At 41.2% G+C, this 72,089-nt stretch overlaps 2 protein-coding genes across 2 annotated transcripts in view; both read right to left on the reverse strand.

Annotated features, from left to right (window-relative positions):
* GHRHR (growth hormone releasing hormone receptor) overlaps nucleotides 1-4,854 on the reverse strand; it is a 19,391-nt gene extending 14,537 nt beyond the window's left edge. Inside the window, exons 1-3 of the mRNA XM_064703267.1 lie at nucleotides 4,798-4,854; nucleotides 725-830; nucleotides 76-183 (exon numbers count right to left, since the gene is read on the reverse strand). Of these exons, the coding sequence (XP_064559337.1) occupies nucleotides 76-183; nucleotides 725-830; nucleotides 4,798-4,854 (271 nt within the window). The remainder of the gene's footprint in view (nucleotides 1-75; nucleotides 184-724; nucleotides 831-4,797) is intronic.
* A 27,476-nt stretch (nucleotides 4,855-32,330) lies between these two features.
* AQP1 (aquaporin 1 (Colton blood group)) lies at nucleotides 32,331-50,818 on the reverse strand. The gene is made up of 4 exons (XM_064703808.1): nucleotides 50,222-50,818; nucleotides 35,957-36,121; nucleotides 35,762-35,842; nucleotides 32,331-34,275 (listed from the first exon to the last, which is right to left on the reverse strand). The coding sequence occupies exons 1-4, from the start codon at nucleotides 50,609-50,611 to the stop codon at nucleotides 34,096-34,098; spliced, it is 816 nt and encodes a 271-aa protein (XP_064559878.1). The 5' UTR covers nucleotides 50,612-50,818; the 3' UTR covers nucleotides 32,331-34,095.
* Nucleotides 50,819-72,089: the final 21,271 nt, after the last annotated feature.

The raw sequence follows: 72,089 nt of genomic DNA on the forward strand, positions 1-72,089 counted from the left end.
TCTCTGTCTCCACCCTCACTTTTCAGAAATGTTCTTGTCAGACACACAACAGGAGTAACCACGGTAGGACATCACCTGGCTCCTTCATGAAGTGAAAGAGGATGTTTGGACATGGTAAGGCAAGAATCTCTCCAGCATCTGCCTCTGGCCAGCACAACAATTTGTCCCAAGTTCTCTTGCAACCTCAGACAGAAAGTAAAATATATTTTTAAGCATGGTTAAATTTGAGCAAAATAAAACCCCAAACCTTTTTAACCTCTGCTACTCCACCCCTTCCATATCTTATAAAAATAGTTTAGCCACAGTTTTTATTATGAGAAATAAACACCCCCAGAGTGCTATTTAATCTGCTTTAGTTAGACCCCTGTGCTAGACTGAGGTGAGTTTTCAGAAATAATGCAATAAATGAAGAGTGAGGCTGGAAGAAAGATCACATCTCTATAATTGTTCAGGGGTTTCCCTATTTTTAAAGATCAACACATCCTCACAAACAAGCAAGCATGGTGCCAAGGAATTGGACATGGTCACAAGGGTTCACTCTGATAAATATTTGAATGTGCAGGACTGTGGAAAAATTTTAAAATGGGAAAGAATGGGAGTAGATTGAAGAAGATCTGACCAGACAACAGCACATGGGAGCATAAATAAAATTCTCATTTCCTTTGGCAGCCTGGCCATGTCCTGACTCTGGTCCCTTCCCTCTCCCTCACACATGGATGGATACCTGGTGATGTTGCATTTCCATGCTCTTGTGGGGCCTCCAGACATTCAGCCTCCTTTTTCTTCAGCTCCACCATAAAATCACATTCTGGGTGGACATTCCCAGCAACCTGCAGGGAGGAGAGTTTTGGGGGATTAATTAGAAGGGATTAGATGGGATCTCATCAGGTATGAAGTCCAGACCTACTTTTGCATCTAACAGGGTTTGAAGACGTAGAACAGTGCTTAGGATTTCCATCCAAAGGCTCCTACTGTCTCTGCACAAGCTGGAAGTTACAGCTCTGCACTGGATAGTTTATCAATTCGTCTGGCTACATTCAGAATAAAAGATCTCTTTGCTAGAGCCTGAGTTTTAATGCAGGATTTATTTACACCCCAACTTTAGCTAGACCCTGTTAAATAAGGCCCCAGAAAAGCACACTGCCCCTGATCAGGCCCATTTTCTTACCAGTGCTGCAGGAAATGCTGCAGAACGTGAGCACAGACAAAGCCCTACCAACCTCCAAAGAAGCATCACCATGAAATCACAGACAATTACTGCAAAACTGTGGCCTGAAAGAGCTCCTCACTCCAAAAGGAGTGAATCTGTTCTCTCCCTTCTGCCATCTGCCTTTCTCTACACAGGGTGGGAGGCAAAACTCCTTTGTTGGGAACAAAAAAGCATTCTGCACCAAAGCATTTGTTGGTATGATGGTGTAAAGAAAAAAGTGACTCCCAGGGTTTTAATAGCAGGACACATTCAGTTGTTTAGTCCTTATTTAGACTTATAAGGGAACCACAGAAGGATCTGAAGGCATCCAGAGAACTTTGGGCAGCAAAGGACAAAATCTGCCCAGGCTGTTACACCCAGGATGCTGAGGATGCACCACTGGGCAGGAGTGCACAGGACTATTTCACACAAATTAAAAAAAAATGTGCTTGTCCAGCCTTAACCTCTGTCCCTAGTTACAAAAGATGAGTTGTGATCTGAGACACTCTGACTTTTAGCTCTTCACCCTGGCCACTGGTGCTGGTGTGCTCTGCATTTGTGAATATAGACACAAAAACACAGAGACTAAACAGAAAATGAACCCAGGATGAAACTTGCATGGTGAACAGGTGGCTGGCATATGGCTCAGTTTTCTTCCACCCATAGAAGATTAATATTCAGGGAATTTGGAAAGTAACTCTCTGGCTTTCAGTTCATTCAGAGGGCAGATTGTGTCCTTTCCAATAAGCTGGTCTTTCCCCTCCATGTTAATATCCATGTCTCATGTTGGCCTGCAGAGCATTTGAACTGCATATTGACCAAAAATTCAAGGCTCTCAGACTGCTGGAGAGCAGTGGATTAATTACACAACATTTGTTTTTCTGGGGTTTGGGCCCTGGTAGTTAAAAATGTCATTATCTCCACATGTTTGCTCTGCAAGATCATCTGCTTCTCATTTACTGCCCTTTTAGGAGGATGTGGTTTTCCTGCCAGATTTGCAGAGAGCAGTGCCATGGATCAGTTTAAGGCAGCAGTGAAAAGCAGGGCTCCTTCTCCAGGCTGAATGGAAATTGATTGTGTATGAGAGGAGGGGAACTGTGAGTGGATAGATGGATGGATGGATGGATGATGGATGGATGGATGGATGGATGGATGGATGGATGGATGGATGGATGGATGGATGGATGGATGGATGGATGGATGATGGATGGATGGATGGTGGATGGATGGATGGATGGATGGATGGATGGATGGATGGATGGATGGATGGATGGATGGATGGATGGATGGATGGTGGATGGATGGATGGATGGATGGATGGATGGATGGATGGATGGATGGATGGATGGATGGATGGATGGATGGATGGATGGATGGATGGATGGATGGAGTAGAGCACAGACATTGCCCTGCCCCAGGAGGAGGAGATCTGATCTGTGGGATGCTCCAGGAATGTCATCCAGATCAGCAAACCTGGGGGTCTAGGGACACCCTACATTTCTCTTCACTAAGAAATTGGCAGAATTACAGAAAATTGGCATCTTTTTTTGAAAGCTCTGCTATCTGGATGCCTCCTTTCATGCCAACATTTATTATTTCTCCCCTTGTGCCCACCCTCGACAGTGACTGCAGGAAAACTCCCTAACCATGGTGTATGACAGCTATTGCAAGAGGCAGCTTTATTAGTCAGTAGAAAAAACAGTCAAACCATTTACTGAAAATCTCTTTTACAACATTCTCTTGGTTTAGTGAACCGTGCCCAGAAAAACCTCAGCAGGAGGAAATGCACCCATTTGCACTATTCTAAATTATTTCTCCTGGCAAAAAAGCATTGCTAAGTTTTGCCTGTCAAAACTCTCTTTGCTCTCTGAAATGTTCATGGCAAGAGCAAAGCTTGTTTGGCTCATTCACCAGTCCAGGAAACTCCAGGAAAGTCTTTTTTTCCACTTCTACTTTCTAAGTCTCCAGATTGTGAGAGCACTTAATTTAGCACATGCATCTCAAATGAAAAGATGAGGCTGATCCAGTACCAGGTGTTTAAATTGTTGCCTCTTCAAGAAGAGCCAGCCTTAGGAGGTGCTGTCACAGTTTATTTTCAAGTCAGCACTAACCCCTGCTTGAGCAGACACTGAGGGCCAGATCTGATATAACAGAAAATCAGGTTAAATAAACTAAAAAGATTTATTCTACTCCCAGGCTGTGTTTTAGGTATATTTATCACCTCAAACCACTTTACCTCTAGCAGACCTCCAGTTTAAGGAGATGAGAGTCAGCCTCTCAAGCATTCCAAACCTCTCCAGGAGCTGAGTTCATATTTTCCAGAGAAAGCACATGAAGAAATTACACCCACAACAAAAACAGAGAACTGCTTTTCCACCATTTCATACTCAAATGAGGGTTGTTCATCTGTCTTCTAATATGCAACACACGCTAGGAGATTTTCACTGTACACTAACACATAGACTTGGTTTGATCAATATATAATGATAAATAATAAAAATAAAAATAAAAATAAAAATAAAAATAAAAATAAAAATAAAAATAAAAATAATATTAATAATATTAATAATATTAATAATATAGAAAGCAACCCAACTTTGTAGAAGAAAATTCTGTTTCTCTGGGGTAAATGAAGCAGGTTCTTACAGAGACCTTCAGTCATATTTTTAACCATCAGCACTGAATCCTGATATTCTACTTAAGAACAATCAGGGTAGTGGGTTTGTCATACAGGTGATAAAAAGGAATCTCTTGTTTCACATCAGTAAAAAGTCTGTTCAGCCATTTCACAGTGGTTTATTTTCCTCATTGAAGAAAAAAAAAAAAAAACTCAAGCTGCTGTGCCACCCCTCATGAAATGTCCCTTCAGGGAAGAGATTCCGATTCCCAGGAAAAAAGAAAGGATGTAGAGGTGGCATGGCAAAAGGAAGATGCTGAAGATGTGATTATTTTCAAAAGTAAAGATAATATCCTGCCCCTGATTTACACAAACCTTTCCTGATACTGGTGTGATCTTGGTTTGCCAATCTCTGTCCAGAGTTATCACCGAGACCTCCAAGCTTTTTAATGGCTTTGAATTTTTCTAAATCTCCCCCAAACATCCCTGCTGGTTCCACTCTTTTGTTACCTCCAGCATCTCAGCTGCTCACATGACAAATAATATCAGTGCTACCACCAAGGCAGATGAAATTGTAACAAAAAACCTGCAGAATCTGAAATTAAAGAAAACTCTTTCAAAACTCAGCTGCTCTGGTGTAACAGCCCTCCTCCAGTTTTTTCTTCTTTGTCACTGTCTTTCAAAGCCCACACACACAAAATATGAGTTTCTCTTTATGTGTTTCTCTTTACTGAGTGTGTCATAAGAAAGCAGAGAAATAAACTGATATGAAGATCCCACAACGTGGGTCCCTTCTGCTGCTGTTCACGCTTTTCATTGCATCTCGCCTTGTTTAACTGGAATCCAAAGCAAACAGAGAGAAAAGAGACTCATGAAAAAAAAAAATTAAAAATAAAGCTGTATCTGACCATCTGCTCCCACAAGGAAATGAACAATTATTGAAACACAATGAAGTAAAAGCTTTTTTTCTTTTTTTCATGCAATTACTTACAAGCACTGCCAGACTCAGGGTGTACAGGGCACAGTGATATAAAGAACAAGAGTTCATGTTCCAAAGCAAGAGCCAGACCTCACTTCTTCAGCTTCTCTGAGCATCTTTCACCTGCTTTTTGGCTTCTCTTTCTCCTCTCAGTTGCTGATTTGAAGCATTTATCTTTTTGCACAGAAATGACGTAACAGGGATGTGAAGTGGGAGATAAATATTAACAATTCTCCACGCTCTGTTCAAGCTTTGCCACTTTTTGACTTTGCTCAAAGACTGGACTGGATGAATTGAGTGATTGATGCCAGGATTATGGGAATTCTCTATGCTCCTGGCAAGACTCATTTCTTTCTTTTAACACAAAATGGTTTTGGGGGGATGGACAGCTCTAAATGTTACTAATCCCATATTAAATCAACATGATTGGCATAAGAGAAACACTCTCTCTAAAGTTATTATCAATCTTTTATAATGCAATCTTTCTCTTATGTGGGTCCAGTGTATCTGGGTGTTTTTATGGAGTATAATGACCACAGTGCTGCACTTTAAAATGCAAAATCAAACCCACTGACAGGCATATGAACATAAATTTTGCTGTGTACCTGTTGGGGCACTGAGTTGAAGGCAAAATTCACAGAGGGTTCTTCCCAGTTTGCTTCAGACTTGTGAAAGTTCAGTGTCTGAACGTCAATGAGTCAAGTCCTTTAGCCAAAGTCTAGAAATGCAAACACTCAGCTCATTCATCTCATCCTGAGCTTCAAGGCAGGCCAGCTGAATCCCAGTCCAGAAATGTCTATTCTCACTCAGAGCTAAAGGAAAATTTATTTCATTTGTCTCTCAGTTTGTACCACCTTGAAGGCCTTAAAATTCCCCATCAACATTGGGCAAATGTCAACATTGCAAGATCAGAGACTCAGAGTATGAAATCCCTTTCAAATGTTGTTCTTTGCTCTTCTATTTCTCATCTCATTCCATTCCTTAAATTAATTTATAACCCCAGCTCCCAACTTCCCACACAAAAGTCTATCCTACAACCCTGCTTCCACCTCTGGCACTGCTCTTTGTCCATCAACCCTGCTCATTTTTTTCAATTATTTCAGATACTCTCTGTCTGCTTCCCTACACAGATTGTGGGAATGCTGAGAGCCTGGAAAGAAGCTCTCCCCTCCCAGAGTCACCACAGCTGTGAGGAGCTAAAGTTGTACCTACTTTTGGGAATATCTGTGGGATTGAAGCCTCCAGGGCCTGGTTGTAGGTTGGGTCTGGGAGGGAACTGAGCATATCCAGTGCAAGAAAGTGTCTTTGGAGAGCTGAAGTGGGCAAATTTTCCTTGCAGTGTGTGCTTAAGGATTTATTTTATTCTCCTCTAAAGCCTTATACCTTCCTTAATTATGCTAACTTTCAAAGTCTTGCCTAAAACAAAATTAGAGCTGTGTTCCTGTCAGTTTTAATCAGCTCATTCCAGAGGATGAAGCCCTAGAATGGTAAATGAACACTTGTAAATGTATTTATCATGGGCAAATCTCATTCTTCTTCCTAAACTCATTTCAGAAGCTACAGAATCTCAAGAACTGCAAGATTTCCCTGCAGAGATGTAACAAGGAAAAAATCAGCCCATAATGCTAAATCTACTTTTTCAGTCAGTAAAGTTATGAAAAAAAGCTGGTAAGAGAAATTAAATCTACAAAGTTTTAATTCACCATCACACATACCTTCAAAATAATGTTTGCTGACAATATTCTGTTCTTATCTGCATTTTGCTGATTACCTTGTATTCCCATTTGGGGAAAATATAAATATTCAGGTTGTCCTGAATTCAAAGTTCTTTCAGCAGTAAGACTATAACAGGGAGGTTTAGCTCTCTTACAAACATTTAATATTATTATTATTCCCTTGAAAATCTTATAAAACCATCATGACCAGTGCTGTCATCACAAGCTCATGCCAGAATTTGGACACATTCCCCTCCTTCCCAAAAACATTGCAGATATAAGAAAAAAAATCTGACTGAGCATCCATCAGGTTTTCTGCCATTTAAGGTTAATAACCTTTAGGCTGTCCCACAAATTGTCTACTGACCATGCACCCCATAGACATTTCAACAGTGTTTGAAGAAGGATCATGAACAGACCCATTTCAGAGGAGCAACATCTCCCATTCCATTGGGATGCACTTTTTTGGTCCATGTATTAAAAAATAAATTGCCTCTGAGTAAGCTTCTGGTGTCCACATCAGAATTTTCCATTTCAGCCACCACATCTGAAGCATCTGTGTGTTTATTCAGTGCTGTTGAAGTCATGGCTATAAAAACCACAGAAGGCATTGCCTGCCACTTTTCATCCTAGAAGGGAACACAGAGAAACCCCAGTGTAAGATATCTCAAAAGGTTTTCATTTTTCAGGCAGAATGAATATTGGTATGGAGGGGGTTTATGCTGAAATCTACAATATAGGAGCTCTGATCAGCATGGATCATTTTGGAAAACCTGGCTTTTCTGTGTTTTCAGCCTGATTCTGCCACTCTGCAGCTCAGACATTCCATTAAAATGAGTTCCTTCCTACTGTCGCTGTTGTGTGCAAATTCCCAGCTGTTTGTGGTTAAGGAGAAAGACGCGTCTAAAGGAAAATAATGGGCTTGTGGGTCCTTTTTATTATTATTATTTCATTTAAATAACTTTTCTTTTTTCATTTAAACAAAAAAAGTTTCCACAATAACCAACAGAACTTCGAGCTGCTTAGCTTCACCATAAAAGCACATCTGAAGGACCAGTTTTCCACAGGCACAAACTTCTCACTTCCTACCAGTCCTTGAACAGCACCACCTCTGCAAGCCTGCTCCCACACTCCTCCTGAGCAGAGGCAGGCACGTAGTAGATCAGTAATTACTACATCTTCTCTCCACTCATCACCTGCACCATCAGCACCCTCTCTGTTCCAGCAGCTCCTCTGCCAAGTTTTCTAGTGGTGGCACTTTGCCTTCAGGATGGCACAGCTGCAGAGGACACACTGGACATGCAGTAAAAGGAGCTGCTTTTCTCCCCTTGAGCTTTCCAAGGTGAAAACCTGACATTTTCACAACTCTCTCAAGGATTTTCTTGCAGGTTTTTGTGGAATGGTTTTAGTTTTTGTTGAAAGTTTGTATAGTTTATAAAATATTGGCTGATTTCACAATTGCTTGTTGCCTTCTCCTAGCCCTGCCATCCATGTTTCTGCACTCTTGTCCCTACACATAGAACAACATCCCAAAACTTATAAAAACGCCTTGGATTTTTTTTTCCTGCCACTTTTTCTCCCTCTACAACACCTCTCCATTATCACAGAATCACAGAATGCTTTGGCTTGGAAGGGACCTTAAAATCATCTGGTCCCAACCTTCCACAACACCAGGCTGCTCCAAGCCCCATCTAGGCTGGGCTTCAATACTTCCAGGAATGGGGTTTCCACGACTTCTCTGGGGAAACTCTTGTACTTACAAAGACATTTGCACATAGATTAATTTACAGCTGAAATGTTCAACAGGGCTGGACAGGGCTTGGAGCCACCTGGGATAGTGCAAAGTGTCCCTGTCCATGGCAGGGGGTTGGAACTGGATGGTCCCTTTTGATCTAAACCAGTCCATAATTCATGATTTTAGTTTTCTTATGATGATGGAAAGATGGAGGAAACCTTAACACTCTAAATTATTATTTTGCAATTTAACAAAAAAAGGCGCTTACAACTTATTTCATTGACATATAAACCCCATGGATTTTCCAAAGCTAAAAGCAAACAATTCAAGTTGAATAGTTACAGCTTCTGAAATGACGTTGCTGCAGCTTCATATTTCCCAAAAATATGTCCCAAAATAGGTATTAAATTCAGTCCTGGGGGAAAAAAAGCTACAGGTGGCATTTTTCTTGAAGTCATTAATGCAACCAGCAGTGTCCAAAGTGAAAATGGAACTAGGAATGCTTCTGTGGGCTACCAAGGTCACCCTGATGGGCACAGACTGCTGTGGTGAAATTTGTAACACCGGAAGCTAATCTGCAGGGAAATAGAAGGAAATTTCAGTCTTTACCATTGTCTCACACAGTCTCTTATTGCCATGATGTTTCTCTAATACTATTGAAATTTAGAGGGAAGTTGTGGGAGGGGAGGAGGAAGGCTGGGCCTGTCATTTAACCACAGCTCCAAGAATAGGCGGTTTTGCTGTGCAGACGTGACGGATGAATGTTTCTTTTCCCAGGAAAAAAGAGAATGTTCAAAACTTTACACAGCCCAGAGCTCAAAGAAGAATTATAAGTGAGGCCCTGAATTATCATTTTTTAAGATTGAAAAATATGCAGAGCCAATAATCATGCAGTCAAATTAATTTTTCCTTGCAGTGTAAGAGGTTGATCATTTTGCTCATTTTGCTCATGTCATGTATGAAATCAGCTGATGGATTTCAACTAAAGCTGCTTAAACAGCACAAAATGTAGAGCAATAACTCTTTATCATGTGAAATTAAATCTGTTTAAGCACTAGAATATTGGGGCCTGTACCAGCGTGCTTGATTGGTTTTATTTCCACTGGGATAATTTTTTTTGGCTTGGCAGCAAGGCTATGGCACAGCTACTTGCCCACACAGTGCTTCAGCTCTCCTTTCCTCTCCCATTTCAACTTCTTTTGGGCTGCTCCCTCCCTGCCACAGCTATTTGTGGGCATTGCAGGGAGCAGGAGCAGGGAGCTGATCCAGACTAGAAATACACATTTTTTTAATCCAGCAGAATCAGTTCCCAGGGCACCTTGCAAATGCTGGCAGTGGAAAAGAGAAGGCAGCCCCTGGTAGGAGAGTGGGGCCAGTTTTAGGAGAGGGCAGGTCCCCATGAGGTGATGTTTCCAGACAGACTTTGTCATTTGAGTGCTGCATTTAATATTTCTCTTAATGGGGTAAAACAAAAAAACCCAGAAGATTTTTGGATGCTGAAATATGGGAAGATGATTACTGTGTGGTCCAAAATATCTCTCTCTCTTGCTCCTCTTTTAATTAGTTACTTTTTAAGACCTTTCTAGTTCTAAAGATGGTCCTTAAATTCACAATTCCTCGTTATCTGCTGGTCATACTCAACCAGCACCTAACATCAGAGAAAGAAAGTGATTCACTTTCTACACTAAGAATTTTGGGATAAGATATGAAAGAAACAGCTACAAAAATCAACAGACCTGCAAGAAAGCGCCCAAGGGTTGAGGTGGCTACACAAGGTGATGTCAGTGATGTCATAATACCAGAGAAAGGGCAAAATTATTTGGTGTATAAATGAGGGAATCACTTATTTCTTGCAAAAGCAATACTTATGGTGGTAAGCAGTCAAACTGCCAGAGCAACTTGGCCAGTCTAAGATGAAGCCTTTTTAGGAAGTATTTTTCAAGAAAGCTTTGGATGTGCAGGAAAGAATCCAGAGGCAAGCAGAGAGTTTGAGGAGAGGCCAGGAAAATGCAGAGTAAGGGGAAAGGTCGGAGGGAAAGCAATGGTTTTGCCAAAAGAGAAGATGAAGTGGACACATCACAGAGCCACAGGGTCATGGAATGGTTTGGGTTGGAAGGAACATTAAAGATCATCCAGTTCCAAACCCCTGCTGTGGGCAGGGACACCTTCCACTTCACCACAGTGACATGACACATCTCATATTATAAAAGACCTTTGGAAAGGAAAGAGGAATAATTTTGCTGTGTCAGGTCGGGCAAAAAGACACTGGCTAAAAGTGTAAGAGGAAAATTGTGGATGGGATGTCTGGAAAAATCTTTGTGTCAGTAAAAATTGTTAAAATCTTTAATAAATGAAGAGAAGAAAATGTAGAATTCCTGTCACTGGATGGATTTTGAAAAAGATAAGACAAACACCATGGGAGTGATGTCTTAGACTGCCTTGGGGCTGGACAATGGCTTGGTTGATGTCTTGAAGTTTTTTCAAGCTGTTTTCCTGTATTTTAATTTAATTCTCTCAGTCACAGAAGATCAGTCCTTGAAGTGCTTTGCCACCAGAGTTGTCTTAAAGGGTGGGGAAAGTGAGTAGAACTTGAGAGGAGAAAACAGTTTATAATAATGTCATACTTCCTCTTCCACACCAGGAATTCATTTCCTAGTCAAACTGGCAAAAAAAACAGAATTAATTATTCTACTTTATATTTTTTTAAGTTCAAAAACTAATGAGAGAAAAGACAATTTTTCTGCCCATTTTTTTCCTAGACAACAGATTGAAACTGTCACTAGAACTCATGTCTCTGAGATGAACTTCAGTGTGAGCTCCATTGTGCAAATGTTCCAAACCTTGTAAAATCACAAAATATTTTTACTGAAAGAATGAGTAGGAATAAGATACAAAAGGGATATTATTTCTCTAAATTAATGGAACAATTCCTGGCAAAAAAATATCTTAGTCAGTGGAAATAGGAATGTTTGCCATGGTCTCAGTAAGGAGCAAACCCATTTGTTCTTGATACACCATACAGAAAATCACAGATAGTGCTAGAATATTAATAATAAACTAAAGAGAAGCAGTCTTTAAGGGTCTTTCTTTTTTCATTGAATAGAGTAGGACTGAGGTATTTTTTTTCCTAACTCTTCTCTAATAAACTGTTGCTATCCTGGCCACTAAGAGACTAAGCAAAATTCACTCAGGAACGAACATTTGTATTTAATTAAGCAGGTGGATAGCAATTTCATTACTTAAATTATAAGCTTGTTCTTTTACAAAATCACGTTTATTTCTTTCGAGCCATTTCTCTGCCAAATTTACTTTGGGAAGGGCAGTGGCTGTTCTTTTGATTGTATCATTGGCCAAAGGTTAAGATAATCAGTAAATCCCTGAACATCATAATCATGGGAGAGGTTGAGAAAAAGTGGGCTGATGGCAGACACCACTGAGGCTTTTTTGGTCTTTTTTTCCCCCTGACTAATGACAATACCGGAGTACTGTGCATTCAAAAATAGAATTCATTAACCATGGATGCTGGAAAAGTCAGGACTCTGTGGTTCTGCTTCACTCTCTGTGCTGCTCATTAACAAATCCATCTCTTTTTAATGCAAGAACACAGAGTGCAGCCATCTCATGACCTGAGGTGAACAATGTGATGAGACCTATAAAGGATGGCTGAATAACTTTGTTTTGGCAGTGACTTTTTTTACCTTCCTAATGGAAAATTGCCTCCTGACACATTGAAAAGGTCCTTGTGGAATTCCGTGTGCACCCAGACATCTGGGATGGGATTCAGTTACCTGACCATATGTGTTTATTGATATTTGAGCTGCTCTGGTTCATCCTGCTCAGCTTCCAGCAGGACAGGAATAGCACAGGTGTTCCCTGAATCCATCAACACGGCTGTGGTCAATACCCTGGCATTTCTCAAATATCCACAGACATCGTGTTAGGACAAGGACATTGAGTGCCTGGCTCAGAAATTTCTCCCTCTGCACACCTATGTTTAGGTGCTGAAAAAAACAGTGCCCAGATTTCAGTCTGGACCTTGTCCCTGGCTCTGCTGGGCCTGGCTGAGGTGGAATTAATTTTCCACAGAGCAGCTGAGCTCTGTGTTGGTGGCTAGAAAGGTGTTGGGGACACAGGAGCATTTTGGCTACTGCTGAGCATCAACCTGTTGGAGTGAGTCCAGAGGAGGCACCAGGATTATCAGAGGGATGGAGCAGCTCTGCTGGGAGAATTGGGATTTTTTAGCCTGAAAAAGAGCAGGATTTGGGTGACCTTGTTGTGGCCTTTCAGTACCTGGAGGGAGCCTGCAAGAAGCATGAAGAGAGATTGTCTTGGAGTGACAGGACAAGGGGAAATGGCTTCAGACTAAAGAGAGGAACTTGGTTTGAATTTTAGGAAGAAATTATTCCCTGTAAGGGTGGGGAGGATCTGGCACAGGTGCCCAGAGAAGCTGTGGCTGCTCCTGGATCCCAGGCAGTGTCCAAGACCAGGCTGGAGAAGGCTTGGATCACCCTGGGACAGTGGAAGGTGTCCCTGCCCATGGCAGAGGAGCTGGAATGAAATGAACTTTAAGCTCTCTTAAACCCAAACCAATCTGAGATTCTATGATTTTCTCCAGCATTTCTCTCTCACTACTAGGCAGGGTTTGGGCAGGATCTTGGTTTCCCAAGATCACAGTCAGGACAACTGATCCAAACTTCACTTACAGGATATTCTGAGGTGGAAAGGACTCACAAGAATCATAAAGTTCAACTTTGAAATGAATGGCCCATAAAGAGATTGAACTCACAACCCAGCCTGACCAGAGGGATGCTCCATACCATATCACATGTGCTCAGAGATGAAAGTTAAAAGAAGGGGCTGGGAGGGCATTTGTTGTCATAGCATTTTTCTTCCAGGGCAGCCACCAAGTGTACTAAGGCCCTACTTCCCAAGAAGTGGCTGGACAGCCCCTTCTGACACCAAGCAGAGAATAAATCTTCTGTTTTTCTTTGCTTCTGCATGAGTCCCTTGCTTTATTGAGCAGGCTTTTCTTGACCTGTGACATTTATCCAATTTATTTCCTTCCCTGCCTCCCTTCCTATCCTGCTGAGGAGGGGAGTGATAGGGTGCCTTGGTGAGAGCTTCACATCCAGATGTGGCTGCTAATCACACTAATTTAAAATTCTTGTGATATGCTGCTCCTAGAATAAATGGACAGAAGAAGGGTCAAAATTTGAGTGAGGTCAGAGACCAAACTCTTAATCAGAAATCTCAATTTCTAGAGACTCAATAATTATTAGACATCTTCACACAGCACCCAGCAGAGTGGGGGCTTAGACTGGAAGGAAAAATAAGCCAAATAATGAAGTCAGTGACACCCAAGTGGTGATGGTGGTGTTAATTGTAAACGGCACAAGATGAGTTAAGTGAACTCTTCTCTCTTGGTGGCCCATGGGCTACAGATAAGCCCATGTCTGTGGTTATTCTGCAAATGGTTTCACACTCTCACATTCTGGGCTAAAAGGTAAGGGTTCTGCTTGAACTGGTTACAATAGTGATGAGAAAAGTAAGAAACGTTATTATTTTGATTGCACAGTAGTAGCTGAGTAATTACACAACATGGTGATTCAGGACTGACTAAAGAGAAAAGAGAACCATAATTAACTCCTCTATCTTGCAACACAGACCCTTATTTGAGGAAATTACATAATAACATGGAAGGGCTCTCTCTTTACAAACCTAAGGGCCATAGAAATAGTTCTCCACTCAGACAAATTATTCACCTTCGGGAAAAACTGGAATAAAAGATTTGGAAGGAAAACAGCAAGGAATAGATACAAATAAAATTATAGGTGAGAGTGGAAATGGTTGAACTGTCATGATTATGATAACTAATCATTTTCAAGTTTTCAAGTTTGGGGAAAGAATAAATTCTGTCTCTTTTCCAACAAGATTCACTGTCTTTTCATGCACAGGTTTGAGCTGCCTTTCTAGAAAGATCAGACAATATTTTAATTTTGATGACTGCATATTTAAAATCCTGAAACCAACTTCAGGGCTCAGTAGAAAGACAAAAGATGAAATTAATCCAACAAACCAAGCCTCTCTTTCAGCCTCTACACACTGATCAGGATATCTATAATCTGATTGCCATATTTTATCTAACCCTTGAGTAGCTCCATAATTTAGCAGGAGTTTACAAAGACTTAAGGTCTTTCTCTATGAGAAATCGGTGGTTTTCTCCATAAATTCTCCATTGTCCCACTCCTAAGTGCTGTCTTTAAAAATCAGAATTGATCACTGCTCTTTTTGCTTACTCCTTAAAGCTCCTGGTAGCCTCCATAAGTTTGTGTCTTCCTGAACTAAAGCCCTGTGTAAGGATAAAAACCATCCATGTTTGCAGCAGAGAAGAAAGGAAGAGACAATTTTCAATTTTTAATATATTTTAATAATTCTATGATAAACAGAGAAGGGATAGCTCACCACGACTTTTTTCTTACCATAATTTAGACTAAGGCATATCTGTACCTCTTCTCCTTACAAAAAATTCCTTATTCAGCTTCCTGGGATGCAAACAGATTTTGGAAGTTTATTGCAAGAACCAAGTGACATATTCCCCATCTATCCCATTATGTTCGCTGTATCTTGGTGGTTTCCTGTAATGGATAAATAGAAGGAAAAGCAAAATGTAGCAGCTGTTTTATTGCACGATCCTTCATAGGCACAGGTCATAACAAAAGGGGGAAAAAAGACAACAAAACCTGAAACGGAAACAAAATAGAGGTTTCACTTGGGTTATTCATAATTATGAATACCAGTTATGCAAGACTCACTCTAACTGCAATAACAGCAATATCTAAGTATTTTCACCCTAATCTAACAGCGCAATGGAGATTTAATTCTGCAACAGATGGCTGTTCAACTACAGAGATCTTCACTTACAGTGATTCACATCCTCCCCTTGGCAACCAAATCCACTGCCTGGTTTTCCTTGTAGTTATGAACATTTTTTTGTAGTTGGGATGTTTTTCTTAATATTTGGTCTAATTCCTCCCTGCTGCCTTGTAAAACCATTTCTCCTGCCCATAATGATGAGAAGGAATAACTGATGCTTGTCTCTTATGTAACATCTATTTTAGCCATCCTCAGTTATTCACGAATCTTCCCTTCCCTCTGGAATCACACGCCCAGTTCTTTAAGTTTTCTTCTGGGTCTTACTTGCCCACCTTCTCCATTCTTGCAGCTTTGTCTGAGCTCACTCTGGTCCCTCTGTTTTATTTAATAGCAGAGTTGCAGTATTTATAAGTATATTGTATTAAAAAAAATAAAAACCAGAAAACCAAAATTTTGAATATTCTTTTAAACACTTCCATGTAAAAGCCAATGAGTCAAAAGCTTTGCTCCCAAAAAGACCATGACAATTCTGCCAAAGATTGGTTACAGAGAGTAAGAAACAACTTGGAGGATTTTCTACCTTTTCTCCAGCAGTCCAGTCCCTCCTGCTCTCAGAACTGGACAGTTCTTGTAGAACTTTGGGATTTCCACATCAATGAGTTGTCTGGAGGGTTTGACATTTTCTTTGTAAAGAAGGTGGGTCTATCTATATTTTCTCCCAGCTAATCAAAGTCTGCTGGAAATTTTTCAGGGAAAGGGTGATAAAGTTCTGGAATGGCTGCCCGGGGAGGTGGTGGAGTCCCCATCCCTGGGTGTGTTTAACAAAGCCTGGATGTGGCACTGGGTGCCAGGGTTTAGTTGAGCTGTTGGGGCTGGGTTGGACTCGATGATTTTGAAGGTCTCTTCCAACCTGGCCATTCTGGGAATTCTGTGAAATCTGTGAAGTTAAACTGCAGTGAACATCTAACTGTAGGGTTATATTGTTTTCTAAGCTTTGTTCCTCATAAAGACAGAAGGAGAGGGCTGAGAATGACTGAACCATCTCACTGGAAATGGACAATGTGAACTACTGACCTCTGAAACAGCAAAAGTCATCGAGCTTCCCGTTTGCTCTCTGCTCAGAACAGGGGAAGTGCAGTAATTTCCCTCTCTCATTCCCCTCTTGCTGTGTCAGGACAGCCACCCAACTATCAAATCACCACATCCATGCCGGGGTGGGGAGAGGCTTGTTACAGGAAGAAATCAGACAACTGCAAACAAAGCTGAGTTGTAAACTTAGCCAAGAGGCCCTGTCAGAAGCAGGAAATCATTTATAAATCTACTTCACTTCTGGGAAGTTGGTGGTATGGGATGTAGGGAGGGCAGAACTTGTGCAACAGCAATTCTCATCTGGTAGGTTCCTAAAGGATAAGCAAGGAGGTTCAAAATTTTCCTTATTTATCGTGTGGTGGCAATGAAGTGCAGTGATCAGTGTGAGTGTGCACTCCTTGTGCAAGAACAATACAAATGAGCAGTGAAATGTATTGTCTTGCCCTGATGAGTGCAAAGAAACACCCATTTCCCCCCATTAACAGTAAGAAAAAAGCAGAAATCTGCCTCCCAAACTGATTCACCATTTCAGGCAATGTCCCTGTGTGGATCTCTCTTCCTGGGAAGTTCCAAACAGTGAAATCATTCCTGACACCTTGGCCCTGCCCAAGAACTACGTGTGATTTTCACACCAAAGTGACTCCGTGATGGGAAATTTGGATGAGGATAAGAGAGCAGAGTGTTGGGAACATCTTGATTTGTGTGACACAGGACACAAGAATGTCCCAGCTGGAATTGCTGTCTCCAGAAGTGCAGCCTTTGATGTTGACAGCAGGCATCCCACCACGGTTATTAGATCACTGCTTGCCTCTGATCACACCCATTAATGTGGGGTTGAAACTCTGAATATCAGCCCAGAAAGAAGTGGTGTCCTGTGGATAAAACACATTATAGAAATTTTTTGTCCAGGTTTAGCAACAAAGCACAACACAGACCCACTCTCTTTCCCTTCTCTGATGAGTTAGGGAGGAAAATTGGAAAAGCAAATAGAAGTCATGGTTCTGATAAGAATAGTTTAATAATTGAAACAAATAAAAGATAAGAGTAATGATAATGATAATTACTACAATTAATAATGGTGATTATTATATATAGCAGAGGAAGACAGTGCCATAAAAGCAGCAAGTGATGCACAATGCAGTTTGTCACCACCCAGTTATAGAAACCCAAATTGAAACCCAGTGATTAAACCACCCAAACCCATCCCCTGGCTGTGATTAGCCCCACTTCCCCCAGTTTATGCACTGCCATGGTGTCCCACAGGATGGAGCATCCTTTGGCCAGCTCAGGCTGGTGTCCTGGCCATGCTCCCCTCCAGATTCTTGTGTAGCTTCTCACTGGCAGAGCATGAGGCACTGGAAAGTGCTTGATTTGGGGTGAGCACAACTTAGCAACAGCCAAAACATCAGTGTGGTGTCAACATGATGCTTCTGCTGAATCCAAAATACTGAACCAGCCACTAAAAAGAAAATTAACTCTCCCTGAGCCAAACCCAGGAGATTTTTTAATACCTTTTAGATAAAGGGTTTAGGTATTGGTTTTGCTGTTTCTCCCTTTTCGTTATTTCCACTGAGGTCATAAGGGCTGACTTTTGATTAATTTATTTTTATTTTTCAGGAAATATTTGATTTTCCCTGAGTGTTACAATTGTGTGCATTGTCTATACTTCTATATAAACCTTTTTCCAAAGACTACATGATTAATATTGATTGGTTTTTGTTTTATTTTTTCAAGTTAGTTTTCTTCTTGCTATAGAATAAACAGCTTTTTCTTTTTCAGTTTTTGTTTCGTTTTGGGGATTTTTGTTGGATTTTTTTGGTTAGTTGGTTGGGCTTGAGTTTTCTGTTTGTTTGTGTTGTCCTGGGTCTTTTTTTTGGTTTTGTGCTCTTTTGTTTTGTTTTTGTTGGGTTTGGTTTGGTTTGGTTTTTTTGGGTTTAGTTTGGTTTGGTTTTTTTGGGTTTGGTTTGGTTTGGTTTCGTTTCGTTTCATTTCGTTTGGTTTCGTTTCATTTATTTTCGTTTCGTTTTTTTAGGGGTTGGTTTGGTTTGGTTTGGTTTTTTTGGGTTTAGTTTTGTTTGGTTGGTTTGGCTTTTTGGTTTGTTTTGATTTGATTTTTGGTTTTGGGATTTTTATTATTTTGTTTTGTGTTTTTTTCTTCTCTCTTCTGGAATCTCATTTGACCAGAAAGACCCAGCTGTGAGTGCAAGGTAACTCATCCCTGTGTGAGAATCTCATTCCCACTCACAGAGCTCGTGCAGGCCATCAGCACTGCTTGGGTGACAATTCTGAGAATTTCATAGGAACTGTGTCTGCTTGTGAGTAAATCCCTTCCTACTAAATCTATCTTTTTTGAGTGAGTTTGTAAAGGTCATGAGTTCATCCCACTTGACCTGGGCAAAAAGGCAGATTTGTGCTAAAGATGAGAGTTTGAGCAATAATTCTCCAGAGGGTGAAGAGGAACAGTTATGGAGGAAGAGAGGCAGCTATTTATAAAGCAATTTTAATTGTAAACCAATTGTAAACTTTGATGTCATCAGTGACATCAAAGAAGTATCTGCTAAAGTGAACAAGTGAGTTGAAAACTGTATTTTAAAAAAGGAAAACTACATGAGTAGCATCTTCATCTCCTCTGAAGCACTTCTAAAATTGTGAAAGGGAGACAGTTATTTAAAAAATCCTCAAAAGGCTCCAAGAAAGCAGAAGTACCAGATGAGTGTAATCATAAACAATCAGGCAGTTAAATACCCAAATACATAGTGTTTCTTTTTGTTTATTTCTTTTCTATGCTTCCAGCTTGGACAAGGAAATTGGAATAACTCAGCTCAAAGCAAAATTTTATTATTTTTCTTATTTTTTTCTTCCTTAATAGCTCTCCAGAGAAGAGCTGGTACAACTTTCAGTGAGTACCACATTATGGTGCTTTGTTTATAGTCACCACACAGAATATTTTCTGAGTAATGAAAAAGTAAAGGATATCTAAATTTTAAAACACCAATAATTCTTCACAATGTGAAGAAAGAAAAAAAAACCAAAACAAATCCAATGGGACACAAGAGTATCCTTTTCATTAATTACAGATTAAATTGTTTGATGTAGATCTTGCTAAGGCATTGCCCTGCCTTTTTAAAATATTAAAAATTCACATAGGATTACAATGCAGCAAGGAACAGGTTTAAACCCTCAAACCTGTAGAAATAGATATTAAGCTAGGAATATTTGCTATAATTCATCCTGTGCATCCTGTGTAATTATATGCATTAAAATCGCAATAAATACTATATGAAAACTGTAACTCAGGGTATTTGCAAGTCTTAAGTAATTAAAGTTCACAGGAACTTTGCATGGTAATAAAATGTTGCTTTTGCAGTTTTCATATAAAAATTTTGAGACAGAGCTTGCTGCTAGTGATAGAGTTGATGTAAAAATACAATTATTTTTCACACACAACCCCTGTCCCAGACAGTGATAAGAAAATACAGAAAATAACATATCACAGCCATTCAGAAATGTGAGTAAATTAGGAGCAGAATTCTCCAGAGAATAATGTTGAGATTTGAGCTCTTACTTCAGTCCAATATCTTCAAAAATCTCACCTGAGAGGAAATGTGATAATAAGAAAATGTGTTTGTCTTGTATATCTATATTTAGGTGCATGTTACAGTGTGACACCAGAACACTCTGAAGTTCTGCAAATATTCCAGGTTTGGGTGGTGGGGCTTTTTTGGTTGGTTGTGTTTTGGGGGTTATTATTTTTTTGTTTCTTTTGCTTTGTTTTGGCGGTTTTTTGTTTTGTTTTGGATTTTGTTTTTGTTTTGTTTTGTGTTTGTTTTTTGTTTGTTTGTTTTTTGGGGGTTTTTTACCAGCTTTTATTTGTATACTGCCTCTTTTTTCTTCAGGATACCAAATATTGCCTAATATGATTTGTCTGAGACATGAATGGAATTGGTGGCTGGACCAGCAGAAAAACCCTTCCTCCACTCTCCCTTTTTAGACATTAGCTCATGTTATTTGAAAGCTTCATGCTGCACCTTCACTGCTATCACAGTCTGCATTATGCTGTAAATTGGGATGACTTGGCTGCTGCTCTGCTTAACTGGACCCCTTATCACAGCCCAAAAAAGCTCTCGTTGTGTGTTTTCCCAGAACACAACAATATTGGCACGGCCCCAGGCTGGCACTCTGCACCCTGGGCCCTGGCTGGGAAATGAAATCTGTAAATACATCCCCATGCACGCTCCAGAAGCACTGCAAAATTATTTTGAGATGTTAAAAAAAAAAAACAAACCCATCTTGATCCAGTGTGAAAACATCAGTTATCACTTTTGTTGGCCATGAGGTCATTGAGGCCTTTCACACACCAGCATTTTCTAAGTCCCTGTAGAAGAGTTGCTTCAAATTTTTAAATAAGGTTTAAGAAATCACTACTTTTTCCTTTAATTGGAGCACATCCCTGGTGGTACCCCTTCCTTTCCCAGATCTTTTCATTGCTGGCTATATTTATGAGAGGCAGGCACCCAAATCTTTGTGAGTAGGGATGGAGAAAACACATTGGGCATCTCACCCATGTGAACTTCCTGGCAAGTTACTTGGGTCTCCCTGTCTCCTTATTCTGCTGGTGTGAAAGATCTATTTTTATTTTTCTTTAAAGAGCACAGTCCTTCAGACTGGTCAGTAACAAGCCCTCTCTCTGGCTGCCAAAGGGACAACACAGAGCCACTTTGTGAAGAAGAGAGAGGGCTCTAACCAAGAAGTGCACTTGGATGGTGCTAAAAAACATTTGTCAAGCTGTCAAATGGTCTGTGCACCTCGTTGGAGCCAGCCTTGGGAGAGAGAGCAGGGAAATCTCCATCCCCAAAGTGTCTCTGTCACACTGGGAGGTTGAGAATTGGCTTTTGTCCTTGGTAAGAGCCGGGCAGGGGAGAGACGACTCCTGGGAGAAACCTCTCTGTGTCCAGTACACTTCAACCAAAAATTGTGGAGGTTTCCCTTGGCAAGCTGCACTGGTCTTATCCCCTCCCAGTATCTTCAGGCTGTGTTTTGATTGTCTTCAAAGGGCCTTTCTGTCACTAAATCACAGTGTGTTGTGCTCATCCCTCTTTTCCAGCCAGTAAAAAGGAGGCTGGGCAAGAAGCACCCAAAGGAACTTGCTGGAATCCTGGATGCTGAGAATTTTAAACTTTCTGTGCCTAAAGGCACAGACCCACAAGAGAACATTGCATTTGACCTGAGGATGTGGAGAAGGCTTCCAAAATTGATTGATAGTACTGGGATTATGAGTGTGCGTGTGGTTAGAAGTATGTAATATCACAGGGTGGAAAACTTAGAGTTTGGGGTCTTAGAATATAGAAATAAATATGAAGCAAGATGGAGGTTATAGGGTGGAGGCTGGTTGTTCTTCTTTACCTTCTTCTTCCTTCTTCTTGGGTTTGGGGGGCATTTTGTAATTGGGCAGAAAAGTCCCCATTGCAGCTCTGTGGGATCAGTTATTGGGTTAAAAGGGAAAATAATCCAGGTGTCAGTTCTTCATTGGATAGTTTAGTCTTAAACGACCTTGGAACAAGAGATTGTTGGCCATTTTCTGCCTTGCTAATGGTTTTAAGACTGTTTTACTGATAAGAAATAATAAACACCTGAGTCCGAACATGAACTACTGTCTCAAGTGCCTTCAATCCAGACCCAGAGAAACCAACAGAACTCAAGGTATTAACTCCCCATGGTGCAGGAGGGCTGTGGCACAGTTGAGAGCGCTGAAGACAATGTGCTTTCCACTGCAGCAGACCTTGGCTTGGCAAAGCTTTCCCATCCAGTGACTTATCTGCGTGGGCAGCAGCACTTCCCTCTCCCACCTCAGCCATTGTCAGCCTCTCAGTCCCAGCTGCAGCCCAGTCTAGCAGCCGTCATTGCTTTTGGCCACCCTTCAGATTGTTTTAAGCTCTCTGACAAAGCCTTGAAATGACTTAATCCATGGAGAAAGCTCTTGAATATTACATTTGCTGGAATAAATGCTGGTTTTAGATTTCCTGTCTCTCCCTCACCTCAGGGGAGGAGTTCCTCAGTGACATAATGGCAGCAAACACAGGCTGGACACTGTACCCACCATATGATTTCTGCCTTTCTGCTGCTCAGATTGCACTGATATCTCTCTGCAAGAGGCATCAAGTCCTGTCCTGACAGCTCAGGGATGTGGTTTTCCTGTTCAACACAAATATTCTTCAGAACTCCATCACTGAAGGATGACACATGTCCTTCACCACTGGGATGCCATCAAAGATTTGGTGCTCACTGGAAGAAATGTGAGCTTTGCCTTCAGGTAGTTCAGCTTTTACTTATGTCCCTATTTTGTTTATCAGCCTATTATTTATTGTCATTTCAAATTCTAATGAGGTGGCTTGGTAAAGGCAAGAAATCAAGAAGGACATCCAGATATTTTCAGCCAGCTGAAAATAGAAACAGCAACTTCTACAGCATTTTATAGAAATGCTCTAGACACAATCAGAAGGAAATCCATGTCTGTAAAATGCTTTAGAACATCTTTTTCAAACCTGATACATTTAAGAAAAGTATCTTTCTTCTGTGGGAAAAAAAATATAAAGGAATTCAAGACTTTCAAAGATTCAAGACAATAAAAAGAGAATAAAAACAAAAATAAATGGTCCATCATTCACAGTCCAAGTCAAAGCTGTTCAGTGGGAATGCAACTGGGTATTTTAGCAGGGAAAATGAAAAAGAAACTCCTAATTTTACCTGCTCCAAGATATGGGTGTCCTGAATACATGGATGTGCCAGAAGCCCTGTGAGAAGGGTGGGAGCTGAGCAGCCCAGTGCTGCTTGCCTGGTGTGCTGAGGGGTGAAGAGCACCTGCTCTGGAAGCCAATGAGGAAAGATGCTGCAGAACTGAGAGAACAAATTCCTTTTAAGGCATTGACAAAGGTGTGAAATACATCATCATCATCATCATCATCATCATCATTGATGCCTTGTGAAGGCTGACCTAGAACAAAGGCTAGACTGAGTTAAAGAATAAAGCAGGGATTTATTCAAAGGCCTCCATGGATGCGCCTTGGGCAGCACCAGAGCCCAGCCAGGGCTGCACCCAAGATGAACCAAAATGGCCCCAAAATGCACGAGCGCTCCCGGGCTCTCTCCCTGGGATCAGTTCTGCTCCATTTGCACCTTGCAGTTCATTGTCCCATTCCAGCTTTAGCCCAGGCACTCCCACCCTGCTTGTTTTTCTCTCTCCAGCCCACGGGGTTTGTGCTCCTGGGCTGAGATTTGGATCATTTGTCCTTGGTGCCCAGCTGGAGCAGGAATTGTTTTGTCTCCCTGCTCTGTGCACAGAGCTCACCATGCCCTGATATGAAGCTCAGACCCACACACTAAAGTAGCACAGAATCTGAAAATAATAAAAGCTACAACCTGAGGCATCATCATCCTCATCGTCATCACGGACAGGTGTTAAGAAAAGAAAGATACCAATACCAGAGAGTTTGTGGATGCCTCAACCCTAAAATTGTTCAGGACCAGGTGGAATATGAGCAATCTGGTTCAGTAAAATGTGTCCCAGCCCATGGCAGTGGGTTGGAATGAAACGAACTTTAAGCTCCTTTTCAACCCAAACATTCTATGATTCTAAAATTGGGGCATGACATATTCCAATGTGAAGAAGAGGTGAAGCAAACCATGTCAGGTTAAAAGTTAATGAAGAATATCTGAAATAAAAGATAAAAGAAAGGGAGACATGCAAAAAGAATTCAGCATTCTGACAAGGGATGTTCTCTGTAGCACAGCCAGCCCCGTCCCATCTCCAGTCTGCTTGGCTGAAGGAACAAAGCAGGACAACTTTTCCTGAAAGGCTCTGAAAAGAATCAGAGAGCAGCTCCTGCTGTGGCTCATTTTTCAGTCTCCAGTTCAAACACAACAGGGGCTGTTTGTTCCCACAGTGCAGGCCTGACCTTAAAATCGCTCACGAGCTTTTACAAACTGCAGCCCAGCTGGTTGCACAGCTCCAGCCATCTGCTTCTATTTTTAAAACTCCAGGTTGCAGACAGTTTCCTTTATTTACCACTCCTCTGGGATTGCCTTAAACAGAAGTGCACGGAGCAGCAAGGGCCTGTTTGCATCCCAGGGATCCTGAGGGATTGAAGTGCAGCAGGAAAGGCAGCAGGGCCGACCTTGTACAAATGAGGGTGTTTAAGGGAGAATCCACTCCTGGGAAAATTCACAGAATTCACAGAATGACCAGGTTGGAAGAGACCTTAAAATCATTGAGTTCAACCCAGCCCAACCCCTCAACTAAACCCTGGCACCCAGTGCCATATCCAGGCTTTGTTAAACACACTCAGAGATGGAGACTCCACCACCACCCCGGGCAGCCATTCCAGAACTTCAGCACTCTTTCTGTAAAAAACTTTTTCCTAATATCCAACCTGTATTTCTCTTGAAGCTGTGTCTCTGGCTGTGTCAGTGCTGCTGCAGAAAGAGCCCAGCCCCAGCTGAGCACAGGCACCTTTCAGGAGCTGCAGAGAGTGATGGGGGCAGCCCTGAGTCTCCTTTTCTCCAGGCTGAGCACCCCCAGCTCCCTCAGGGGTTCCTCACAGGGTCTGTGTTCCCAGCCCCTCTCCAGCCTCTGGGTTCAATCTCAGCTGAAATCTCAGCTCCAGAGGGGTTGGGAGGGTTCAGGCTTCCACACGTAATCATCAGGCAGAAGGTGGGACAGCTGAGTGAACTACCAACTGGATTTGCATAAGGGAAAATGGAACTTTTATGTCACTGCCAGAGATTTCTTGACTTTAGGTGGCTGTTGGAGGCCACAGACATGGACAGAGAAAGATTTATACAAAGACATTTAGCTTCCCCTCCTGTTAGAAACATTGCTTTATATATCCAAATTCAAGGTTTCTCCTACATCCCAAGACCCCAAACCTTGTCTTTCCTACTTCCATCACCATTAGAGAAGATTTTAGCTCCAGGTATCCCCAGGGAATGCCCCCAGTTGTGTCCCAGGTCTAATCTAAGACTGAGATCTTGAAAATCTCTGCAAAGCAGCAAAACTGCCTCCACCAGCCTGAGGCACGGATTAATCAGACAACTGTGTACTAAAATTTTAGTGTTCTGTTGGATTTCTATTTCAGGACTGGCAAATAATTTCTGTCTATATCTAGATGTGATTGAGAGGCAGTTGACACAGTTGAATATAAAATCCTTCTTTCTCACCAGACAAGAATACATTTAAAGTCTTCTCCAGTGCTTGTCATTCTGTCAAGGAAATACATTTTATTTTTGATAATTTATATATTTGCCTTTTAGTGTCAAACTCAGCTATAAGGTAAAAACTGGAGTGTAAAGATCCCTGTCAAATATTGCAAATCCTTTTATTTTTGATGGATTTTTTGTGGCTTTTAAAAATTTTCTCTTCAAAACTACAGATCCTGTCTTGGTGTCCTGATTATATAAATCTGTACAGGCATATACAAGGGAGACAGGTTTCTATTAGAGTCTATCAGGATCCCATCAATGTTGTCAGGGAAGTTTTCAATTATCAGTTAAACCCAATTTTATCATCTGAAGAATTTTCATGTTTCACTGAGTGAATTCAGTAGACTTGTAGTGACTTTATTGGGCCTTTAGAAAATCAGCTCACAAGTGAAGTCCTGCCTTGCCAACATCTAAATTTATAAGTCTTGCCTTGCAAGTCAAAATACATCTTCCCTGGAATAACAGAATTATGCAGTATCCTAGCATTATTAAAAATAATAATCTGCTTCAAAATGCTGCAGAATGCTGTATGAAGAGATAATTTTTCCTTCCCACATTAAAAAACTGTAATTTAAAAAAAAAATCCAGAACTCTTAAAGGAGCAATAAAAACAGCTGTCCAAATAATGTGTATCAACTTAATATCAGCTGCCACCTGCAAATCCATCAAAACTCACCCAAGAGTTGTTTTATATCTTCACTGGGCTAGCAAGAGTTGGAGATGTGTGTCCCACACAGACTCATCAGTTATTTTACAAAACTCTGGCCCACATCTGTGCTTTTTTTCCATATGTAAGACCCCATGCACAGTTTTATGCACCTACACCCACTTTTTATTGAGTCACATGGAAGTCAGATGCCAGTCTGAGGATCCAGCCTGGCACAGTGGGCGATCCCACCAGTTTCCATACCTCAGCTACCACTAAATCCCATACATTGCCATTAATTAAATCTGCAGACTCTGCAGCTCTTCCATTTCTATTCCATCTTCTTTATTCATGCAAAACATCCAAGTGACTTTACTAAACAAAGCTCATAAGACTGGGCACAATTTAGATCATTTATGCTAGTTTATATTTGGAAAAATGCATAGTGGTGAAACCCTACGGTTTTTCTGAGGCCATTATTAAAATTTAACAATGAATTCAAAGTTTGAATGGGTTCAGGAAAGAGCTATTATGTATCAAGGAGCCAAAGTCAAGGCTTTTTAACAATATCAGACAAAGGCAGTTAATTGGACAAACAATCCTTTAGGGAAAGAAAGAGGCTATTGTTCATGCAGTGGAAACCACAGCATAATAATTAACCACTCTGGATGCTTTGACAAAAGGTCAGATGCAATAGAAGCATGAAGTGCTTGAAAATCCATGTGAGGAGCCCTCATGTGACAAGCCAAAGTGTTCAGTAAGGACAGAAACAAAACTCAAACATGTGAATCTCAAGTGCCCAAATCACCAAAGCATTCACACAGGGACCAGGTTGTCTTTAAAGCCCCTCAAAGCCAAAAGTTCAAGTTCTGAGCAGAATCGCAGCTTCATTCCTGCCAGAGCTTGAGCAGGAGACAGAAATCAGTCATTTCTCCAAGTTCTCCAAAAACATCCACTCCAGACTGCTCATAACAGGAGGACTACCTTGTTGGAGCTCAGTTTTGGAAAAGCTCATTTCTGTGCACATATTGGGCAGAGAGAGGTGACAACTGAGAGTGACACCCTCCTAAAATGTCACCAAGACATATTTCAGGATATGTTTAAAATAGTAAATAAAATTATCAAGTTCTTGTCTGCTAGAGCCAAGAGCAAGTAGTGTGATATACTTCTAATAAAACAACTAAAATCTACCCCTCTGGTGGGTCTAGCAAAACCAGCACACCCTTCTATTCGAAGGTGGCTTCATCCAAGCTGCTTATGGCAAATCTTGAAAATTCTTGAGCCTTCTTGAAGGGTTTTCTTATTTTCTTTTTCGGTAGTGAAGTACAACTCTCCCATTCCTTCCAGTCTTTTCCCTACAAACCATGGAAATGGAAATGTGAACTTAGAGTCATAAAGCATTTTCTGTGCATTCTCTAGGCAAAGGTTAATTAAAAGTGATCTAAATCTGGCAGCCTCAGAAATGACACAAATGGAAAAAAAATGTCCCAGAGACAAAATACCCACGTGTGGCAAATAAATCCCAGTCTATGAGATCAGGTGTCCTTTATCAATAATGTTTACAAAGAAAGGCTCCTTGAGGTGCACTTAGAAGATTAACAGAAATTGAATGACATGGATTGGCAAGGAAAATGTGTAAAATTGGCACATCACAGGTCTTTTTTCACAGGTTGCAATAGGTGTTTGAGATTCACTCCCTTGCCTGGCTTGAGTCTTGACAAGACATAGCTGAGGTCAGGTTTCTTACAGCCCACATGAAAGCACGAACTGCCTCTCCCTAGTATCACAAAAAAAACCATTTCACATTGCCATGGCAACACAAACCACTGTAAAGCCAGATAGGAATATAATTTAGTTCCTCTTTCACTCCTTGAACAATGTTAAATAATTTTGAGTAAATCAGATCTGGCTCCAAGACAGAAAACACAGTAACACTCTTCCCACACAGCACTGATAGGATATAGCATCAGGCAGGTCCATCATTTCTCTCTCTCCCCTTTATTTCATGCCAGGTTCTTCTTGATTAAGCAATAATGTGAAATGGTGAAACAAGAAAAAGTTGGAGATCCCCAAAGGAAATCAAGTGTGTGTTGCAGCTTGTTGTTTTTACAGTCACATCTGTCTTTTGGGCAGATTGATACCTGCAAGTGCTCCATTTACTTTTCAGGGAGGAAAAAAAAAAAAAGAAAAACTATGACTGCTTCCAGCAATTGCACTTAACAGGCTCTTTTAGTCAAGAGTTTCTGTTTGGCTCCCATGCTTCCAGGAAACATTGTTCTGTTTGCTTTCAATGGCAAAGGAAAAATGAATTATTAAATGGTCCCTCCAGGGTTTTGTCTAGGAGCAAGGATACACCCTTCAGAGCAGGGGACTGAGCACAAGCTGAAGGGAGAAGAGATTAAATTGAGATATCAGCTCTAATTGATAATGGTACTTGTCATGACCTTGAAAATAAAGTGTAAAGGAAAAGATGAGAAAGAGGCAGAAATTTTCCAGAAGTGCTACAAAAAATGGGCCAATATTAGCACTACATGATCATTTTCCACCAGCTTCTCAATTCCTGCTCTAAGACAAGAATAGAAACAAAACAGAGGAAAAGGCACAATGAGGGCAGCTCATGGCAAACTTTAGGGCATGACAGACCAGGAAGTTCAGGAAATCATGAGCAGGGGAGTGTATTGAGTTTCTGGGGTTCTGTTTTTATCCAAACCTATAAACCTGATAATAAAATTATTGAAAAAGGTGAAAACCTCTTGTTCAAACAGGTGAAACTCCAGGGCAGTAGGGCACAGAGTTCAACCAAGGTGAAAATCCTTCTGAGTGCTATTAAAATCCACAAACCAGCCACCCTGTGTGCCCTGTATCACTTCCCTCCATCCATTCTGTGTTCCTGTGTTTATTTTGTGCACTGCCCTTACCAAATTCTGGACTATACAGTAATTTATCACAGAACTACAGGCAGCAGGCCTGTAGAGGAACAGGAATGGCCATGGGCAGGCATCCATGGCTACTTGGGAGTGGTCAGGAGTACAGGACCCTGGGAAGTTTTACTTTCCAATAGCAAAGGGGAACCTTGAAGTCAACAGGGATTGAGCTTTCTCAGGAACATCATTCACAGCCCTGCCTGGCAAATTAATTTCAAGAACCTAAAGCAAAGTGATCCCATGGATGGCTAATGTCTAATTAGCAATTAATCTATTTAAGAAGAGTTTCTATTTCATGGTTCAGCTTTGGAAAGTCTATAAAAGGATGCATTTGCCCCCAGAAAGAACTCTGGGCTCATTTAGGTAATATCAGACAACTTATATACAAAATATTTGGTACTTTCAAGGGCATCAAGCTTGAATGAAACCCTGAACCTTTCTTGACACAAATGTTTGAACACAGATGTTTGCACAAGCCCAGACTCTAGCTGAATCATAACATCCATATTCCTAATACAATTTGTTGTGTAATACTTGGCATGTCCAAACTTCAGCTGGGTAAAAGCAGCAAAAACATTGAAATACGATGAGAAACTCTATATTTGTATTATTGTGTTACCCTAATTTTTAAAAACATGAAGCTGTGAATTGTGACTGGTGCAGCTGGTGGATATGGAAGGACAATGGAAGCTTCCTGGAGCGCTGGCTGTCATTATGTTAGGTTTCAATTGCCTTTCTTTCCTTGCACGTGTTAAAAGTCTATGTAGAGTGGAGCAAGATGAAATCTAAAATTAAATTTACAGCAGCTACAATGGGGAGGCAGAATATGCATTTAGTTCTAAAGATAGGTGGGTAAAAGTTAGGGCCCAAATCTCCCTAGATTGTCTATAGAGTCAGTGGAGCAACAGGGATTTCTCAGGGATGAATCCAAAGCACCTTCCTCAGGCTTTTTCTAAATTGCCTTGTGTTGGAATAATCAGAGGATCTTTGTCACCTGTGCAAACCACATAGTGGGAACACCTGCACACTCCTGGGATGGCAACCTGCACTCAGAAAAAGCAGATTGGAACATCTTTGCTTTGCCCAGGAAAAATCTGGGATATTTAGGATGCCCCATACAGGCACTGAGACCCATGCTCCTGGATTTGGGAATGTTTCCTTGTGCTTTTTCCTTTCCAGAGAGTATAGGTGTTTGCGATGCTGTGGGGTATGTGAGGTCATGGTAGGGGGTTCCTGGATAATCTAGGGAAGAATCCACCCTTTATCAGCTTCACTCAGAGGGTGGGGAGGCCCTGGCACAAATGGCCCAGAGCAGCTGTGGCTGCCCCTGGATCTGGAAGTGTCCAAGGCCAGGCTGGGCAGGGCTTGGAGCAACCTGGGGTAGTGGAAGTTGTCCCTAGGTGGTCCTAGGGTTTGGAATTGGATGACATTTCAGCTCCCTTCCAAACCAAACCATTCCTCTGACTCTGGTCCAGAGAGTTTTTCCAGATTCCTTCCGTCCTGCTGCAGTCACCAGAAAGTGATGCCTTGTGAAGGCTGACCTAGAACAAAGGCTAGACTGAGTTAAAGAATAAAGAAGGGATTTATTAGGAGACCTCCATGGGGCAGCACCAGAGCCCAGCCAGGGCTGCACCCAAGATGAACCAAAATGGCCCCAAAATGCACGAGCGCTCCCGGGCTCTCTCCCTGGGATCAGTTCTGCTCCATTTGCACCTTGCAGTTCATTGTCCCATTCCAGCTTTAGCCCAGGCACTCCCACCCTGCTTGTTTTTCTCTCTCCACCCCACGGTGTTTGTGCTCCTGGGCTGAGATTTGGATCATTTGTCCTTGGTGCCCAGCTGGAGCAGGAATTGTTTTGTCTCCCTGCTCTGTGCACAGAGCTCACCATGCCCTGATATGAAGCTCAGACCCACACACTAAAGCAGCACAGAATGTGAAAAATATAAATTCCAAAACCTGAGGCATCACTAGGATTCTATGGCCTTTTCCTGTTAGAATGTGTGATAAATACAGATGTTTGTGCCCAGGGAATCACCAGGGCACAGACAGTCCATGGATCAGGAGCTCTCAGTGCAGACACCACAGGAGCTGGTTGAAGGATGTCCCAGGTTTGCTTTGTCAGGGACGTTTTGTTGAGTTTCTGGGCAATCACATTTGCCCACTTGACACTTGTTAGCAGTTTCGATATTTCTGCTTCATGCCTTTAATTCCTTTCCTGGGTATGTTTCAACTATTTTAATGAGCCAATGATAACTCTGAAGGGTGCTTGTCTAGCACAAAGCAAAACCACTTGTGCCAGGAGTGGGAGCACCATTAGCAGCCATGGCCTGAATCCCTGCTCTCAGTTCAGGGTCCAAGTGCTATAAAAGCACTTTTAAATACACCATTAAGCTTCTCCTTCTTTAAGAAGAATAGAGGGGTTTAAGCCTGGAATTCACCTTAAATACATTTTTTTCTTAAGAGCTTTACTGTAAATTGGTTAAAAATTATCACTGTGAATACAGGGTTTGGTGGAAATACTCCTTGCCCACAGTAGTGGATTGGAACTAGATGATTTTTTAAGTCCCTTCCAACACAAAATTTTCAATGATTCTGTGATTCTACAAAATACACAAACAAATCACACTTCATTTACTTTGATTTGGGGTGGTTTTTTGTTGTTTGTTTCTTCACTTGTGAAACAATTATTGTACGTCTTTAATCTATTTTATTTATTATTTTAATGATCATAACAGCTAATATGGTGAAGTCCTATCACAACCCAAATGGAAAGAGAGTGGGTTTTGTCTTCACAGTTTTGGACTTAGAAGCATAAAAAAATAAGCCAAGTTCTCTGCAAGGTGTAGACTAAGGAACAAATTGTGAGTTTTACATTTTCTGCACCATTAACTCTTAAGTTACCTGAAGCTTTTCAAAATAAACTATTTACTTTGGGTGAGTTCTGCAACTGTTCTGGCTCTCTCTCTCTCTGGCCCAGAGATTCTGTAAGGTAAGAAAGGGTTAATTTGGAGTCAATGGAGGCACTGGGATAACAGCAGATAAAATTGGAAAGATATCCTAGAAAGTGGGTACAAGATCCTGGTTCTGTGCTTCATTTCTAAGTATAATTTGGAAGAATTCACTTCCAGTTGAGGGTCTGCTTTGCCTGCCATAAAAAAAGGAGCATTTCTTTCCCTAAAGGGAAGCATCAAGTGAAGAGTGGAAAAGTAGAAATTGGCACAGTCTTACAGGTGGACACCTGAAAAATGGTGCAGAAAATTGAATTGCATTACATGACAAATTAAAAATGAAGAATCATGAACAGTTCGTGTGTTAGCACAACTGATTTTTTTTATTTTTAAACCACCCCAAAATCCAATCATGCTCTATGTACATAGGCAATACATGGGATAGCACACCAAATGTAGACAAGAAAGATAAAGTATATTCTGGTTTATTTTGCTGGTAATTTTCATTTTTATTCTTTTTTTATTGTCCATCTGCTCAAATTGATGAAATGATCCAACCCATATGGATTCCTATGCCAGTCCTACCTCACCTCCCAGTCCCACACTGATGGAGGAGAATCCATCCCATTACCTCTGGGGGGTTTTGCTGAATGCTGGAATGCTCTGATTTTCCATCAGTTCCTCTGGGCCTCATTTCTTATGGAATTTTTTTTAGTGCAGAACCAGTATATCAGCACGTGTCTGCTTGAACTATGTTCTATAGTTAGTAGGCAAGACCAGCTAATGCTTTGGGTTACTCAGGAAATCATAAGTAGCACTCACACACACAAATTTAAACAGAAAATAATCTTCCACGTCATTTAGAGTGTTAATTTTCTTTCTCATTTCCAGTGTCGTTTATTTTGCTAAGCACTGCTGCAATTCTTTCCACTTGTCTTTATGCTCCTATTTTCTTACAAAACAGTACACTAGGCTTTCTGTATAAAACATATATATAAACATTTATATATATATATATATATAAAAAAACAAAGCAACCACCCCCAAAATGGACCTACAGGTATGTATTTGTCCCTCATTAGAAAATATACCGTGTGTTCATCTGTTCGTGGTCCCTGAACGTCACAGCGCTGGTTATTGGAATAGGGTCACAGAGAAAGGGGACTTCTTTTCTCTTTGTTTTGCTTTAAATCACATGATAAATTTCACAAGGTGAACAAAAGCAGAGTAGTCACAGGAACCATCAGATCCTGTTTGCACACTGGCATCACGTCGCTCTTGTTGCCATTGTTGCTACTGTCCAACTTGTATTCTAGTTATTACTTCCCAGGAGTTAATATATCTATATTTTTTTGTTTGTCACATATATTCTTCCCTCATAAGCAGCTGGATAGATGCAGGTTCAATGAGAATGAAACACTAAAAAGTCTGAAAGATCCTGTGACTCTGGAAATTCTTACCTTGCCTTACTTTTCTGGCCCTCTTTTTCTCAAAGATGATCAATCTTTTAGGAAATTATGGGTAATTTTACATAGCAACTAATCTTTAGTAACCTTTCCTTCCAAAAGATGTTTTTGGATGCTGATTTGAGTCTTTTTTTTCCCATTCATTGCTGGCATTAGATGCCAGCCCTGCTTTTTTGTATAAATACTGTTTTTTCAAGTGTAAGGCCTCCGTTATTGGTACAGATGATTCCCTGTCCTCAATATCTAGTCTTTCAGGAAAAACCTGGTCATTGGAATTATTTATCATTACTGAGTGATGTGGTGGGAGAACCCCCCATGCTAAATACGCCTCAAAATTGGGTGGTACCAAGGGAATGGTTAAACTTCAGCCCAATTTATTTAGGTCGTGCCAAGGCGACCTAAATAAACTTCACCCTATTTTGTTTAGGTCATGACTTCTTAACCTAAAGACTCTGTAATTAAAAAACCCCAGATATAAAAAATGCTATTAGGATTGGGGGCATAAAAAAAAAACAGGAAAACTGTATTGAATTAAAAAAACAAAGTACTGCTTGCTGGTTTACAAAGAGTCTATAACACTGACAAAATCTTCGGAAACCAATGTGCTGCTTTTTTTTTTTTTTTTTTCCTTTTTTTTTCCCGTCTCTCCATGCCCTTCTTTACTTTGGCTTCATCTCCACCCGGGAGTTCATATCATCCCCTTCCAGGTCATACTCTTCTACTTGGCCACTGGTCCACACCTTCATGCGATCGGTGAGGTCGCTGGTTCTGGGCGCCAGGATGAAGTCGTAAATCAGGGCAGCACTTGCTCCTCCAATGATTGGGCCAACCCAGAAAATCTGAAATACAAATCCAAGCCATTGCATCAAGTATGTCTGCATTTGAAGGTCCTCTGAGGATTTTCACAGTGAAATTTGCAGCCTGTCCACCTGAATGTTTATTTAACCACGTGGCATAAAACCAGGAATTTGTCACCATGAGTTGGTGGTAGACCCAGAGGTGAATAATTGTGATTATATTATCAATTTGTGATATTTAAAATGAGTTCCTTACTGCTAAAACATCTCTGCTACTGCATACAGAGCTGGCAGGGGAGCATAATTTCTGAAACAACAGGGCATTAGTTTCCATTCTCCTATTGAATTCCAGTCATAGGTGAATTTGAAAGTAATACTTAACGAGGACTTAATTTGACACTAGATGATGCTTAGCTGGTGATATTGCTGTGATTGAACTGCCCTGACCACTTAAGAAAACTAAAATTTAGAAGGAAAGGTAATACAAGGATTTTAGTAGAAAAGTTGATTTTGTTAGAAATAACAGAAGATATTGAAGACTTTGCAGGGCGAAAGCACTACTGAGTCTGGAAACTCTTTTATTCAGCAATATCAGTAGTTTAACACAAATTATTACATCTATCTTATTCTGTATCTACAAAGGATAATAATTTTCCCATTACATTCTGAAAATATCAGCTCCTCACTTAGTTACTTCCCTTTTGTGTCCTAATAATAATGCTCAAGTGGTAGACACTGCCAAAATTTCCCAAGGGTCCTCCTTTTATGTTTTACTCTTTAGATGAAAATGGAATCCGTATCCAAAATGTTCACAACCCCATTGTATTACCACTAAATTTCCACCTGTGCCTATGTAACTGGCTGCCAAAATCATGACTAGGAGAGTTGGAACAAGCCTCATTTTATATATTCAAGAACACACGTTCATTTACAGCTTTATATCAGCCTTCTTTATTGAGCTTTAGTGAAATAAGTAAATTTTTGTGAAGAACCTCATTTTAACCACATTTAAACACAAGGAATAATCTAAAATTTATAGTGTTTCCAGAGCACTTATCCTTGAAAACACATAAGCAGACACTCAGCTTTAAGAGGCTGAACATTTTATTAGCTGTTAAATATTGGATGATCTGTTTCAGTTAATAAACATGCTTAAGAATCTTTCTAAATTGGGTTTTACCAGATTAAGGAGTAGCAATTTACAAATTTAATTTAAACAATAAATAAACAGTACAGGATTCTGTGTAATAAGGCTTAAACAATTAAAATGTTTTAAATAAATAAATATAAAGGGGAATAACCAGAGAAAATGTACTGTATTACTTTAAGTACAGAGACTGAACGAGCCCGAAGACTTTTTGTTTGCCTGAGGGTGGTCGGGATTTAAAGAAGAATATTCTTTGTTAGGTGAAATGGAAATGCCAACTCTCTGACTTGGTCCTAATGATACCTGTTGAAATGTTTCTGATCTTGCAGGTTATGTGTTTTTCAGAGCCTCTTGTGAGTTAAACAAATTTACTCAACTTACCCAGTGATCTTGAAAGTTGTTGGCGATGAGCGCTGAGCCAAAAGATCTGGCTGGGTTAATTCCACAGCCGGTGTAATCAATCTAGGAGGTGGAGAGAGAACCAAAGGTGAGGCACAGATGAAGCTTCCCCATCATCTCACTGGCCCACCCCGAGGTGGGCGAGGGCAGATATAACCTCTGAGGGCTCAAACTTACAGCCAGAAGATGGCCCAAGGCAACGGAGAGACCAATGGCCAAAGGCGCCGATCCCGAGACGTCGTTCCTTCTCCTGTCTGTGGTGGCCAGGACACACAGCACCAGCTGGAAGGTGGCAATGATTTCAATTCCCAGCCCTTGGCCTGCATTGATTCCTTCTGAAAGCTGCATGGAGGCAAGAAGGAAAATGTTATTTCATATTACTGCATGACTTCAAGCAGTGTAATAAAGCTCTGCGCTATCTACTTCTTCAATATGAACCTGCATATCCATTTCCCTCCTGGGGTTCCTTTTGCTTAACAGGGGGAAAAAGAGGAAGAAATAGAAAAAATTGAAGAGAAGTTAGTTTTGAAACACTGCCTGCTGTACTCAAGCCTAGGCATAAGCAGTTGTTTTTGTTTTTTTGAGTGGTTGCTTCTTCCAGCCAAAGTGAACACTCAGCCACTGGGCACAGTGAGAGTGGAATTATCCATGTGTGAGAAACAAACCAGCCAGAGAGTCACCTCCAACAGAGTTGACTTTTCAGAAATGAACTGTGGTGCCTTAGGACAGTCACTCATTACCTCAGGAACTTCCATATTAATATAAAGATATTAATGTTCCACCTAGACTGTAAATTAATATGCCCCAGGAAATACCCTGAGATTTCCACAGAGTTTATGGGGGACTGGTAGATATGACAGAAGACCAAAAGTATGTAAAACATCTCTAGATATTAACATTTAGTCAATGTATCTCTAATTTGCACAGATAATGGTGTAGTCAGTGGAGATGAGATCCATTCACCTGATGAAATGAAGGAGATCATTTGAAAGCTCTTTTTGTTCTTTTAATAGATCTCATTTGACTACAAAGAGCTTAGACACCTAACTCACAGCTGAACTACTTTTTGGTGCCTTAGACTCAAACTGAAGCTCATTTAACTTCTTTGGGATTCATTAAAAAGAAATCCCCAGTTAAAGAATCCCAAGGGGCTGATGGGAGTGCTTCAATTTCCTGCTGAAGTGGATTATCTATAAAAACTGAAACTGTCAGGGATAAATATTCCAATGGAATTATTAGTCATGAAATCAGCACAGTTTCTTGTAAGTGCTGTAGAGCATATTGAAACCATGGTGATTCACTTAAATGGACATTACAGAGCAGAAATGCTGCCACATTTCAGGAGTACTGCTAAAAACTTGTGCCTAACAAGAAACCATGGAGGTAAACCATTTGATGTTAAAACAAGTTTTGAGTTCTGCTTTTAATTTCTGTATTCAGTGGTGTTTCCATTAAGTCAAGGCAAGTGTGTTACTGAGCTGAATAACTTGATGTTAAGCAGAAATAACTCACTTGTATGGATGGGATGAAACATGAGCTTGGCCAAAGGCCAGAGAACTGAGAATGTGACTCAGAGTAGGAAGAAAACTCTGCAAAACTTATGTTAATTTGTGCTATCAGTGGGTTATCACATCTGTCAGAGCCCCTGCATTAAAAACTGCTGGGTCATTCGTGGCAAGAAACATAATTACATGTTGTTGTGATCTGTCCAGAACAATGAAACCACGGGAAATCCTGCTGTTAATCTGATTTTGTGGTTTATGCCCTAATTTCCCCAAAGCTAATATTTGAAAAACCTTAAAACTTAAAGATGGTCAACTGAACTATTTCACTTTCCACAGGTGCTGTTCACATTTCATGTTTCTTCTCTGTAGCAAAGTTTAATATAAAATTCCTAAGCAATGAAAAAAAGTCATTTGAGACTTTTCTCAGCATAAATCTGATTTTTAAATCCTGCTATTCTGAAACACTAATAATGTATTTTTATAGCTTGTTCTTTAACATGCAGGAGCTATATCCTCTGAGTTGGAAGTAGTTTTTTCACAAATAGAAGGAAATTCTGGTTGAAAGGATGGGTATTTTGGTTCCTTCAGCATCCACAGAGTAGAAACTGAACTCCATTAATAAAACCTTCATCATTATTAGCACTTACACGTGAGAAGTGTGAGTCTGACATGAATGCATCTATACAAGATGCACTGAAATTTGCAGATCTAGAAATTCCTGCTTGATATCTCTGAATTAATATTCTGTTGCTTTTGTAAGTTTTAAAAGTAAGCAAGTTTTTTTTCACTGTAGAAACAGTGGAATTTTTGTCTCTCAACAAATTAGGCTTCCAGTGTGTTTCCTTGTATCAAAACTAATTTAAGCATGTGGACTATGTACCCTCTGGAAAATCTTATCTCACATTTGGAAGGCCAAATGGCCAAACTTAAAAGCCAGGTAGCAAATAAGTGACTGATGTGCACATGCCCAAAAGCAGATAAGAAACCAAATTCTTTTCTATCATAATGCAACCCCAGAGAACCCAGAGCTGAGGTCTGACACATCAATGTTGGCATTTGACAAAGCCTTGACATTTTAAAATATTAAACACTGGCCAGCCACTGGGCTTTCCCTTCACTTGAAGGGCTTCTATAAAAGACAATAAGAGCAAAATTATTCTTTAAAAACCTGTGATAATCCTTATCTTTGAGAGGAGGAAATCATATTCTTCCTTTCCCTCCAGGAAAAACACATCCTACAGCTGACGTGGCTTGAGGTCATTCTCCCTGCTAATCAACACTTATTGATGGGCTGAGTGGGATCAAAGAAAACCTGGAAATATCATAGGAAACCTTTTGCTTTCCTCCAGCCATGTAATTTTACACAGCCTGCCAGAAACATTAAGATTCTACTGTGAGAGCAAGGACACCGGGCTGTGCTCCAAAATGGGACAAACCCAGGCAAAGCTTGGATGTCCTGCTTTTTTTGGGGGCCTGTGGATCTGCAGTGTGCAAGTAGGATATTAAATATTAACTAAATTTAAATATTTATTAAATATATAATATATAAATATTCTGTAGGATAACAGAATATTTATTTGCCTTCTTATCAGAGGTAAGTTTTCACTGCAGCATCACCCTGGGCCATCTATGGTACATGTGGAATAGCGCCAGTGTTCACCATCCCAAGCACACCCCAGAAAAGCTTTAGAAAGGGAAGAGGAAAGTACATTTCCTTCTGTCAAGTTTACATTTTAACTTGTGCATATTTACATTTACATTGTGCATATTCATATTTACATTGTGCATATTTATATATATTTATATATTTATATATTTATATATTTATATATTTATATATTTATATAATTATATTTTAATATTTATATTATAATCCTCATTCACAGAGGATTTGCAAGTCTTACCCAGATAACATTTGCACCTTTTGAATCTTCTGGTTTAAACTCTTGACAGAACCAGGGAGGCACAACCAACATGGGTTTGTCATTCTTTCCTTGTATTTTCTTTATGTTATTCAGGTTTTTTAAGGAAAGTTTGAACTTTTGTGGAAGATTTTGTAGAATACCAGACTCCAGAACCTTCAATGGTGTCTAAAGCTTAATCTGAATTTAGTAGGAAGTAGTACCACACATTAGAGACCTGACTAAAGATCAACAGCTGTTCTTAACATCTGCCATTCTGTTGCTGAGAATATCCAAAATACAAGGTGACCAATATCTCTGGTTCCTAAATAGACAAAATAATGCTTTGAAACGAGACACAGCATTTCTAGTGCAGTGCTGGGGTAAAGAGAACCCTTTCCAGTGACCTGTACCCACACTGCAATGCCTTTTTCCCTGCACTGGTACCCTGATGGATCTGCTGGGAAATCTTTGACATCTTCTCTTTGCAGTCCAATAATCTTCATTAAGGTAACAGAAAAAAATTCAGAGGGTAGAGAACAGCACAGCAACTCCCTGAATTTGTCAGGTTTCAGACCTGAGATACTTGAGGACTGGATTCAATGCTTTAGGGAACCAAACATGCTCTAAGGGGTTAAATGAAACACACAAGCCCATATTCATCTCCAAGAGAGTCTACACAGGCTTCTTTTCCTTTTCTGTTCACATGAATAATTCCACTCAACTTCATTTCTAATGTCAGTGTTTTGACAGCAGAAGCAACAGAAACACACATAAGAAATGGGCTGAATCACTGGCAAGATGGGAGAGTTGTCTGTGGATGCATTTTTCTGATCAGCTGAATCAATCTTGGCTGCAGCAGCCTGCAGTGAGTAATTCCCCCTCAACCTCACAGCTCCCAGACAAGAAGAAGAACATGCAGACACCCCAAGGGAGGTGCATCCTCCTGTGAGCTGAATTCCACCATTTCCACCCTTAACAATCCCATTATTAATATTTTTTTCCCCTCAGTTCACTGTGAATCTGATCGAGGTCATGGAATTAAAATCTACCAGAATTCAGTAAATGAACAGAAATCACATCTTATTCAGAAAACTCCTGAGATGCATCTAATTGGAAACTAAGGAAGCACTGAAGGCACAGTGGCTCAAGAGACATTCAAATGAGGAATGTTAAACCCCAAAAAACGTTATCTAGACATGAACATGAGAGCAATTAGTTGAGAGGAACACCTGCTTTATATCTTAGGAAATGGGCAGTGGCCACATCCCTTCCAGCTCTCCATAACATCACACAGGAGATGGGAACTACAGAATTTGTTTCCCAGAAATGCCCTTAACTGCCACGTTTAGCTGACTGCCTCCCACAGCAATCATTTGGGCAAATTAATGGTGTGTTTTCTTTCCTTTTGAATTTTTTTTTTAATTTCTTTTTTTTTTTTTTTTTAAGGACAGGATATTTATGAGTTGTCCGCCTTCGGAAGAGAAAAGGGGACAGGAAATTAAACTGGCCCAAGGTAAACCCCACTGTGTACTTCTCCAGTGGCTTCATATTTTTCTCATTACCAGTGAAAGTATATCAAGTTCAAACCTGTTTCCCGTTATATGGATAAGACACTTTGTTATGCAAGGTGGCTCCATCACGTGGGATGGGCTGAGCTCCATCTCATCCAACAAAACCTCAGCCCTGGATTGGAGCTTCCAGGGCCCAGCTTCCTTTCATATAACAGGGATTAGTTTCTCATTGTTCCAGAAAAAAAAATTAAAAAAATAAAAATAGGAGGCCTCTGGTATTGCAAAAGTATATTTTTTAGCAGGGGAATGTCAGCTTTCCCCATTCTTATGAAACACCAGAGCAAGCCCTGCCTGCTGGTGTGGCTTTGGGGGAGAAAATTTAAGGCACAGCATTTCACAGCATTTTTAATGGCTGAGAATTCTCTTCCTTGCATATCCTCACCATCTTACCTAAATTATTACCTTTTGTCTGCCTTGGCAGACATTTTTCTTCAAATTAGCATTTTATTCAAGTAAATTTTTGCTGTCTTACAGCATTTTTTTTCTTGTAGCTAAAAATTTCCCTTCTTAGACTTTCCTTCTTTTACTGAATAAGGAAAAGTCTTCACAATAGTTTAGATGGTTCATTTTCTCTTCCTCCTCCTCCTCTTTTGAAATATTAATCATTCTTTTTTATGCCAACTAGCTATCATTTAAGTGTCTGGCTGGCAAAGTTCTTTAATGGGATGCTCTACAAATGTAATCTCAGAAATTTGTCTCCCTACTTCCCTCCAAGCCACATCCCACTGTCTTGCCTGTCGTTTTGTTTGACTTCTCTCACTCTTTCAGTTCCAACTCTGTCATGAAATGAACTTGATGATTTCCATATTGATAACATACCTTTATTCTCCTGGAAGTCTATCCCACATCTCTATAACTATAAACCTTGAGTGATAGTCAGAATTGATTCAGAGATTCATCCCTGGCTGTTTAACTACAGTTATTCACTTCTACCCTTGCTATTTAACAGTATCACTGTGAAATTGATGTTTCTATACCCATTAATTGAGTATTAGGGACTCAGGGAGTACAAAAGTCTCATTTCTTTAGTAAGGACAGGCAGGCAAAGATCTAAAGAGTTTCACTTAAAATTATACGACAGGAGGACTCAGAAGCTGCTTATAAATTAGCTTTGGATTGTATCCTACATCAACAATGGAAGCATTCAGCAGAACCTGGGGACAAAACACATTGTCCTTTGCTAGATTATCCTTCCTATAAATACAGCCTTAAGAGCTCTAAAGGGGACTCATTCAATTCCCAAAGCAGAAATCATATTTTCCGTTCCTCAGGCAGCAGACACCCTCCAGGAACGAGGCCCAGCTCCCTCCTCCCACCCTCTGCAGGCAGAGGAGAAATTATCCAGGGCTTTGTGTTTTAGTGCCATGGAGAGAAAGAGGGGAGAATGATTATTGTATTAAACCAGAGCACATAAAATTTGCGTGTCAGACCAAGACAGGCAGTAAAAGTTCCTCTACAGGACTTGTTTTTAGCACAGCTGGTCAGACACAGACAATTTTTTTTATTTACACTTTTACTTTTTTGATGTGCCTCTGGGAAAGTTGCTTGGGAGAAATTTTTTTTTTTTTTTGTTAAATGTTGCTGCTGAGAAATAAACAACTTCTATACAGAGGATGAGGAATTGTGAGGTTTTGCATTTTTTTTCCAAGGAAAACCCAAGGAAATAGTAAATTTTCTGTAATAGTTGAAGCACTCATTTATACCACAGAGCTGTTTATTATCTCCTCCATTACCAGCCCAGGAGGAGATTGTATTTCAGTGGGGAATTTTGGGCATATCTGAATTTTGAGCGAAATAGAATCATCCTTTCTATGTTGTTACTGGAATAACACCTGCATTTGCACAAACCTCACTGCATGGTTGTTGGCAATTTTACCAAAGTAATATTCATTTTATATTTCTAGACAAACTCCAGCAAATCTGTGAAGTTCTCAAAATTTATGAGCCATAAATAAGCATTGAACACTTGGCATTTCCATGGGGTTAAAAAACAGCTCTGAGCCTATGCAACATATTTCAGGAATTGGGGGGGACAATTCCAGCTCCTCTGTTTCTCCACCTTGCTCATCAGGCAAGAAATCCTAACAAAGGAATGAAAAGGGGCCAAACCTGACCTTACCCATTCCAAGCCCTCAGGAGGAGTTGTGTGTGTAAATGTGTAAGGAAACGTTTCTGCTCTGAAAGCCTCCATTGACTCCACTTGGCACAGAATTAGCCTGGAAAAGTTGAGTTTTCTGTGACACCTCCCAGTGGTTCCTAGAGAGGGGATGCACAGGACTCGTCCAGGATTTCTTTACTCCTTTCTAGTCTAGGAGTTGTGCCTTGCAGAGCTCTCAGGCCACATTTTTGCCCTCCTGCTGTTTATAGTTTCCTCCAGGATGCCTGTCGGGCTCTGTATATTTGATTTAACAGGTTGATGTTGTGCCTCAGCCTCAGATCTCCTCAGTTCAATGAAGCTGCAGCAGTCAAGCACCAGCCCCAGCTCTAGATGCCAGGAAGATCAGCATTTTCCCATCAATTACACATTAATAAATACTCAGGGCTCAGAATGTTCCCAGCCAGGCCAGAAAAACCTCCAGGAGACAATTGTGGTAGCAGGTAAAGACCCCTCTGTTATTGAATTCTCTCCTTTAAGCTGGAGAATGGACAAATAAGCAAAAATGTACTACGGCCCTAAAGAAAACAGGCAATTTCCTCTGGAGACAAACAGGAAATTTTTCAGGGGCTATCTTTTCTTCCTTTAGTACTTTTGATATGCTTTAAAAATATCTATACAGATAGTGATCGTTTTTAGGATTCTCTGATTAAAGAAATGGTATTCTCAGCTCCCTGAAGGTTTACATTAACTGCTAAAACCCACGAGCCCTGCTGCAAAAACCTAGATTTTTTTTTTCTTATCATTGCACCAATTTAACCAGATTTAATCATATTCATTCTCTTGCTGTGGGCATTTCCATTTGTTCTCGGGCTGTGGTCCTGGCCATGTCAGATCTTGCTTCAGAACCCACACCCATTATTAGATTTTTTTTTTAACTTTCCAATTAATTTAGATTAAAAATTTAAATTTGGATTTATCTCATCTGAAGAATCTTTCTGTCCATCTGTCTCTGGTGTGTGAGTGTGTTTGGGGGTGTGCAAACACATAACACACAGAACACCCAAATATATTTGGTGTAATCAGAGAACTCTGTGGAAAGGAAACCAATTTAAATGGTTTATTTGCCACTCAGGAAGGCTGGTGGCAAAATGAATTTTACTTAAATCTTACTTAGTCTGACTGTTGATCTAACACAGAAAAGAAATCATTCCCTGAAAATCCCACTCCACTTGTATTACAATATTAACTAACCAACCAAATTAATAATATTTTTAGATCTATGGTGACTCACTGTTTTAAACACTTCTGCGCATCCTTTTCAGGAATTTCTACCATTTCTAAGTAGAAATAAGTGAAGAAAACTTTTAGTTTGAGGCCTGCAGATCATTTTCCAAATGCTCATCCTTGGATCCACTGGCACAAAACCCACTTTGATCTCCTCTGTTCTAGCACAAAAGGACAGGGCTGCAGGAGGATGAGCACCAAGGGCCTCTCCTTGTCCCAGAAAAGCTGTGCTGCTGCATCCCTCTGTGCTCCCTGCCAGAATCCTGGGATATGGCTCTATTATTGGAGAGGCGCTAAGCAAATCTTCTTGGAAATTGAAATCAGATAAAAAGCTCTGAGATCTGAGATAAGGATTCGAGCCATAACCCCAGATTCTCTGGGGGATGGGTGATAACCATCAGGTTTACATCTCAGCCCAGATGTTTCTGCTGCCACTGTGTGAACCCATTAAAAAGAGGCCGAGACTGCGGCCAGTTTTGAGCAGGTGCCTTTCCTGTGTCCCACCTGCCCTGCCTGGGGCCTCTCAGGACAATGCTGGCAAGCCTTGAAAGCCCTCTGCTGCAAAAACTGACAGTGAACAATGAGCTATTGTTGTGACAGTCTTTGTTAAGAAATAAAAATCCCAGATCTATGTCATGTACCGGAACCATTTTGCTCATTTTAGAAATGCAGCAGCTTTTTGTCCCTTGTGAATGTTGGAGTCCTCAAGCATGCAGAGGCAAAGTTGGCAGGAGAAGCTTAATCTAGATCAAAAACAGGCAAGGCAAAGGCAGGGAGAATGAAGCTCCTCACTGTCCTGGACTTGAGAAAGGCACAAAATATTATCTGCATTGAAAAAAATAAAATAAGTTATCCAAGGATTTTTCAATAAGCACTAAAGGTCAGGATCTCAGCTGCCTGTCTCGTCCATCCAGCAGCACCTCTGGAGCTGCAATTTTCCACAGTGACTCAGAGGAAAAGCAGCATCACTTACTCAATTGTCCCCTCACACTGTCAAGCTCTCAGTTTATTTTGGATGTTCTTCCAACTGGAGCTGGCTTTGTCTAATTGGAGGTTGGAGAACGGGCTCGAAGGGCGCGGGCACGAGGAGCCAGGGAAATCACAAGGCAAACACTGAGTCACCCAGGGCAACCAGGCAAGTCCTGCTCCCCATGGTGAGAAGGCCACTGGTGGGCACCAAATGTGGGGAGTGTGGTGATTCCCCATGGGGAATTCCCTCTGAGACAAGTTTCTAAAGGATGGGAAGTGTCCAGTGGGGAATATCATGGTAAATACTTCAGTATTTATCCCACAAACACCATTAAAAGGTGTGGCAGGTCTCAACTACACGAAAGGGAATTCCCAGTGCTGGTGCAACATTATGTTTGCACTGGAAATGCAAACTGGGAATTTACTGGGAGAAAATTCACCAGCATGGATGCCCTAAAGATGACAAGGATCCACATATCTTATCACAGCCTATGCTCCACTCTCCTGGGCACAACAGATTGTTCATTTTCCCCAAGCAGCAGAATAAGACTGGAACATGTAGACAGTAAAGGAAAGAAAACCTAAAAATCTCCAGCATTCAGGCTCCAATTTGCTCTGATGCTGCTGGATCCCAATGTAGCTCAGTGGGAGTAGTTATGGAAAGAGGACTCATTCCCATCCCTGGAAGTGTCCAAGTTGGACAGGGCTTGGAGCAGCCTGGGACAGTGGAAGGTGTCCCTGCCATGGCAGGGGGTTGGATCTTTAGGGTCTCTTCCAACCCAAGCTATTCCATGATTCTGTGGTCCTGTGGTGCGCCTTTGGTGAGGCTGGAAGGTCAAAGCAGCAGATGCTGGCCTGGCATGAGGAGTCAAAGACAGCAAAAACCTCTTTTTTCCCTGTCCTTGAGCAATCCAGAGCTGGACACGGGGAGTTTATCCCCAAAGGACATGGTGTGCACCACCTGTGCCATGGCTGATCCTGACGTGGGCAGCCCCAGGGAGCAGCAGAGACACAGCCCAGCCAGTCACAGCCGAAATTCAAAGGGTGTTCCAGCAACAAGCAAATCTCCATGCTCCAGGAATAGCATCCACATGAATATTCACCTGTCTTAAAATGACCTCTGAATCCACTGACCACAGATCTCCTCTGGCTTTTCCAGAGAGCTCCTTAGTTACACAAACAACATTTATCAGTTCACTGGGTGTTTTCTAAACTCAAGGCCTCCTATTTGTTATTCTTGGTTGTTTTTCTTTTCCCTTTATCTACCCGAGCAACATTACCTACGGGTCTGTTTTTCTTGCCTACAATTCTTGATCCACTTATAACTTTTAAAATAATATCTTTCATCATAAACTCGAAGGAAGAGTTTTCAAATAGTTTCCAAATTATAGCCCTGAGAGTCTGGGGACACATTTCCTGGCACTCTCATCACTATGCCAAAATACAGAAAACTATGAAATTGTGAAAATTGTGAAGTGATGTCTGCATTTGTCACAAAATTCTAATTATTTATCTATACCTATATATTTAGCTCAAACTATTTTATATATTTATATATATATATATATATCTACAGATAGATGGATAGACAAATAGATACACAAATATGAAATAACCTGAGCTAAAGAAATTTTCTGACCATGTTTTTAAGAGTTTGCTAAAAGTTCTCCAGATAAACATTGTCTAACAGCAAATATTGTGTTACTTTACAGCACAGAAGTCTCTTCTCTCCTCTCTTTCCTGCTTGAGCTCTTTGTTGGTCATTAACTGCCTGTGCTGAGTAGTTTGTTCCATTATCTAAACTCCAGATCTGTCCTCACCAGACAATAGCCAGCTCTGCTGGCAGATGAGTGCATTTTGGATCTGGTATTCTCTATTCTTACAGCTTTACCTAATGGAAATTTGTAACGTGTAGTAATCTAACTTTCAAAAAAAAAATATACAAGATGATGTAAGGAAAAATATTTAAATTTTTAGAAGAGCAAACACACTGCATACTCCTCTTCCAGCTTCTCCAATTCTCAAAGTTTTTACTTTGGAGCACAAGCCACTACTAAAACATATTGGAAGTTAAGTGTCTTAAAAGGATTCAGTAATCTAAATACATCTCTGAGCGTTGTCCAAAATGTCTTACTTGGGACCAGCCAAAGTAACTAAAAATATGTCTGTTGACTTTAGCACAGTTTGGATCAAAATCCTAATGTGCGACTGGTTTGCTTGTCTTGGTGTAAACCAGACCTTAACATTGAACATGTTAAAGGCATAACCTGCATTTTCATCCTCCCTTCTTTCTCCTCAGCCTTGCACTGTCCATGGCTGGGGTTTGTGCTTCATTTGATTGTGTTTCCTTTTTTCCTTTTGTGCAATGAGAAAGACACAGATTTATCCCACTTAGTTTTGGATTCTTAGCAGAGGTTTGTAAGCCTGGAGCCCCAGCATGGCAAAGAGCAGCTGGGTGTCTCTGGAAGCAACTCAACAGATCCAGAGGCTGAAGTGCCTCTCTTTGTCCCTCATTCCCTGAGGATTTGAGAGCAGCCAGTGGAAATGGGTTCTCAGCTTGGTCCCCCAGTGCAGGACTTGCAGCCAGGCAGGAGAAATCCAAGTTCAGGCATGCAACCCCACCCAGTATCCACTGGGAGCCCTGGATGGCCACTCACCCCATTACACACTGCCCCCACCACATTTTTCCTGTAAAAAACACATTTCCAAGAGCACAGCAGGGTCAGAACAGAGGACAAAGCCACACACATCCAGACCCTCTTCCCAAACATGCAGCGCTCTCTATTCCTATTCTGAACAGGGAATCCACACCTTGTTATCTACAAGAAGAGAGAGCAACTAGCAGGGATGCCATCTCTGAGCCTCCCATTCTTGTCCCCCGGTTAAAAACCATAATAAAAGCAACTCTGTGGTTCCTCCTTGCCAGCTCTTTGCTGGAGGAGGCACCTCAGTGCTGAGGATCCAGGATGTGCCCATTGAGATCAGCCCTGCACGAGCACAGCCCCTCTGCTGCTGCTCCCCCCTGCCTTGGGCTCAGACCCAGCTCCCCCTCAGCCCTCCCCAGGCACTCCAGGCTTGTCACTGGGAAATGAATGGATTTGCTTTCCTTTCCTTTTCTTTCCTTTCCTCTCCCTCAAGGCAGAAGAACAGCTGCTGCCCCCACTATCCCCAGGGGGGTCTCCCCACTGCTCTTCCAGCCAGAACATTTGTAAGTGGAGGTGAAAGAAAAAAAGAAACAAATATCTGAATATTTTCCTGAATATTCAAATATTCAGATATTCAAATATTCAAACATTCGAATATTCAAATATTTCCTGAATTTCCAAATATCTGAATATTTTCCACAACAAACAGTGAGACCAGAGCTTTTAGAAACTATATTCTCTGTTATTCCATTGCACAGAAATTGCTGATTGATTTGTAAAATTTATATGATGGAGACTTAACCCTGCCTGGTTTTGCCTTTGTAACTTGAGGAGTTACTGACTGAGAAGCAAAAACAGCTTCACCCCCCTTCACAAATGGCCAGGTTTAGAGCTTTGGTTAGAGGAAGGAACCAGTCATCAGGATTTTATGGAAGCAAAAGGGAAAAGCCAAACTTAAGTGCTACCAAAACCAGACCTCCCGTGTTTAATGGCAGTTGGACCTCTCGAGGAAACCACTTGGGCAGACACCCTGTCCCATGTGGTTGAGCTGTTCCCTCTGTCAGTGGTTTCAGAGGAAAAGATCAAGTATCACACTCGCAGCCAGAACCTTCTGGAGTCAATAAAATTATTTGCTCTTCTTCCCCAAAATGTTTTGAGTTAACCCATCAAAATTTCCAAAACACTGGCAGGATGGAATAGCTGCAGGCACCAGGAGAGAGGGAGGTGAGCAGCCAACTCACAGAGTAACACAAGGGTGAATGATACTGAGCTGCCCAGGAATCACCTTAATATCAGGTTTTACTCTGTTTTGAAAACTTGACTCATGTTCTGAATTAATTGTAATGTCAAATTACAGTATGCAAAACCATATTGCTGTTTTGCCTGAGTTATTTCAGAAGAGATGTTGCATTTGCAGCTTTATGTCCCAAATACCCTTGTGACTACAAATGGGCAGAAGATTTCAAATTAGCTCAATTTACAAACGGCAGTCAGGAATACTTGAAAGAAAGAGGCCAAGGAAAATATGTAAAATACTTGTTCTTAAGAGATCAGGTCAAGTAAGTGACCAGAAAGAATTTCCATTTATAGCACTGTGCGTCCTGCAGTGGATGTAGCACTGCCTCTGACAGTGGGATGATTTCAAGTTTAGAAGTGTATTTATCCTTTTTTCTTTCCTATTATTCTGCTACAAAAACAGCAAAATGACATTTTGAGGAGGAGGAGTTGTGGCCAGGCAGTTTTTAGGCAGCGTGATGTGAGCATCTGGCTGGGAGAGAGCTGGAACCTGCACCCCAGTTACCTGTAGCTGCCTCATGTTTTTCCACCAGTTTATACATGAGAATTCAGGATTTGTCCAATTTTTGCCCAGAAATGCACAGAAAGGGCAGCTGGGATTCTGCCAGGCAGGATCTGAGTGCTCTACCTAAAGCAACAGGTATACTGCTCACGCCTTTGGGGTTGGGATTTCTCCTGCTGCACATCTCTCTCTGCTCCCATGGGTTTTCACTGCAGCATCACCAGTATACACAAACCATTAATTAAGTACTGAAAAGGAACCACACTCACAGAAGCCAAAACAACACTGGTGTATGCACATTAATCAACATCTCACCTTAGAGACCCTCACGACCACTAAAGGTCATTAAATTGCCAGTGATTTCAGCATTAAATTGGCATCAAAAGCCACCTTTCAGCAACTTGGGCATACAAAACTGAACATAAGCAAAACTGATCACGACCAGAATGTCCTAAAGCTCCAAAATGAGGGTGGGGAGGAAGGACCATCCCTGTGACATCCTGGTTATCAGTTAGGATTGGATTCTCTCCTACAATAAACAGTCGCGCTCTCTGAGGTCACCAGCACCAACAGAACCCCCACATCTTTAGTAAATTACAGCTGCTACATTTCTACTCTAAAAAAAAATAATAAATAAAATAAAGGAGGAATTCAAAGTTTCTACTTACAGCATTAAGCCCCAGGGAGTTTTCTGGGAGAGAGGAGGTGACTCCTGAGAGGATGGCTGTGGCCACCACTGCCCCCAGGCACTGGGCGAGGATGTACATGAGCGCCTTGAAGATGCTGATCTGGCAGCTGAGCAGCAGCCCCAGGGTGACAGCTGGGTTCAGGTGTGCCCCACTGATGTGGCCCACGCTCTGAGCCATGGTAGCAATGGATAACCCAAAAGCCAGAGAAACCTTCACGTTGTCCTGAGACCTCGTTGATGTTTTGTTGGCCACCACGGGGAACTGGAAGCCCAGAGCAGAGCCAATGCTGATAAAAATGAAAAGGCTCATGGCCAGGAACTCAGCCACCACTGCCCTCCAGAATATTTTCTTTCTGAATTCACTAGCCATCTTTCCTCTTTCTCTCTCCCCTCCTCACTTTCCCTTCTGCCTCTGTCCCTTCCTTTGCCTGATATTTTCCCTTAGAGGTCTGAAGAGAAATCTGGAGGAAAAATACAGTCCTTGGATTATTTATAGGGCTTTGGGTGGTCTGTAGGAGGGAAGGGGTGTTGCACAAAAGGAGGAAAGAACATCTACATAGATGCTGACTGCTAGATTGATGTAAGACACTGTTTGCCTGCCAAAGTTTTTTTCTTCCTTTTTTTTTTTTTCTTTCCTTTTCCCCTCCCTTAACGGCGTTCGGTCTCTGCCGCCGTTTATGAGAGGCTTTTCAAAATTCTTGGAAAAGTCTTTAGGAGAGCCTTAGGAATTTCAGCCTCACTTCTTTAACTCCTGTGTCATCTTTCAGCGTGTGGATATCGGGATGAAAGCTTTGATGGGATTTCTGTCTGGAGCTGAAACAGAAAGCAAAGTTATCAGAGCAGGCTGGTAAGTTATTCACGCTCAGCTTCAGCGGCAGCAGATAACAGCTGAAAGTAGTAAATAAGACTGACAGCTAAATCCACACTCCAGAGGCTTCAGTAGCTCTGTTTCTTTTGAAAAGAAAAAAAAAAAAAAGGTAGAAATGTCCCTTCTGCTGGCTCTGTGGACTCGGAGATGTTTTGGATGCCAAGTCTGGCGGCTGTACGGACACTCTTGGATTTACACAGCTCACACGAGCTGGTGTTCACTCCTAAGGGATCATTTTTAATCTCTGTGTAAATCTGCCACAACACTGTGGTAAGCTGGAAGCTTTAAATGCATGTCATTTGGATGCCAAGGATGATTTTTATTTTAATTTATTGTTTTAAATTTATGTCATTTCTTCACCCTTCTGCTTCCAAGCACGGAGGCATCTAGGGGTTTCCCCAGCCTGACTGGGAGGAGAAAAGCCAATTTGGGGGCTTCCTAGCCCAGGTCCCATCTCTCACCATCCTGTTGAAGGTCAGCTCAGCTGTCCTGGCTGTCTCCAGGGAGACTCTGCTGCTGCTGAGCCCCAGGACTGGCCAGACAGAGGGGACAGCAAAGGAGAAGGGAAATTACATGCTTGGTTTTGCAGACAAAATGAACCTCCCGGCAGCGCCAGAGCCTCCCGGAGCAAAAGGTCCCAGTGCCTGGCTTTACCTCGGTGGGGCTGGGACACACGGCTCGGATTAACCCCTGAGCCCTCAGATCACTGCCTGCTCTGCAGCTGGGGGTGCCTCCAGCTGGAAATCCCGGGGTCTGCTCTGCCTTCAAACCAAGGAAAATCTGTTCCAGAGGGAGGAGGTAATTCCCCAGGCACAACTCCTGAAGGATGGGTGTTTAAAAGCAGCCTGCTTCTCTGCCTCCTCTTTTTTCTCTTCTTTCTTTAATGCGCTGGTAACATCTTCTGAATTGTTTTTAAATTAATTCAAGGCTTTTTTCATGAGGACAATATGCCAGGAAGAAGGAAAAAATTGAGCACACACCTGGATAGTATTAGACAGCCAATAAGGGGGGTTTTGAAATATATTTGGTTTTCAAAAGATGATTCAGTGACAGAGCTGAAAACAGTTTCAATAAAAGCCCAGATGTCTGCAGCTTGACATACCCAAGTTCTTATTCTTTCTAGGCATCAGATGTTCCTGATTTTTCACATAGCCAGTTTTATTTCCTTTTTGTTTTATGATACACTTACACAACAGGACTGCATACGCGAAAAAGGAAAAAGTTAAGAGTGGGACTTCAATGAGGAACAAAGTGACAGACAAATCAAAAATCAAATTTAGCCAAATAGTGGAACGTAGTGGAATTTTAATATAAGACACAGTTGATTGTAGTTGTATCCTGTCCAGTGGAAATTTTTATTTACTGCAAACACTATCTGAGACAAAGATCTCCAGTGATCAGCTTCCCTGGTCCTTCCTTCCCTGGGTGCCCAAGACCCGAGCAGGACATGCATCACACACCTCAGGGAAGTGAGACAGCAGAGCTCTGTGAATGGTTTGCAAGAGTTTCCATGTGTCCCAAACTGGCCTCTGTGGGATGGAGCTGCCCAGATAGCCACCCTTGTCCGCAGGAAACTCCCTCTTTACTCACCTCTTCCTACAATTAGGAACTGGATGACCAAGCCACCTCTGTATCAGTACTGATAAGGTGAGGAAGAACCCCTCCAAGGAAAACTTTCAGAAAGTGGGAAAATAGGCTGGGGAAGGATTGCAAAATGCTCCCCTGGTTTCTGCAGTCTCCTCTTGGTATCCCTGACTGGCCTGTGCCACAGACAGGACCCCAGGAAAGCCAGACCTTTATGTGAGGAACACAAACATTAAATGCACCTCAAGAGGAGAAGGTTGGGCATCACCTTGGTGTTGAACCCATTGGTCACCTCACACTTGCATTTTCTGGGACTCTCCATCTGTCTTTTCATAAATGTTACCAACCTCTCTTGTTATATTTTGGAACTTGGTGCCACAGTAAATCAACAAAATGGTCATTCAGACAGAAAGGAAAAAAATCTGAAATAAATTAAGAACAACCACAGGGAATACACACAAATAAAAGAGAAGAGACAGACTTTTCCTTTACATAGAAAAACCACCAAGTGAGGAAACAGAAAGGGATGGCAACAAAAGAACAAATATTCTGCACAAATAGAGGGAATTGTGGACAAATTAAATAACTCTATGAGTGTAATAGGGAAAAAGGGGAGAGAAAATGTGAGTAGAGAAAGCACACCTCAGTGGGACTTCTTCAGAAATGTCCACCACAACACAAATCTAACTGGTGCCCAGGGCACTATGTCACTTTTCCAAAAACCAAGCTCCATCCCATGTTACTCAGCCTGATGGCAAAGACCCTGGAGCTTAGAAAAGTGAAAAAAGTACACTCAGACCCCAAAACTACCAGATGCCCCCCAAAAAAGGGCAAAATCTAATTTTCTACATATCAGATAAGCTGGAGTTTGTGCAGACAACTTTTCTCAGCATGGTTTTGACTTATCCATCACACTTGAAGGTTGTGGTGGTATTAGTTGTTGGGTTTTTTGTGTTTGCATTGAAGGCACTTGAGACGGTACTTTATGTTTGGACTCAAGCGTTTATTATTTGTTATTAGAAAAATAGTTTTACTTCTGTGAGTTCGGTAGCTTTTCATTAGAAGGCACAAAATGGCCAACAATCTCTTGTTCCAAGGTCTTTTAAGAATAAACTATCCAATTAAGAACTGATACCTGGATTATTTTCCCTTTTAACCCAATAACTGATTCCACAGAGCTGCAATGGGGACTTTTCTGCCCAATTACAAAATGCCACCCAAACCCAAGAAGAAGGAAGAAAAAGCATGAAGAAGAAACTCAGGACAACATCTTATGCCTTTTATCTTGTTTCCATCTACAACATACTAAAAATCCTGAAACCTAAATTTCTCTCCAAGTGATACACCGGCACTACTTCACAAAGGCGAAGTTGGGATTTTTCTAGAAATGGAGATGATTGCCAAACCTAAGTCAGTGTTTAGGACAGGCAATTAAGAACAGATCTGTTGGAAACAAGAAAAAGGAGTTTTTTATCTGAGGGGTGTTTCTTCACATTAGACTTAGACCAGAGTATTCCCAACCTCTCTTTGATTTAGTTACACTAGAGACAGCTGAGTGAAAAATCAAGCTCACAGGAATGGGTTTTTCATTGCCAAGATCTCAGGGCTGACTCCTTTTTTGCATGAAACAAATCAAATTTTGGAGGGCTTTAGCACAAATGTCCCTTAACATTTCATTCAGAAAACAAATGTACTTGTTGAAGTGATAGGCTTTGTTCTGGGATCCCACCCATCAGATTGTGCAGGATCTCTGCTTTTTGAGCAAGAAACAAATGTCAGTAACTTCAAATTTGGTCTTGGCTAACATGAAATCTCTGGGAATTTCCCTCTTAGGTGAAGGAACAGTCAAAGTCTAAGGGCAGAAGGAATGAAAGCAAGTCCAGCAGTCAAATGATTGAAAGATCCAGGGGAAGTTCAGCAAAATACAATTACTCCTCTTTTTTGAGAAGAATTAGTTTTGCTGTGACCCTGCCAGACGAGTCTTTTAGCAGGCAAGCAGCAGTTCTAGGGAAGCTTTTTTACCTCCAGTTTCCAAGATAACACAAATTCCCACTTCTGCCCATGGATTTTCACCCCTCTTGAGCCATCACCACTCTCACCACCATAGAGGACAGCAAAGCCATGGAGCAGGGAGGAGCCAGGGAATCCATGTATCCTGCCTAAAACATCTCAGAAATGGGGGGATTTGAGCACTGATGGGTGGAATGAAAACTTACAGAAAGTTGTAGTTCACAGGTGGAGTCTCCTGTAAGAATAACACTTAAAAATTTCAACAGATTTGCACCAACACTCAGGAGTTGCTTCCTGGACCCAAATCATTTTCTGGAGAGAAGCAGAACCCCTCCATACTGCTGATGTAAAAAGTACAGGGTGGAAATTGAGACAAGGTAAAGATGCTTGGAGATTTCTCTGCAGCAGCTGCCTGATCACAACCAACACCTGTCAGTGGGAGCAAACTGGGAGAGGCTTCAGACCGAATCCCTGATTAACACTCCTAAATCTGGGGAGGACGGGATATTTCACACACTTCCCCCTCTCTGGAGGATTCACTACCAGCCAGTCTCAGCACCCACGTGTGCTCCATCTGCCAGCTGATGAGAATTCTCTCCTGAGCTGCCCAGCTGGATTTGCTCCTTACTGATGATCCAATTTGGTTTTCAGACTCAACCCTGACTGTCAGGGGTGCCAGGGACATGAGAGGGGAGGAAGAGAGGGAAAGAGTGCACAGGTGCCACTTGCAGGGGGCAGCCAGGAGTGGGGGAAGCCTCATCCCTGGGGAGACTTGGCCTGGCTGCATCTCACATGGGGCAGTCAGTAGGAGACACTGTGAAGGGTCTTCTCCAACCAGGTCATGAAAAGGTCTTTGGTGGCATCAAAGGATGGGTCTTTGGTTCCATCAATGGGTGGCAAAGAAAGGTTGGACTGGGCCAATGGTCTCTGCTGTCACTGGGGCTTGCTGCTGTTTTTTGGCCCATTTTCTCCCTCCTTTGCCCTGCCCTCCTGGCTCTCCTACCCTGGCTGACGCTCCTCACCCTCGTGCCTGTCCTACCTCCCTGTATCCCTGACCAACGCCCTGCTGTAGCACCATGGGGTTTAGATGGTGGTTGCTGCTACCTACATCTTATTTCCCAATGAGCATTTCCTGGGTAAGCATTCAGGAAAAGCAGTCAAGTCCATACACACCACAGTCACCATGGCAAGCTCAGTGAAGAGTGGCAGAAGGGCCTTTTATATGGTCAGTTCCTGTCACTGTAGGACACGAAACAACACAAGTGCACACTGCTGCTCTCAAGGTGAAGAAAAAAGGGAAGTTTATTTTCTGATTTTAACATTTATAGTTTTCCAAAAGTGACAGTGGATTGGAGGGTGACAGTGCCACCTCTCCAATGACACTGGACAAACCAACAGTCCATCGAATTTCTCCTCCTCTATAAAAGAATGCAAAACAGTAAGTTATTTATATAAAGTGTGTGAGAAAGTTCGTTACAAAAATGAAAACATCAGAAAGCTTAAAAAATCTTAAAAAATCAGGGCGACAAATTCAAGCAAGGTTTATTTCAGCGTGCCGAAGGGGAACAAGAGACAAAAAACAAAGAACAAGAGACAAAAGACAAAGACCAGTGGTGTACACAAGCTTAAGTATGGGAGGACACAGGTGGTACAAAGGGCAGGGCAAAGGGCAGCAATCTGTAGAGGATGATGAGGGATGAATAATTGGGGTGGGCAGGATCAACTGGCCAATGGGGAAAGCAATCTGATGTAGATTGGTAGTAGTGTTGTAGAGCACCATGAGGAAGTCCTTTCTGTCCACCCAGGTGGGCAAAGACTCTATGGCCAGTCTCTCCAAGGCAAGGCTTTGGGGATTTCCCTCAGGGGGGAAGATTCAGAGGATTCCACACCCTGCCACTTCTCCCCTGCATCCTTACCTGGCCTGCATTCAACCCTCCCTCCCCGACCCAGACTGTTGGGATCTCTAGCTGCTCAGAGTGACCCTGAGATGTGTCAGAAAGTCTCTTTTCCCAGCCCAGCGCTTGAAGAAGGAGCTCTTAATTTCTTGCTCTCAAGGTTGTTTATTGTTCCTTACCTATAAAATCCTTTCTCCTGTCCTGCCAGGGTCAGCTCAGCAAGACAGCCCAAGGCACTCTGCCTGCTCCCGGGGCAGTGTTATGTCTTTATACTAAAAGCTACCTGTACAATCTTCACAATTACTTTCCAATTATTTACCTATCACCTATGTTAGACAGTGAGCTTCTACTCTAAACCAATCTAAAAGTGCCAACATCACAGCAGAAGATGGAGGCCAAGAAGAAGAAGGAGAAAGGCTGGACACGCTCAGATCCCTCCATCTTGCCCCCCTGAATCCCCATTCTAAAAACCCCAAAATCTACTTTTTCACCTTGTGATAAATCCATTATCATTCTACTTAATTTGTCGTGGCTTGCAGATCTTCATCTAAGGTTGGTAATTTGCTCCATGGGTCATAATGAAACCCACAGGGGCATCTTGGGCTCTGTGCCAGGGTCTCTGAGCCTCCTGGCAGGGGTCTTGGCAATCCAGGACAGCCAGAGGGATGTTCTGGGTCCTGACCCAGCCCATCACTGCCATCCTCACGACGACTCTGTCCAGGGTCCTGCACCTCCTGTCCGAGCGCCACTGATGGCATGTGCAGCCGTCACCGCAGGAGCAGCGCCCATGAGTATCACAGACATCTTTTCATGAAAAATCCTTTCTTTAGGATTTTTCCTCTTGAGAAGCTGAGAGGCTTCAAGAACAAAATGCAAACAATGGTTATCTGCTGCTGTGGAATGCAACAGGTGGATTTGTGATTGGTCTCATAGAGTTGTTTGTAATTAATGGCCAATCACAGTCAGCTAGCTTGGACTCTGTCTGAGACAGAAGCTTTTGTTGTCGTTCTTTGTTTTTCTACTCTTAGCCAGCCTTCTGATGAAACTTTTTCTTCTTCTATCCTTTTAGTATAGTTTTAATGTAATATATATAATAAAATAATAAATCAAGCTTTCTAAAACATGGAGTCAGATCCTCGTCTCTTACCTCATCCAAGAACCCCTGTGAACACCGTCACACATGAGGCCACACAGGCCACCTGGACACCCACAGCTCTTCCCTGATCAGCTGGTGGGAATGCCCTCTTTTCCTCTCTGTCTTCTCCCTCTCTCCTTTTGGGAACCCAACCAGCTGGGATGAACAGTGATTTAGCCTTGGTTGCATATACAGGAGGAATCAACCTGAGACCATGGGAAGTGGGACAGTGAAAGGGAAATATCTGGTCAGTGTTGCCCTGTTCTTCTAAGTTCTTCTAAACCTTCTGATGTTTACATTTTTGTAATGGAGTTTCTCATGCACTTTTATGTAAATAATGATTGTTTTGCATTCCTTTCTGGAGGAAGAGAAATTTGATGGACTGTTGGTTTGACCACCAATTGCAATTGGTGGCAATTGTAACCTCCAATCCAGGGTCACTTTTAGAATTCTGTATATATCGAGGTCAAGCAATAAACTTCCCTCTTTTTTACCTTGCAAGTTTCAGTGCCCATGTCATTCATTTCGTGTCCTATTGTGACAGGTCAGGTTGTGGCGAGAAGAGTGTGGTCATAGGAGTTGGTATGTTAATGGAATTATTCTAGAATAGGTCGTGTTTCTGGTCCTTGTTCTCAGTTTGTTGGTGATCTGCCATATATAAGGTCATGTTCTGAGTTTGTGTTTGTGATTGGACCCTTGCCCTCAGAATACCCCTATAAATTGTTACATTCACCATGCCCCTTGTCTTTGGATCGTAGCCCTCAGGTGATGCAGTTTCTGCATTTGTTATTTTGCTAGTAAAGCTCTTTATTTTTCAGGCAATTTCATAGTTCCTGTCAATCTATTTTTGGGGTCGCAGAGCCAGACTGCAACATCTCCTCTCCTCCATTCCTTCTCCATTCCCTTTCCTTCTTTTCTGTCTCTTCTACCCTCATTTTTTTGGGGGTGACTCCTTTTCCTTCTCATTTCCATTACCAATAAACAGTTCTCAGATCAGCACTTTCATGCCTAGTTTGGCCTAATTTCATTCCCAACCACCCATTTTAAGAGAACTCTCTCTGCAGTTCCCCACAGTGGAACACCATACCCTGTATGGAAAACTCAGAGCCAGCAATACCCCCATGGGGCTGCACATCAAAATCCCTTTCACTGAAATCCCTGGACCTGGATTCTCACACTGATCTCCTCTGGGGGGATCAGCAGTTATTTACCCACCACACGAGTCACCTGCTCTTTTGGGAGGCAAGATGGGCTGTCACCCTCTAATACTCATGGTGAATTTTCATTTAGGTACTTCATGATTCAGTGAAATCAAAGCAGGTTCTGAAGACTGATCAAGTTTTTTCATTTCTTATCTACAAAAAGTGTCTGTACATTCATCCATGTTCATCTAGATAACATAATCATCATTTGATGGATTTTTTAAAAATTTTTCATTACATATGGAGCCTCCTTGCTACAGCAATTCCCTGTTTCTGATCATCATTTTCTTTCCTTTTCTGTTTTTTTATTTTTGCCCTCCAGACCATAATAAAACAATAGAAGAGAAAAGCTTATTAGTGAATATAAAATGGAGCAAAATCTGTGTTTGTACAATTGAATTAAAAGAAATTCAGTATCAGTAGAGGCTGATACTTACATCACTGACCATTTAGCCCAGATTGATAGAAAAGATGATTTGTTTTCTCTTGAAGGAGATTTTGAAGGTATCTGAAGAGAAAATCACTCATGAATGTCCTCAGAGGGTTTCCTTCCAATTTCAAGTTGTTCTCTGCTCTGAGAACAGAAGACCCCACTGGACTTCCAAAAAACAGCTATAATGCAGTGAGAAATTCATCAGCACAGCAGAGATTTTCATCACAAAAACAACAAAGCCACATGGGTGGCATTTTGTCCCCAGCTGTAGGTGCCTACCATGAAAACAGCTGCAGCTGCTCTGATGTTGTTTGCCTGCCCCTCAACAAATTCTCATTGTGAGCATTTTCAGAGCACGATCACAGCCCTGGATTTCAGACATTTACACTGCACTGCCTCCATTTAACCAACTTTTTAGGCTGCCTGGGCTGCCCAGCTCCAGAGTCAGCACTCACCCTTCTCTGGAAATCCTGATTCTCTGGTCATGAGAGCTGCACAGCTGCCAAACAGTGACAGCACAGCTATTACCCTTTTTCTGACACTTCTGGGATGTGAAATAATAAAGATGATTATCTTCCAACCCAGACACAAAAGGGAATTTCCCAGACAACTTCTAAACCAGCCTGAATCAGGAAGCAGAATTCTTTATCCTTTTGATTTCCTTGTGCCACCAAGTTTGACAGCAGCATCTCTCCAGATGCAGCATTGTGGACCATGAAGTCTTCACCACTGCCTGTTCTCTGACACACAGCATGAAAAGGAACAGAAAGTTTATCTTTCATCAGGAGTATCTTCTATCAGAAGGCAAAATTCAGACAAATTCTTCCAAACTGGGCATTTTTCTCCCCAAGCTTATGCTGGAGAGAGAAGCCACACACTCTTCTGATAGCAGCAGCAAACTTCCAGCAGCATAAATATATCAATAATTGCCCTTCTCTTATCAGTAATAGATATTAACCAAACAAACATCAATGTATTCTGAGGTAAGAAAGCCATTTTTGTGAGAAAGGGGGTATGAACACTTACCATAAAAGAGAAGAAAATCTCATGTCTTTCTCCAAACAAACCATCTCAAATACTTTTTATTTAAACCCAGCTCTCTTGTGAAATATTTAGTTTCTCAATCTCAGAAAATGCCACCACATTGAGGGCCGAACTCCAAACATTATTCATTTCTCTTAGTGTACATATTTAGCAACAATTGTCCTTTTGAATTTCCTGTGCCCAGTTCATCGCTGGGAGGTTGACCAATTTTTTTTTCCTTTTTGTTTTTGCCCCGCACATTGTGTTACATAAAATAATAAGTCTGCCAGGAATACGAGGCATGACACACCAGTGACTGTGCTAATGAAAGCCTTGGTAGTTCATCACAAACACAGGAGGTGAATAAACCATTGTTATTGCTATAGGAATATTTTCAGTGTGGATCAGAGTTTGCCTGGTTTTTAAAGCACAGTCCAAGCTGCTGCTGCTGCCTTAAGCAGCAAATCTCCATGAGAGCAATGCTGATGATTTGGTTGTTTCCAGGGAGGGTTTTTATGTGATTTCCATGGGTTTTGTCACCAGATTTGATCACTGTGTGTGCTCTGTGCTCTGTTTCCCTGTGGCTCCACTGCTCAGGCTCACAGCTTGTCTTTGGCACAGTCCGAGGTGCTGATTCAACATCACAGACTTCTTCAGAATAATGAATTTCTTTTAACTGCCAAGTGTTATAGGGCACTGGATGCTGAACTGATAGGGAAAATAAAAGGGAGACCTCGAGGTGAAACTTGTGACCTATTTCCCAAGCAGAAAAAAGCCTTGAGATGAACTTTGTCAGGTTTACCACACAGCCACAGCCTGCGAAGTGTCAGCTGGAATTGTCAGATCTGTGAGATCACATTGCAGCAGCAAAGGAATTCAGCATTTGGTACAGGCTGCAGAAATGAGGCAATCAAACAAAATCACCATAGGCAGAGCACTTGTATCTCTTACAGAAAGCTGTGCCAGAAAATGGTAGTGAATGGATCATCCTTGGGAGCTCCTGAGTCTTCCCTGAATTTTCATTTCACTTAATCCCCCTGACAGCAGCTCCTCTGGGCTGTCCCAAAGACCTTCCTCCAGGAGGGAGATTCCTGCACCGCTTTAGATGTTTGATTCCAGTGTTTACATCTAAATTTTTCAAATCTCCCTTGTAAAAAAAGCTAAACTACATGGGTATTGGAAAATTTGAAAGATTTTTAAAGGTTCTCCATCGTTTTTATTATAGACTGATCAATTCATTTTCTTGCAAACTTTCCTCTTTTGGTTCTCTTGTCTCCTGTTAATGTAGTTCTTTATCTGATGATTTATGATTATAAAACACTGAATTTTCTCTTCAGAGAACCTCCTTTGTACTTCAGACCAGTTTTATAATCCTCAAGGTTCATTTTAATTCTAACCTTGTGGTTCCAGAGTACAGCTGCCCCATTTAACTCATGGAGTTATAATGCTTGTGACTTTTACTCCTGCTCATTGCTCTATCACTCCAGGCATAAACCAATGGGAAATACCACAACAGAACAAGATCCCAGTGAAACCTCTACCTCCATCACTTCCTCAGTTTTGATAATGAATGATTGACAATTATCTCTTAGCTGTATTTTTCCAGCTTACTGCAAATTCCTAATCCTGGCTGCTTTCATTCCCCTTTGCTTACAGGAGCAGAAAACTCAAAGCTTGACCAAGACCAAGAGATAACCATTGAAAATCACTTTAAAAAAGAGAAAGTCTTTAGAAATAGTGGCATTCACCCCATCTAACACAAGACTATTCCTATTTTGTTAATTTTACTTGTTTCCCTGGAAGTCAGTGGAAAGAAAGGCACTTTTGGCATGTGACTCTGTTTATAAATCCACTTTGGATGCTCAGAGACACCATCAACCACACTGACCAGATCTTTACCTCAAAGTGAACTCTGATGCACAAAACTACAATGCTTGTTTGTGACACAAATTATTAGCAAGACCTACCCCATTTCTTCAGGAACAAGTGGGGAATGGATTAATTATTCCTTCAGCTACAACTTAGAATGGATTATTTATTCCTTGCAGAAGTAATTCTGAATAAATTCTGAATAAATTCACAAAAAAAAAGTATATTTATAGGAAGCACCATTTTCCTTCCTTGTAGAAAAGCATCAATGTGCAGCACCATGGAGCATAGAATGTTTGCCAAAAAACAGAGATGCACAGTTAAAAAAAAACAAAATAAGAAAAAAAAGACAAAGAAAAAGAATAAAAAAATTATATTGGGTCCCAGCTTTCCATAAGAGAAGCAAAGCTGAGATACAGTAAGCTTTAAAACATTTGGCCTTTTTAAAGACATCTCTCAGTTTTGTGGTTGTGTGACTCCATTCCCATCTGAGCAGTAGCAAATGGTCCCTATTAAATTTTTTTCTTATTTTTCCATCCCTTCCTGATGTCATAAGGAAATAAGACTCCAGTGTAAAGTGCTTATGGATCTGTGCTCTGTAAGGGTGAGGTAGCACATCCTTGAGTGTGTTCACACTGATGCTGCAGCAGGGCATAAAACAGTGATGCTGACATAAAATGAGATTTTGTAGAGATTGCTGGGGAGGTTTAAGACCTGTTTGTGCCACCCCTGCACTGCAGTCCCCATCCCATGGGTAAATTGGGGTCAGGGTCTGTGTCCCGGGGAACTCAAAAGTGCCCACAAGGCAGCAACTTAAAATAAACGCCTTGGCTGGGACAGAAATAGGTTTTGGATGTGCACATGGTGTGGTGCTGTGTCTCAGCCAGCTAGGGAGAAACCTTTCTTTAACAAATGGGAAAAGAGAGTCAGAGAGGAGCCCACGATGGCCAATGTGGCACGGAGAGAGCCGGGTCACACCCTCAATTTGTGCATTCATTCCCTTCAGCCACTGAAGGCTGGGATAATTACACCCCCCACCAGGGTTTGCAGAGCTCTCAGTAATTCCACACTCAGTGTTTATGTTCTGCTGTAGAAATGTGTGTGTGTGTTTTTATATGACACAGTTTTCCAAGCTTTTTCTTCCAGTGGGGCTGTCAGGATATCCATGAGTAGTTCAAATGCTTTGTCTGTGCTCATTGCTGTTAACAGCACGTAAGGATTGCAGTGATCTGTCCAACTCCCAGAAAAATAATTAGAAATAAAAAGAAAAACTTTGCCAATTGCCATAAGATTGATTTAAAATAAGGGATTCTGAGAAACAAGGCTCACAAGGCAATGCCCAAGGACAATCAACTCGGCATAGGAATTTGAGCTCTGAATACCAGTGAAGAGGAAAAATGGCCTGAATTGGCTGCTTTTGAGAGACTTGCAGGAGTTTGTGAGCTTTAGAACTCATCCCTGCTCTGCATTGCCACTTTATCCCATGGATTACATGGTAGGAGGACTTGTGTGTCTTCAGGAAGGGTGGGGAAAATGGAAGGCAGGATGGCACTCAATGGCAAAGACCTTCTAGACGAGGAAGAAACAGGAAAAAACAGTCAGTTGCCTGGTTTGACTCAAACAGCAGTCATTTCCCTCCCACAGCTCTCACCCCAACCAGATTTCTCCCATCATGTGGGATAGTGTATCCACCAGCTCCAGGGCAAGGAGAAAAGGTTACAAATTGAGTCAGCATTCATTTTCCCTTCCTGTGAGAGAGGAAGAGTTCACTCACATGACAGCTGGATCCCAAAACCATGGAATTAGAGGGTGGGTGACTTTCTTCAATTGAAGGGGTCCTGCATCTCTTTTTTGCCTTTGGAGGGAAGGAGAGGAGATGAGAATCTCCTCCCCAGACCCTTCAGCTGGCCTGAAAGTGAGGGGAGAAGCCCCTTAGTGTGATGCATCCAGCACAACCCCTCAGGGTGGACTTCAGCTCCAAGGGATTCCCAAGGTAAACCTTTATATTTTTGTCCCCTAAACTGCTCCAGCTTGTGGGTGAATGAAACATCTATGATGGAAAAAGGTATAATGAGCAGGGATTTTGGAATTGGCACTGGGAAAGGTGTGGGGCCTGGAAGGATGTGTCTCTGCTCAGCTGGAGAGCAATAGGGGCTCAAGAGTGTTCCATAAATTAAGTCTGTCCTAGCAATTAACTCACTTTTCCATAATGACTGGATCACTGGATGTGGGAGGAAAAGAAGAGTGAGTCTGGATGATTTTCCCTGGTCTGGAAGACAAGAAAAATAACAGGATTTGGCAGGTTTGAGCAAGGACATTTACAGCATGAATGTAAAGAGCACCTATGGGGGCTTCAGCTGTCCTGGAATTCAGAGCCTCCCAAGCTTCTCAAGGCACAGCTGGACTCCTTAAAATCAGGGACAGTTGCCACTGGCACAGAGAAGTGACATTTCTATTAGCAAAGCAGCTGCAGATCTGGATTAGGGTGTAATCCTGTTTCCTTTGATTATCCACCACCATTGATTCAGACTAATGGTGGAAAGCTAATAACTGAACAAATTGTTATTGCAAAGTTTGGCTCAGCTGTGTATGTTTCAGATGAGAATTATGCTTGGATTACGGTGGAAGGAAAAATGTCAATTTATCAGAGAGAGGGAAGCTCAAGGGAAATAAAAAAGGAACAGCTGGACATTGTTCTCTGCACATGCAGGAGTTTTGGCTGACTTTGTTGCACAAATTGTCTGAGATTTGAACAATAACTGAGCTCAGCTGGGCTTCCTAAATAGCTGCTTTCAAAATCAGGGCCTGGCCCTCTGGGAATACCAAACCACCTTCCAGGCTGCAGTCCCTGTAACGCCACAGAGGTGAAAGACCAGCCATGGCTTGGGTCTCCCTCACTCTGAAATCATGTAGAGGCCATCAAATTGTTATAAATTTTGGCTTTCATGGCCAAGGAATTGCAATGGCTGAAAAGAGCATTCCCTCTCACCCAGCTGGCAAAACTAGGACTCTGATTTAAGTTATTTAAAATAATAGTTTTACCGAATGTAACCCCCAGTCTTTTTAACACTCTGTGCAATGTGAGTAATCCGAAATGGGACTGAAATGAAGAGCAAATATGCATGTTGAATAAAATTACACCAACTAAATGCAGGTTTATTTCAGATTTTCCAGTGGATTGGCAGTTTGAAATATTTTGTTTACATTTGATATCTCCCACTCCTAAAAAGCAGAGATGTCAGGGCTATATTGTGGTCACAGAAAGAAGTAAGGTGGGTGGTTAGAACATCTCTAGAATATCTCCTGCCATGTGGATTTGGATGGAATACCATGCAAGATTTGGATGGAAACTTCTGATGCCTCACCCTACCCCAAAATATAGTTGAATTCAAATTCTTCAAGGTGTTAACGTGGCAGTGTTTGTTTTCATTTTCTATTTTAACCTGCTGGAAAGCCACATGTAAAGCAGGCTACAACATTTTCCAGCCTTCTCAAAGAGATGGGGATGGCAGTTCCAGGTAGAGCCATTAAGGTGGTGAAGCAGCAGTTGTTTTCACGGGATGACGTTGTTCCTTGGCCTTTTGATGAGAAATTTAAGCCTCTTAGGCTCTGTAGTGAAAGATTTGCTTTCCTGCCCTGGATTGTGTTTGCAGCTCTCCTTTGAACTCTCTCCATTGTTTAGATGACTGGACACATCATTTAACAAGTTTCAAATGGAGCAGTTTATAGAGGCAAGGTCACTTCCCACCTTCTGCTGAATGTTCTCCATGTGCATCCAAAAGTTCGACTGGTTTTTATTTTGCAATAGTTGCCATTGAGAAAGTTATCAGTGCCTCATTTGCCTCTTGCCAGATAAATTTATCTCCTCCCACACACAGAACTTGCAGTCTTTTCTCCCAGACATTTTAGCCTCAGTTTGACTTTATTAAAACAACTTTGATCTAACTGTGAATAATTAATCCTTCCTTTCCTATTGATTATTTACTAACTTGTCTTTCTTGTGATACCAGAAAACTGAACTCACAGAGTTTTCTCATGGGATGGTTCCTAACCATTAGACAGCACTGAAGTAACATTAACTTTAGTTTTTCCTCTCTTCAGTGCTTTCCTGAAGCCCAGGAACTTGAAAGATCAAGTTCCTGAACTTGAAAGGTCTCTGGAACACTTGATAACACGACAAATATTTAAGATATGATAAAATAAGATCATTGGTTGACAGGACAAACCACTTCCAAAAGGGTCTCTTCTGCTGACCACACAATTATCTGTTCTTGATGAAGGGTCTTTCATTTTCTCATCAGCAGAACAGACAACTGCACTGCTGTTGGCTCACTGAAAACTTCTGTTCAGTCTTTCCAATTTTTAAAATATAATCCTTGTTATTTCAGCACAAGACCAACCTGGCTTTTTGTTTTATCCACTTCAGTTCTGGAGGCCTTTTCAATTCTGTCCAATATCTACTGAGATTAAACTAAACAATTTCTCTGTTCCCTGTGTCCATGTCTATAACTTTTTCTGTGGAAGGTTCCTGCAGACTGCTGTTTTATTTATTGCTTTGGGTTTTGAAGGTGCACTTTGTTTTTCCAGCTCTGGGGTTCCCAATGTTTGTATGCTCCCTGTCTGCCCTTATCTCCTGACCCTTTTGCACTCAGATGCAATACTCCCACAATGGGAAAACCAAAGGAATTCCACCTCAGCCCTTCATACCCTCTGCAAGGTGGCCAGCAGCTCACGGGCAGCTGGATTCCTTGGTTCCTGAAGGATTATCAACACTTTTAACTCCCACAAGACTTCCCAAAGTTTTATTTATCAGTCTTTATGCCAAAAGCTATAGTTACAAACAAAAGTTCAATAACAAGCAATGGTGAAATTACTTCTGTGACTTGCTGCTCTGTGCCTGCATGGTGTGGAGAGTGGCTCAGGACTGCCTGGGGTCCAAGGCTCACACTTCTGTCCTTCCATGTCCTCAGAAAAACTCCAAAACTCTGCAATTATTGCTCTCACTCACACTAAGGACAGGAATCAGAGCTCTTGAGGGGCTGGGGCTCAGGGTCTCACAGTGTAGCTGAGGTTCAGATTTTGGTCTTCTAAAGATTAATTTGCATTGACTTTTCTAGAATAAACACTTTGAGTGAGTTACTATAACCATACAATTTGTGAAAGAAAGGGGCAATAAGCCCTAATTCAGAATCCTAAATGATAAAGATATTTTGCAGGAAATTTTGCCTGCACAGGGGTGGGTAGTGAATTGTCCAGTGAGCACATACATAGCCAGTAACCAAAAGCCTTGATATCTTTGGCAGGATCACATAAATAATGTTTCTCCTAGAATAACATGTTCTTGAACTGTTTCTCCAGTGTATTCTCTGCACATGTGCTTCCTATTAGCGGCAGACAGGGAAGTCTTACCCAAGAGCACTTGTATATCCAATTTACAGAGGTGAAAAGGAGAAAACTGAGAGGTTTCTAACACCATCTTGGAGTCTGGTTAGAAAACTTTCTATCTGTCCCATGTTTCTGTGCATATGTTAAAGGAGATGAAGCCTGGGAAGGACTTTAGATACTTCAGCACCGTTTCCCATAATTGTGATTTCCGTGATAGTTCTGAAGGTTAGGGGTGAAGCAGAATATTAAACACAATTCTCATTGTAATGGTGTCATAAAATAAAATAAAATAAAATAAAATAAAATAAAATAAAATAAAATATCGCTCTTGGGGGTGAGGCTGAGAGAATTGGGGTTGTTCAGCCTGGAGAATGGAAGGATGACATTTCTGAGGCTTGAAGGTACTGAAAGATGGGAATGCACCCTGTCCCAGCACAGCATCCAAGACAGGTGATGCAAACCATTCCCTGGAAGCACCAACTTCTCCCTAAAGAGCTGCTCCTTCATCTTCATATGGCTAAAGCTGATATGCATCCTGAGCTTTACATCAGGCTCAGTGCACAATTTTCCAGTACTGTTCCTGGGAGAGGATGGAGCGTAACTCATCCATAAGGAATCACTTCAGCCTCACCTAAATCCCTTTGGAAGCCTCTTTGACACACACACACCGGTTCATGCCAGCACTTTCCACCTTGACAAACATGCAGGACTAACACAATCTCAATCCAAGCTTGGAAACATAATGAATGGTGTGTCAGAATGACTCACAGCATCCCTCACCTCATGTTTCCCCTTCTACCTCTCAACTCTGCCTCCTTTTTCAGCTCCTGTCCCTGTGCAGGTGTCACACAGACCTGTCCACCCAGGGCTGTCACCCTGCTCAGTGCAGCTTCTCTTCACCTCCCTTTGAGGAACTGGATACGAGCTGCAAAATTCCACAGTTTTCAAGGTTTCTGCATTACTGGGAAAGACTTTCATGTCCTGAGTGATCCCACCTTATTCCATGTAATATTTTATTTAATATTGCTTTTCCTGTCCATCCACTGAAGGGCAGATCTCATTTGGGTTGTTATCATCTCTTTTATCTCAGATCTTAAGCTACACAACCTTGCCTTGTTATTTTGGTTACTTTGCCTTGGGAACATCCAAATCCAAAATCCTCCATTGTCACACACATCTTTTATGAAAAATCCTTTCCTTAGGATTTTTTCTCCTGAGAAGCTGAGAAGCCTCAGGAACAAAATGCAAACAATGATTGTCTGCTGCTGTGGAAAGCAACAGGTGCATCTGTGATTGGCCCATGTTGGATGTTTGTAATTAATGGCCAATCACAGCCCAGCTGGCTTGGACACAGGGCCCAAGCCACAAACCTTTGTCATCATTCTTTCCTTTCTATTCTTAGCTTAACTAGCCTTTTGATGAAACCTTTTCTTCTGTTCTTTTAGTATAATTTTAATATAATATATATCATAAAATAATAAATCAGCCTTCTGAAACATGGAGTCAACATTCTTATCTCTTCCCTCATCTGAAAACCCCTGTGAACACCATCACACTCCATGAGTCTTAACTGGGAGTTATTGATTTGTGGTCTTCCTCCTCTGATCCCTCATCTCATTCCTTTCCTATCACATGAAAAATCATTCAATCATTTGTATGATTCAAATGATTGAAAAATCATTTTCATTCTCAGGGACTTTCATTATCTTCTTTTCAATTAGTATTTACAAGCTGCTAGAAAAATCTGAGCAGGCAATAAGAACAAACGTCTTCATCTATTTGTTCCATTTTCTCATGGTCTGATCTTAGACTTTTTCCTAAGTTATGTTTTATACACCAAAAAATTTATTCTTTTTAAATGCTCTGAACAATTTTATTGTTTTACACTCTGCTTGTTCACAGAATGCCAGAGTGGTTGATGCTGGAAGGGACCTCTGGAGGGGATCTGGTCCATCCCTGCTCCACGAGGGATGATGGCTCAAATCTCTGTGACAATAAGATGAACAAGGCAAATCTCAGTGTTTTCTTTGGCTACACATTTCAAAGGGTCAGTAAATTCCAGAAGCCCAGGTAATTTGTTTTCTCACAGCCTCACTTCATGCGATGCACCCTCAGATTTCACATGAGATAATACTTGGGGGTAAAACCAAAAAGTGCAGCATCATGACTGAAATATGGTATTCTCTATGTTATTTTTTTTTCTGAAGTATTTTATTTTCCTGTTATTAGAAGTTCTATAATCTCTCTTCCAAGATCAGCTAGGAAATTATAAAATGTTCACATCTTAAACTAAACAATCCATGAATTCTGCCAAAAGAAACAAACCCACATGCTGAAAAACTCATTACCTGTGTGAAAATGCAGGCACTTGTTAGGAACACCATGATTTATAGCCTTATTTATTTTTTATTAATGATGATTTTTGGTGGCATTCAGCTCAAAAAATCAGAAGTCTCAGTGTTCATATCTACATGTAAACAAAGTGCCTATGATCTTTATATGTTGAGATCTGAGATTTAATTCATATATTTAAATATAGGTATCAAGGCACCATATTTTTGTGTCAAGGGGAATTTATTTTATTTGGGATTCCATTACCCATCTGATAATCTGTTGCTAGTCCATAAATTTGTAGATCCTGCATAATGTTCACCTTTTCCATATAGGTTTCCCCCAAATGGCACAAGACCCCATCTTTAGACAACTCAATCAAGAGGTAAAACTGCGGGAGTTTAGGGAGTTTTGAAGACTGCACTGAGGAAAATGAACATATTTGATCACTTTAATTATTCTCCACTGATTACTTCCACAGATTGCAGTGGGAACTGGGACACAATTCCATGTAAACACCTCAATATCTACATGTCTTAATCTCTTAGGTGAAACCCATCACATATTTCTAGACAACCTGGTTCCAATTTTGCTGTCTCCAACCCAATATATTCCTTGACAAGTCAGAGTTTCAAGTAACAGCTGGAAAAAAAACACATGTAGAAGAAAAATACCAAATATTTTGAGGGTTGTTGGTTGTAGTTATTTAAGCAGAAGGTTTGGAGATCTTCCAAGGAAAGTGAAATCAGTATAAATTAGGATTTGTTCAACAGCCAAATGCTGTGGACAATTCCAATTATATACAAAACTAAAGAGTCATATGAAAGGTCCAGTTTATTTCTCGTTCCAAGAAACTTCTCCAAAATAATTCCTGGATGCAAACACTGAAAATGGAAATGCATTCAGTTCAAACCATTATGGGTGACTTTTAATTGAAGTTTTTATGTATCGATTGTCTTTCAGTTGTAACATTTATATATAAATTGTACATTTGCTTATTTTTATATTCCTTTTTATTAGAGTATTTTTATATTTCTCTCTCCAGCTTGAATTTAGATCTCTTCATTGTGGAGAGTTATTTACTACTCTTGGAAAACTGGTCTAGGATCTGACAGGTGTCATGATTATAAAGCTGTTTATTGCATAAACAGCTTAAAGCTTAAATTAAGCTTAAATTACTTTTTTTTTTCATGTTGTGTTATCCTCCTGGTGATGTTCACAGCATCCTAGAATCGTTTGGGTTGGAAGGGACATTAAAGATCATCCAGTTCCAACTCCTTTGCATTAATAGCACTGGGTCTCTTATTCTCTGTTGCACTGTCTCATTATTTTAAGATTATTCTTAAGCCACTCCACTATTGCTTCATTAGATTATTTATAAAATTTTTTTCTTCATCAATTTTAGCCTTTTCATAACCTTCGCTGTTTCTCTGGCTTCATTCCTATCTCCATGTAGAAGTTTTACATCTAGAATTCTGTAGTTCACAATAACTTTTTCCAACCATGACATGTCAGATTTAATATTAAACACTTGAAAACATCGTTCTGTGGGTTGCCTGCCTGTATTTTAGGATTATGATATTTCCTGAACACTTAGCAACTTTCATAATTGGACAAACATGATAAGCCTCAGTGCCCAAGGTCTGCCTTGCATCATCTTTAAACCCAGCTCTCCTCTGCATCTATTCTGAAGAGAAATGAGGGGTTCTGCATAACCTTTTCCATCATGGATCCACAGTGCCACTTGGCAAAGCAATATGCCAGCTATTCATGAGAACAAAAACACAGTGAACTCAAAATATCCGCGCTTTTTTTCCCCCTCTTCTTACCACATGTTAAAATTAGAATCAAATAATCGGCTAGATATAAACTTGGTGAACTTACAGTTTCCAGCTGCATTTTTCCTTCACCACCTGAAAATGTGATGTTTAACTGTCCTGGGCCTAGCTCTGAACCTTTTTACCCACATGTGAATAAGCAAAAATCCTGTGGAAACTGAGAATTTACAGAATGTGAGGATAATAATTCAGGACTCTTCCATGATATTATTTACCAGCACAGATCTTCCCAGGACAATAAATGGAAATGTTCCAGGAGAAGAAAACAATGGTGA

This window comes from Zonotrichia leucophrys, chromosome 2 (genome assembly GCF_028769735.1).
Source record: "Zonotrichia leucophrys gambelii isolate GWCS_2022_RI chromosome 2, RI_Zleu_2.0, whole genome shotgun sequence".
Lineage (NCBI taxonomy): Eukaryota > Metazoa > Chordata > Aves > Passeriformes > Passerellidae > Zonotrichia > Zonotrichia leucophrys.

Excerpts from the sequence above, each read along its gene's own strand:
- AQP1 (XM_064703808.1), bottom strand. The coding sequence starts at position 50,611 with ATGGCTAGTGAATTCAGAAAGAAAATATTCTGGAGGGCAGTGGTGGCT. Across the intron at positions 35,843-35,956 it reads CCTTGGGCCATCTTCTGGCT|ATTGATTACACCGGCTGTGG; the intron begins GTAAGTTTGAGC and ends TCCACCTCCTAG. Across the intron at positions 34,276-35,761 it reads ACAACTTTCAAGATCACTGG|ATTTTCTGGGTTGGCCCAAT; the intron begins GTAAGTTGAGTA and ends TTTGTATTTCAG.